Genomic DNA, 54706 nt, shown 5'->3' on the forward strand with positions numbered 1-54706 from the left:
ACAGGACAACATCATCTGCAAAAAGCAGTGATCTAATCCTGAGTCCACCAAACCGGACCCCCTCAACACCCTGGCTGCGCCTAGAAATTCTTTCCATAAAAGTTATGAACAGAATCGGTGACAAAGGGCAGTACAATTTTCACTGGAAACGGGTTCGACTTACTGCCAGCAATGCGGACCAAGCTCTGACACCAGTTGTACACGGACCGAACAGCCCTTATCAGGGGGTCCGGCACCAGATACTCCTGGAGCACCCCCCACAGGATTCAGTCAAGAGACACGGTCGAACGCCTTTTCCAAATCCACAAATCTGCTGATTTTCACTAATCTTAATTTCCTTCTGATTTTTTCTTAGAAGTAATGAAAAGAACTTCAGTACATTAAACCAAACACCATATGGGCTGCACATGTTCTTTTTAATATTGAAGTAAGATAGCTGAGTCATCACTATAAAAGTCAAAATGCCCATCTGATGGGGAGATAAACTGAACCTCCTGACTGTCATCCATCAGCTATTGTATTTGGCTCAGAACCTAGTGACTGTTATCAACTCAATCCTTTTCACCAGGGCTTCTTATCCATCTAATAGAAGGTCTCCACACTTCACAATAACAATGCTAATTTCCTCTTACGTCAATGAAGGATGTTAAGGGTGAATTATAGAGTAGGTAAGAGCACACCCACTCGAGTGAGGAATAAAAGGAACCCCTGGGTGCATCATTGTCAGCGCGCAGCCAGGTGAGTCTCAACACCCTCCACATCTGTGTCATCTTGTTCCACATTCTGAGACAACCAAACATCTTCCAATTTGGGTGCTGCACAGAGCATCAAGCAAAGGTGAGATTGGAGCAGAAGTTCCACTGCAAAAATTGAACATCTTAGTCTGTTTCTTGATGATTTTACTTTGTTGATTTCATATTATTTAGAATTATTACTTCTGTTAAATATCATACTTGAACAGTCTACTTAAAAGCAACCCATTCTGTTTTAGACAGGAATTGATTCAGAAGATAAGTAAAATTTAGTCTTGTTAAGTTTGCATGTTGTGAGGCTGTTCTGGCCACCCTACGCACTCTCTAAGAATGTGTAATGTTTAATGCTTTAAGGTGTTCAATATGAAAAGAGCTAAAAAATGACTGTCTCTGAATTATCATTCAAAATAAACTCTTGGGATAAGTGGAAATGTAATGAATTCATAAAGGCAACTATTAAAAGTCTTCTTGACCCAAATGAAAACAATAATTTTCATAAGTCAGTTCAACTGAGGATAATTGCAGCTTTATATGGAAACTCATGTAGCAAGCAATCAGAGGTAAGTTAAGTGGATAGGCCCTGTGAAAGATATTTAGAATGGCTTGATTATGTCGTTCTGAAGCAGATATGTATTTACCTTCATATGCTCACCCTATCTGGTGCATATTTATGCTTAAGAGTTGACACTAAACAATAGCGCTTATGGTTCTTTGCTATTAGGTCTGTCAGATTACTTGCATCACTCATCATCACAAGATGAGTCAGTTAAATGTCTTGGCCACTACCTTAATATCTACCTTATACATCTTGAAGGACATAAAAACAACAAAATATTTGCAAGCACAGTGGCTAGTGTTACTCCTTCATTGCTTCATAAGATTGGATTTATATCTCATTTTGGTCACTGTCTCTTTTATGCTTGTATTTCCTAAATTTGTCTTTAGGGATTCCCAACACTTACTTTTCACATTCTTAGTTAGAGAAAAGCCAAGCAAAATGACACCTTTTATTGGCTATAGCCAATAAAAGGTGTCATTTTGCTTGGCTTTTCTCTACATTCATAATGGCTAACACGGTACAACAACCTAGTACTACATTCTTAGTTAGAAAGTTATGTGTGTTAGATTAATTGGGATCCTCTTCAAGTATAGGGAGTGGCTGGACACCTACTCATTAATAATCTGTTTCTCATAGTGGTGGCAATCCCATCACCTTCCTGCAATAGGTGATCTCATGCCATCCAGACTCTTAAGTGAAATTTCTGATGGATTAGGTCTCTAAGCGTTCACTGAGATCAGAGTTTTTAACTTCTTCTCCAGTTCATAACTGTTAGTAATGTATCTGGTGTCTCACTGCTCTCTCATCCTCTTTCTCGATCACTTAAACCAGAGACTGCATTACATGCGACTCTGTGCTAAACATCTGATAATCCATTACCTTTGCTTTCAGTATGGCAAAGCAGTCTCTTCCTTGCCTCCCCTATTCCTTGAAAAACTATTTTTAAAAATATCCCTGGTTTTTCTAAAATTCAAGACCTTCAGCTTCATTGCCCACTCCTTATACAGTATGTTACACCCAGAAAGTTCGGCTGAGGATCTCAATTATAGTCTGTATTCACTATTAAATTTCCAGGCACATCCGTGGACATGTCATGGGAATGTTTATTAGTCTCAGCCTACTGAACTTCTGGAGCTACTGTCACTTATTCTGTTCTTTCAAGAGGAGAGAAGGGAATCTTACTCCATCCATAACTAAACTGACCACATATTCACACAGACACTGATACGTTGAAACCTTATTACATTTTTTAAGCAGAATTATAATTCTACTAATTCGGTAAAAAAGTGACTGATTTTGTAATGTCAATCTTTAGTAGAAAGTATTTATTGTTAATTCACTGTTTATTGGGGCTGAAAAGGAAAATAAAGCTTACTTGGCAGTTGTAATGGCTACATTTCAACCATTATGTCATGGTCCATCTCTGATTTTTCCTTGTGACTTGCTTTGTGAGAATGTATTGTAAGAACTGGAGACCAGAGGCGTGGAAAGGTTTGGGGCAGCCACCCGTTTAATGCGGTTTCCCGGCTGCAAAAGTATTTGAGGCATTTTCAAACAGTTGTTTACACAACAGAGTCCAAAACAGAACTGCCTGCCTAAGCAAAGGCAGTAAGCTTTATAGCACAGAGGGCGGAAATGATGTCGTCCTCTGGGCCGGAACTGGAAGTGACATCATCCTTGGGGCCGGAACCGGAAGTGACCTCATTCTTGGGGCCGGAACCGGAGGTGATGTGTCCTTCCTGGAAATGGCGGCTCCTGGTGGGATTTCCCGGGTAAGACCTGCAGAGAACTCAGAAAGAGCGTCAGCGTACCCCGCCCCCCCCGGGCAGATGTATAAACAGTATTGTCTAAGCCCTTCAGCTGCTTCCCATGCACACGTGTGTGACAGTATATATGCAAGAACCTATTTTAGTTAGAGTTAAAGTCAGTAATCGATGCAATTTAATAAAAAAGTAGAGAAGGAAATGTCGTAGGAGCTAAAAGAAGTTGACACCCTGCTCCTCATAAAATAAGGTGAGAAAACAAAAAAGTCAACTAAAACAAGACAGAAACTGGAACACATATTTTTGTAGTCATTTTTCATTTTCTGTAGTTTTTAATATGTGAGAAACAACAGAACAATGCCATAGATGTTTGATGTAGTCAGTGCTCAAGTCAAGTTTATTGTTATTTGTACGTAGTGTAGTACAATGAAGTTGTTACTTTCAAGTCTCCTAAGAAAAGATGACAAAAACAGTACAATAAATAAATAAAAAATATACATAACATGCACTATCTATCTATCTATCTATCTATCTATCTATCTATCTATCTATCTATCTATATATATATATGTATATATATATATATATATGTATATGCGCTACATCTATTGTGAAGAAAATGGACAAGGGACGATAAAGTGTTGGGGTCCCAGAGGATGCTGTATTCAATGTCCAAATAGAAAACTGAAAAAAGCAACACCACAAAACAAGCAATATAGGTCAGTCTTCGTCACATTTAGGACTAGCTTCCTTGAGGTCTGACCCTTTGAGTAACTGGATTCAAACTGAGTGCCATCTTCCTGTCCTGTTTATATGGCCATGTAGGCCACACAGGCAGAGTCAAGGCCATTTTTCCAGAAGTGATATCATATGCCTTCTGGTGGGTGTCCCTTTATTCTAAAGGCAGAAATGGAAGAGCTCCTATGTTGCACACAACATTCCTTAAGCGAAAACTCCCAAGGCTTACATCTTTGATTTTCGATGTCTAAATTCTTATGATTGACTGGTCAGCAACTTTATAACTTATGGCTAGAAACTGTCCCTGAATCTACTGGCTCAAATGCCAATGGTCCTGTACCGTTTGCTAGAATGAAGGGCTGAGAAAAGCAGCTGTGCAGGATGGCTGAGGTCTTTAATTATTCTGTTTTCCTTTCAAAGGTGGCCAGTGTTGTTCATCTTCTCAAGAGAAGGCAGCTGGGTGCCAGTAATATTCCATGTTGCTTTTGCCTCCCTCTGCAGAGCTTTGCAATTTTGTGCCATGCAGGTACTGTTACAGGTTGTGATGCAGCCACTGAAATTGGACTCCATGTGCACCTGTAGAAATTCATGAGAATGGATTGAGAGATGTTAGCTGACCTCAGATATCTAAGAAAGTAGAAGCACTGATGAGAGGCCCCATTTGGTATTTTCAGTTATAATCGGATTCACACCTGGAGTAAGGTCACCTGCCTGGTTTCAGCTGTTAGGAATAAAATCATACTATTGAGCAGTTATCTATTCAGTTTCAGAACATTCTTTTAGGATCAAGAGCAGCCAGCTTACTTTAGCCACATATGAACATAAAAAATTGACATACAAGAGGAGAACATTCAGGCCACCAAGCTCCTTTGTTCAACTATCAGCTAACCTTTCCCAAAATCTCATTCAGATACCTCTTAAAGATTACCAAAGCTTTTGCTTTAAATACTAGTTTGTTGTAGATTCCAAAACCTCTAAAGAAAAGTAAAGAAATGCTTTCTGATTTCAGTCCTAAATAAATTTCCCTTTTATTTTCACTTGTTCCTCGAGTATGTAACTCATTGTTAATTTGAATGAATTCTGTTAAATCTGCTTTATCAGCACAGTAGCATTGGGAGAAAGACAGGAGGCAATCCTGGCTGGGATAGCAATCAACTGTGGGGCATACATGGGCTCACACACTAACTCTAGGTGGGTTTACCTAAATCATTCAAAGAAAAACCCTTCTGAGGTATAGTTATAACCACACTAAATAATTAATTTAATATATTCTATTGTTTCATAATGTTTTTTCTAATGTTTGGTCTCAGGGATCCTGTTCCAGGAACAATAAGTACAAAGAATGTTAATCAACCCTGCTAATTGCAGGGCATTCTTACTCACACCGGGAGAATATAGCATTAGCCAAAACTGCATGTGTTTGGGGTATGATTGGAAACGGATAGGAATAAAGGCATAGGCACAAGATGAATGACAGTACACAGAACCCAGGGTGATGAAGATGTGTGACTGCAGAGCTAGCCATTGTACCTCTGAGCACTTGAATGTACCTTTCTCTTAACTGTTGGGTAGCTTTCCAACTGAAAACCACCAACCCTGTTTGAGACCCAGAATGTCTCCATAACTGTCACAAATCAGCCACATTTTCATTGTAGCCTCTTTTACTGCTGCATTTCTTTAGCTTTGTTTCTCTTTGCTCACAGGTTTATATCATGAACATTTTTGCTAACCTGGCCCCAGTGCTTGTTTGCTTGCAACTGGTGAAATGCTCAGATGAAAGACTGGATTCTGAATGGCAGGCCTGGAAAAGCACATTTAGGATGAATTATAACCCAGTGGTGAGTCTGAAAGTATAGGCATCTTTTGGGGTTTCATATTCATCAGAGTAAAAGGTCATTAAATTTACTAAGACTTCTAATTACCATGTGGCGCTGGGCTTGCAGTTGTGGGACAGTGAGTACATAATGTAATTTAATTAAAAATCTGTACCTCTTTCTTGGTAGTTGTGTTTAGGGTTTCAATGCCAATGAGAGTGTTACACATTTATTTTCTTAAAATAATTCAGAACTAACTACCCTTATCAAAAATATGACATTGTCTTGTTGTGAATATAACTACTGAATTAATGGTAAAAGAAGAACACAGCTACACCCACTGTCAAAAGGCACAAATATATTATATACTGACTATACTTCCTTAGAAGGCTGGCATCTTTCAATATCTGCAATAAGATGTTGTGTTGTGGCGAGCTCCCTCTTCTACGCAGTGGTGTGCTGGGGAGGCAGCATAAAGAAGAGGGACGCCCATGCCTGGACAAACTGGTGAGGAAGGCAGGCTCTATTGTAGGCATGGAGCTGGACAGTTTGACATTCATGGCAGAGCGATGGGCTCTGAGCAGGCTCCTATCAATCATGGAGAATCCACTGCATCCACTAAACAGTATCATATCTTCAGCAGACAGAGGACTGCAGCTTCAGCAACAGACTGCTGTCACTCTTTAATTTAATATTGTTTTTTATCCTGCTCCTCTCTATCTATCTACTGTATAGTACAAAAAACAAACTGTTGGCAGATTAATTAAGGAATGAATCTGTTTAACCTGATGAGAGTGTCAATCACAACACAGCGAGCTGGACTGATCAAACCTCATTATCACCAGCAACTTGCTCCAACGCCTCCTGAGAAATCTCAGACGTGTCCATTACCATTGAGAGGTGTAATACCATGACTGTATCCTGGGTCTTCTTCTTAGGATTTGTGCCTTGTGGGAGACACTAAAGGGATACTGAAACTACAAGCCACCTCAACTGAGTCCTCTCGATTTAAAGAAGTAGTATTTCTACTCCAACGCCCTTCTGTATTATTGAGCTCCTCATCTATCATGGATGATCAGCCCAGCAACACTAAGAAGGAACCTGATTTTGGTTGCCTATAGTCAGATGTTTCATTGTTTCACTCAGCACTTGTGACTATAGGTGAGGATGGGTATGTAGATTGTCAATTGAATTGACAGCTTTGCCTCACTATATCGATAACAAGAGTTGGAGCTATTTAAACTTCTCCACGTGGGTCAGCTGACCATCTCTTACATTAAGAGAACAAGCCTTTTGTGCTTTTTGGGAAGAGATCACAACCCCAGATATAGAGAGCATAATTTATATCCCACTTGCATCACACTCTGGTGTGAGCTATTCCAGTGTGCAGCAGAGATTACGGTATCCTGAATCTTGGTTCTATTTTTATTTTCAATCCTTGAAAATCATGAACAGGAAAGTAGATGAAATGCACCCTTGGTACAGAATGCTCACATGTAACAGAATTACTTTAATGCCATGTATGGAAATATAACTGTTGCTCAGCAAATACAGAGACCAAAGTGTAGTTGCCCTTGAACCTTGGAATCTTGAAGCACCAGCCACAAGATATCACAGGGTACATGGTTGTAAGCTACTTCCAAATCCACTATGTAGATGTAGACTGGACTGATATATTCCCATGACTCGTGAAATACCGAATCCGTGCAGGAGCAAAGAGTGGATCCCTAACCCATGACCAGAGCAGAGTCTGCATTATTACTTTTGTATCTGAATTTCAACTGTCTGGAGATTCTCCATTCCAGGACCCCAGAATAAGCTTTCCTTTGGAGTCAGAGGAGTGTGATCCCTCACTAGGTGGAACACTTCCTCTTCTCCCCCGTTATGAAATGGGTATCACACTCCCCAGGAGATCAAGTGCTTTCTGCAGTTCTGATCAGATCTCATTCGTTCTTGTGGCTGCTTGTCACCACAGGACTCTCAGCCACAGCAATGGACAAAACACCAACAAGAGCTCCTGGTAGTACCTCCTCTAAGGAGGGCGTATTCCTTGGGTTTAGGAGTTCTTCAAAGAGATCCTTCCAACTTTCAGAAATACACCCAGTAGGCATCAGTGTTTCTGCACCTTTGCTGAGGACAACCTGGGTGGCATAGTTTTCCCAAAGTTTTGAAAGGTTTTTCAGAACCTCTCAATCATGCAAAATTCATTGTCCATGGCCTCACAAAACTCCACCAAACATGGTTTTTACTCCGGACCCTACTGTAGCTTTTTTTTTGCCTGCTGGTAGTGCCTTAAGTGTTAATATTAACAACGGATATGTAACTTTATGAATACAAAGAATATACAGTATATATATATATAATATATATATATATGTATATGGCTGTACTGTGTTGGAATTTCAGAGTGAAAACATGAAGAGAGAAGTGTGGGAGACAAATTATAAGATTATTCAAGAGCACAATCTGGAAAATCCAGGAGGGTCCTTTACAATGTCAATGAATAAGTTCGGTGATCTGGTGAGTATACTGTACCTTATGATCTCCATGGACATCCATTTATCTTGTATTTTCTTAAAAGCACTTATTGCTAAAGTAACACTTCTGTTTCACTTTAGTGATTTTGAGCCCTTATTGCTTAATTTTGTCTTAAACAGCTATTTTAATTGCTCCTTATTATCAATAACATGCAAATGACAAGACAGAGCAGCATTTCTCCATTTAGCTTATTTACATTTACACCTGTGTGTATTTATCTGCACTATTGGGTTTAATTAAATACTTGGAAGAAAAATGAAGAGAAAAACGTGAAGGACTGAGAATTACTCGTCTATTTTAGCCTTCAAATCATTTGCATGATAGAAAGGGAAAGAAAATCTAGGTTATGTAGTTACATACAGTACATCTGTATTGGTTCGTCAGTTAACTTTGTACTTTTAAATCACTTAAATGTATAATTAATTTTACAAGCTGCCCTAGGTGAAGGCTTCTGTCAAAGAAATAGTAGAAATAATAGTAATGGCCATGAAGGCTTAAATCTGCTTAGAAATAATATTGAGACATTATTAAGAGGGATCCGTGGATACCACCAGAGCCTGGTCCCTCTATTAGTATAAATGATTAGGAGTCATCCAACCCTTCTATCTCATCTTTTGCTGGCATGTACTACCCATGTTGCATGTCTTCATGCACTCCATTCAGGACCACCGAGGTGTTCAGCTCTTAGCAGACTCACTGTAGCCCATTTGTTCACAAGTTGAATCAGCATCTGTTGGAACACTTTCATCAACTACCTGTTTATGGCCTTGGGACCACTTTTTTTGGGTGGTGTCTCATTCATGACACTTCTTGAAAGACTTCTTGTAGTCTTCCTGTAAATTCCCAAGTAGAGTTGCTGTTCCCGATAAGCTGATGTAAAGTGTGTCATGCTGACTTCAAAGCCACCTGAGTCTTGCTCTTTGAGTGGCACACATGTGCATCCACTGGTTGGTGACTACTTATTTTGAATAGCATCACCCGCACATATGATGTTGTCACCTATTGACCTGTTGTTTATTGATCTATTGAAGTGGCCACTTAGTTAAAACCCCAGTTTCACTGGATTTTCAATAGTGTGATGCTATTTTTTCTGTTTAAATCATACTTATAATTTCTTTTATGTATCAATACATTATGTAGTATGTCCGTATAACTGTACAAATGATGTGACTGTCTTTCTGTGTTTTTTTTTTTGGACAGACAAATGAAGAATACAGACAGCTACAGGGAGCATTTGTCAGCAAAAAGCAGCGTACTTCTGCTAAGACTGTGTCTGCTTCAGAGCTGAAGAGAAAGGCCAGCAGGTTAAATGTGTCAAACTCTCCCAGCATTGACTACCGAACCCGAGGTTTTGTGACCCGTGTAAAGGACCAAGTAAGAACTGTCAGACTACTTTACTCTTCATAGTTAATTAAATGTAATGCAAATGCCTAAGAATCAGCAAAATCAACAAAGATAGGACAGAGCTCAGAAAAGTGCTGAAAGTAGACCTAATTAGAAAAGTTTGGGCTTCATAGTGGAAAAGATAGTGTCCGCAAGCAAAGTGGAGCGATTAAGAAGGTCAATGAGGTGCAGGGTTAAATGTCACAATGTGCTGAGTATAAATACAGGGAAGTTACACTTTACATGTACAACACATTAGCAATGCCTCATGTGGAGTTCTATGTGCAGTTTTGTTTTCCAAATTACTAAAAAGGAATAACAAGTTCACATACGAGTTATTACACTGATTTTAAGACTTTGAGGTATAAGAAGGAAAGAAAGAAAGAAAGAAAGAAAGAAAGAAAGCTGAATCTTTCCTGTTTCTGCAAGACTTAGAAATGAAGCAATTGATGATTTTAAAATTATGAAGAGAATTCGTAAGGTGGATGCAGCTGTTTTTTGGACACAGAAGCTGGTTAACTTTTGCACTAATGGTCCTAAGTTTTTGTTCATGTGGAGAGTCACTGATATATTTGAATAAGCTACTAGACAGTGTAGTAGATAACAGCACTTTGTGAACTTCAAATCTTGACTCAACAATATAACAGTATCTTGCAGATGTTTACTGCACAGAAATTGATAAGCTACACTGAAGTGATTGGCCTATGCACATACAAAATATTCCTAAAATAATAGCAGGCAGGTTATGCACTTATTCCAGAAATTCCACAAACACAAATTGTCTGTCAATTAATGCCTGTGTGTTACATTGATACTTATTTTACACTTTAACTTCATTTTTGTGCCAAGCATCTGTGCATCCATTCCTTTTTTTTCTTCTTAATTCAGTCCTGGGTCACAGATGCTAGAGACTATGCTGGTAGTAGTGGGTGCAAAGCGTAGACCAATCCTAAAGGTCATGCACACCAACAAGTGACCCATACAAGGCCAAGTTAGTGTCCAAGAAACCTTGCATGCACTTCTTTACAATTTAGAATGGAAATTAGGAAAACAGCCATATGCAGAAATGAAGAAGAAGAAGACTCCACAAAAGTAGGTACCAGGCCCTAGTTTGAAGACAAAAGATGAGTTGTGGCAACGCTTTCTTTGACACTGTTTTGTATCATATAAACCCAAGTATTCGTGTATATTAGATGTTCTTCAAGTTATATCATCAGCAGGCATGGTGGTCCACTTCTGAGGTCACTCTTATATAGGCCTTTAGGAGCAAACATGTCAGTATAATTCAGTCATTACTGAGACTTTGGTGTGCCCTGCTTTGCTATATGGTTCCCAGGAGTACATCAGAACATGAGCAAGGTAGCAGACACCTAAAAGGATGTGTTACTTATAAGTTCGCTAGCTGACACTAGTTTCGCTCACTGAGTGCAAGGGAAAAAAATAAAATGTAGTATATAAATTATTAAACAGTAAAACATTAACATGTAAGAAGTAAAGATACATTGAGCAGTACTGGAGTGCTTTCGGGTAAAGTACATTTTAAAGGCGCTATAACACAACAGGTAAGTAGCACTAACAGCAGCTTAAATGTATTTAGATCATCTCTCGGTAGCAGATCCCTTGTGAAAGGTGCTACACGACCGCTGTGGTATAGAAATTACATTTTCTATGCAATCCTGCAAATTTCTGCCTGACAACCTTGCACTACGTGCCTGTGATTTAGGAGAAAAATTATTCTGAGAAATGTGGACGCTGCCCTTCCATGCTTAAGGGGCAGAAGGTCCAAACAATTCCTAAGTCCAAAACAACATGAAGAGGTCGGTACGTCTTCTTAGATGTAAACCCTCTATCTTCTTAAAAGAATTCATCAAAAAAGCAACCTTGAATGTTGCAGGGTTTTAGTGACCTAACTCACCTTAAGGGACAGTAAGTAGTCGTGCTGCGCAATTTACAAAGAGAGTTTTTACTTTGATGGCACCGATCACACTCATTCACAAAGATTTCCGCTCTCCCAGGAGCCAACGGGGCACTCGAAGTGTCACAAACAGTGCGAGAAGAGAGGACGCTGCCGCCCGAAACTGCAAAGCTCTCAACCCGGCGGAGCAGCCCGACATTCTGCGCCTCCGAGCGTCCACTTTGTTCTCACGACACCTCGCCGCTGAAGGCGGTGTCGTCTTCACATTGTTTACAGCTCCGCGCAGTTAAAAAGTAGAAAGATGCAAAGCTGTTTTCTTCATCTCTTCTACTATCAAGTACTGCCAATTAAAAAAAAAGTTATAATGTGGCAGTTTCCGTGACAATCACTTGGACGAATAAATAAAACTTCTCTGTCAGAACGTGTCTGGCGGCAGACGGCTCAGCGCTGGAGTCCAGAGTGGAGGGCAGAGAGAGGGAGATGCAGGGCGCACTTCTATGGGATAGGTCGGCGTGTTTGTGTTTACTTCTTTTCAATATAAGTAAAATAACTCTCACACAAATAATAACAATTCGTAAAGACAATATAAAAATGGCATCCACAAATGAAGTGATTAGTTCCTGTATTATAATATGTTCTGTGGTCATACATAATTTCCGTTTCAAACGCGAAAAGAATTTTATATATATATTGTAGATCTCATAAGTTGTGATTGGTGTCTCACTCAAGATTAGCTACTACGTTGCACCTCAGTATATGACCTTGGTTCTCACAACCTTGACTTGGAGTATAAGAGTTCATAAACAATTGAATGGATGAATTATTTACTTGTAAAATCTTGCCACTTTACTATAACAAACACTAGCTCTATAATACTGTCCCCATTTTCCATATTGCAGCGTATACTAGAATGGACAGAGAGTAGAAATGTGAAGAACAATTTAAACATCCTAGTTAATACAGAATAGGGGGAACAGTTATTAATCCTGCAGGGACCTTGCTGAGTTTTACATGTGTCTGTGGGGGTTTCTCCAGAATCTGAAGGATGTGCAATTCAAGTTATTTTGCAGCTCTGAATTAGCCCCTATGAGTGAGGATGGCCGCATTTCTGTGCCAGTGTGCCCTGCAGTGTACTGGAGTCCAGTTCAGGGATTGTTTCAGCCGTTTAGCTAACAATAGACCATGACAGTCTTGGCCTCCACAACCCTAAAATTAATTTGATAATACACAGATGGCTTTGTGTGGGAGGTTCTTTATTTGTCCTTCCACATTCCAAGGATATGCCTTTTAGGTTGATAAAGTTAAGTATAGACTATAAATTTGCCTGGTATGAAACAGAATTAGATTCACATTTATTGGTCAAGAATGCACACATACAAGGAACTTGACTGTTTTGTTGTTTTTGACTCTTCACATTATAATTACATGACAAACATACTATACACAAAATTATTAAGTTCATACCTGAATGAAATACAAAACAAGGAATTTAAACATATGTCTGCACACTGCGAGGCAGTTCAAGAAATACTCAATGAATACAGAGTTAAGCACTAGTTATATGTAACATGTAAGTTATTTTTGGGGAAGCCCAGCCAGGGAAGAGACAGCTGAATTAACCATTCATGAGCCAGTGGAAAGAAACTCTTCTTATATCTGCTTGTTCTGGCATAGTTTTTTAATAATACCTGGCATATAAGAGAGGTTCAAAGAGGTCATGCCCTGGATGTAAGGGGTCGATGATGATTTTCCCTGCCTGAGTGATGACTCTGGAATAGTACATCAGTCCTTTAAGATGAGAAGACTAATGCCCAAGATCCTTTTCGGCAGACCTGGCTATTTGTTGTAGCCTGTTCCTGTCATATTTAGTTGCTGATCCAAGCCACAATGTGATGAATGAGTTGAGAATAGACTTGATGATTGCTGTGGAGTACTGAAATCAGCATCTCCTGTGGTAGATTGAATTCTCTCAGGTATTGCAGGAATGACATCCGCTGCTGTGCCTTTATTGTAATGAAATCTATTCTAGTCTTCGATTTCAAATTATGTGAGATTTTGGATCCCATAACCATGAAGGTTTCCACAACTGACACATTATTATCAAGTATGGTGAGAGGTTGAACCCTCCTAAAGACTATCGTCATCTGTATAGTTTTGAGCTTGTTTAGCTCCAGCTCACCACACCAAAGAGCCAACTGCTCAACCTCCAGAATGTGTGCAAGCGCATCACCATCACTGATCAGTGAGTCACAAAGTGTTTGCATTTATGATGGGCTGACATTGCATCAAAGAACAGTTCCTACCTTCAGCCCAGTGCCTCTGGGATAGGCTCCAGTCTACCACCCAGTGGTGGAGCAAGCAGGCTGAGTAATTTCACAAGACCAATACAGGCCAACAAAATGTTCACTTTATGCAGGACATAAACAACAGAAAATACATATTGAAAATCTGGGGGCTGTCCTGAGTAAGTGTTATTCAACAGACAAATTAAAGAAGATTCAAGCAGAGAGGCACTTGACTTGTTGAATGTTTTCTGAATGCGGACCTGCTAATACACTGAGGCATATGAAACAGGCTGATATTAAGGAGCTGAATCTTTTGTAATAGTAAGCGATGTAAATGTCAATTAATTTTTTTACAAAACATGTCACATTGAAAATGAAAATGACAGGCATATGGGATATTATTAGCTGTTAGAAAAGTAGGATAGGAAAACATACAACCAAATTACCTCTGCTTTATACAGCATCTTTCTCTTACAAGTGACATCCCAAGTCATTTGACAAAATCAGAGATATACAGAAGGGGCTAACAGAGACATTCTTTTTTGACAGTTGGCATGATGATAATTTAAGTGAATTTCTAAGGGTTTCTCGTTGTAAATGAGGTGCTGCATTAGAAGTTAAGTCTTGGGGAGTCTGCAGAACAAAAAGAAATAAACTTCTAGTACAGGGGTCTCCAACTCCCGTCCTGGAGCACCACTGTGGCAGCGGGTTTTTCCTCTCAACTGTTTTCTAAATTAGCGACAGGTGTTGATACCAATTAACTCTTTTGCCTTAATTTTAATTGACTTTAAGGGTCAGACCCCTGAATTGTTTCCTTTTTCCTTAATTAGCATCCAAACAATAGCACGATACATAATGAGCCAACATGTGACTGGCTAACCTGTGTCCATCATACAATATCTCAAAATAAAGAAAGGTGAAGGTCTAACTAACATTGATCTGTTCAGGTCCACAAAACATTTTGATGGTGTTCTTAAAAAAAAAAAGAAAATCAACAGTTTTGGAAATTTCTGCTGTAGCATAATGAGAGCACCAACGGGTTTACTTAACAACAAAAAGAGGCTTCTAATTAAGAAACTTGTTGATTGAAATTGGTTGGAGTTTGCAGCCTTGACTTAGCTGGTCATCTGCTGGCTCACTTCACATCTCATTTCTGGAATAGAAGGGACAATTCAGAGGACTGAATCTTAAAAAAAACAAGGCAATTAAAATGAATAGAAAAGAAGTGAATTAGGAATGAAAACTGGTCATAACTTAAGAAAAAGAATTAAAATGAGAACCTGCAGCCACAGCAGCCCCCTAGGACCAGAGTTGGAGACCACTGCTCTAATAGATCAGTACATCATCCCATGATGACTCTGGCATGGTGCCTACTACAGGTCCAATCTACTAATCAAACTTGAATTAAATTAAGCAGGTTTGAGAATGGAAGATTAGGTTACTGGTAGACCTAATCCACCTAATTGTCTTAGCACTTAGTGGGCATTTGAACTGCACACTACAAGAAGGTTAATGTGGTAGCTACATGATTTCGAGTTAAACATTCACTGGTCAGACTATGAGATTAATGGTCCAGACAGGAGTTCTACATATGACATGACATGCCTGTGAAAAGAAAATTGTGTATCAATTAACTCTAGAATTCATATCTCTTGCTGTAGGGTCAATGCGGATCCTGTTGGGCATTCAGCACGACTGGAGCAATTGAAGGACAGATATTCAAGAAGACTGGGAATCTGGTATCTCTCAGTGAACAAAACCTGGTGGACTGTTCAAAGCCCTATGGCACCTATGGCTGTCAGGGAGCGTGGATGTCACACGCCTATGATTATGTGCTGAAAAATGGAGGGATAGAGTCTGAAAACACCTACCCTTATACTGCACGGGTAAGAAAAAATAAACGTTAATTTTAGGCTTTTGGTATAATTTTGAAAGGGACACAAAAGAAATGTGAGCCCTAAATTCAAACCATGTGTGCTATATAAGGATGGTTTTGAATTATTTCTAAGACCATTGTTTATTTTATAACAAATAAGAAGACACATTATGAGCTGACTAATATTACACTGAGTAATCAGAGGACTCTCAGATGTAATACTAAGTTTTTACCAGTAGATGGGCTGAATGATCCAGGAATCAGTATGACAGGACAAGGAAAGGAAAGAGTGTGAAAAATCCTCTGATATGGCAGTCTGTTGTTGGAGCTATATTAATTAAGGAAAGAATTGTGCTATTAGCTTTATTTTAGCTATCATTATTTCAGACATTAGTTTGTACAACAGGTCGCAGTTCCAGGGTCTAGATTTCATGGTTTAGCCTGATTAATATGGTTCTATGGGCCTAGCTTGATTTCACACCTGTGTCGAGTTTGCATGTTCTCCTTAAAGTTGGATTCTTTTTCACTTTGACTCAAGGCCATCAGGATTATTGTACTGTCCGTGGATATACAGTATCTGTGTGCACCCAGTAAAAAACTTCCACCCGTACAGATTTAATTCCTGCCTTCTATTAACTACTGTAAAGACAGGCTCTATAATGTTAAAGCCATCTATCCATTGATTTTTTGAACCTGTTCTCTCACAGTTTGACATGGTTGTAGATGTTTCCTGGCACCTATTGACTCAAATCAGGAAGCAATCATTGAAGGGATGCCTGTAACTCACAGGCTACAGTCATGCATATTATCACATTTAGTCGCAAATGCCAAAGTAGAATCAACACTAAACCCTAAATGGCATAGGCAGGATGTAAGAGGAAAGAGAAAATTCAAGAACATCTAAACTCCACCCAAACAGAGACCAGGTTAGCAGTCAAAGCCCGTCCTTGAGATTGTGAGGCTGCAGCACTAACCACTGTGTAGTAGTGCCATTCTCCTTATAAATATTGGGAAGAAAATGAACTAATATAGTTAACATACCTGGTGGTATGACAGGCAAGCTATCCAGTTTCCTCCAGCTTTACCATACCATGCCTGACCCACACAAATAGAGGTTTGAAACTTGGTCAAAGGTCTTGCTTCACATTCCACTGTGTTAGTGGTAGAATAGCCACTATTTGGCATTTTTACATCAAAACAAATCATAAAGTTTTTTCACTTTGCTTTGTTCATCTTCATCTCCCGACAAAACTTGCCAACCCATGATTGCTTAAATTGCCAAGATGCCATTTGTAAATAAATTTAAGATAGCCATCCTCCTAGATCTTAGCACAGTAAAACCACTTTAAGTTTTCTTTGTGGCAATTTTATTTGTGTTAAATATGTAGTATTTTACTTTTTGGAATCTGTTTTATATTTTCATTAAAGTCTTTGATCTCTACTTTAGCATCACCAAGGTAGAAAGCCTCTCCACATTTAACAGGCCACATTATACTGTGGGTTATTCTGGAAGGAACACACCTCCCAAAACTGATTTTTTATATGTTACTTAACCCATGATGGGCAAAAAAAATGTAATTTCTTATTTTCATGGAGAATAAAAATAAACTTCTGATAGAATAAGCACCTATGTAGATCAATGTTGCAGAATAGCAAACTGACAAATCTACAAGTTAAGTTATCCAGTTGCTCACAACATGCGAAACATATGGAATTGTGGCTGAAATATAAAAAAATACTAGCAAATCACAATAGTAGACAAATAGGAAACACATTCAAAATAGATTGCGCTTTTCAATTGAAGATACCCCACTCCTCCTCACTGATTGGTTGAGAGTCCTGTCTTCTATAATTCAAAAGCTTATAGAAAATAGGAGAAACCAAAAAGAGTAAAAACCAGTCCAACAGATATATTATGGGCTTCCAAGATACATCCTTCAGGTAAGTTACACAGTGTTACTATACAATGTGGGCAACAGCTGATGTAATAGAAAGCACCTGGATGAACAACTGGCTTGTGATGTTCCTCTACAGTAATATATGGCATACAATTCTCAAAGCTGCTTAATATAATTAGGGGACAGCCGTATCAGCTTTCCCTGGTAGGTCTCCAGTCCATCACAGGACCTACCCTTGCGTATTACCCATACTCATACTCTGTTCACATAGGGACAACATGAATTCAGTAATCAACTTAACGTGCATGTCTTCAAGAATGGAGAGAAACTCACAGAGGAGACTACTGTATCTGAGAGGCAGCCATGCTAATCACTGCACCATCATACCAGTTTGCAAAAGAGTATCTTGTGTGAAGTTTAATGCAAATACTGCATAAAATAGAGGGCAGAACCAATAAAAGGAACATAGCACATAGTCAATCTGCCTTTATGTCGAGTCATCTATAGCCTACATTATTATAAGGATCTTAATAAAGCAACATTCTTCTTCTTCTTTCGGCTGCTCCCGTTAGGGGTTGCCACAGCGGATCATCTTGTACACATATTGATTTGGCAAAATTTTACAACGGATGCCGTTCCTGATGTAACCCTCCCCAATTATCCAGGCTTGGGAAAATGAAAAAAATTACAATAAACAGTAGAAGTTTTAACCTATGTCTGTTTAATTCTCAGTGACATTAAAAACTTTCATCCATCAGATTTCTACCAGTTAAATAGTGAATTACACATCCAAGGAAACTGCTAAAAATAAAGGGCTAGTGCACTGAAGTCACAGGGCATTCTTCACATATTGAGTCATGGGAATCTTGAACCAGCTGGTTATAAAGCAAGATTTGAGACAAACTTTAAGAAGTAGCTCAATACTTCGATACTGAGAAAACTTAGCCATTAGTTAAACAAACAAGCCTCATGGCCTACTCTTGTAAGTGAAATTTCTTACATTCAGTGTGTGAAGAAAATTCAGGATCTAATTTCAGCATCTATGCACGAGTCAGATATATATTTTTTTATTTTGTGATTGATGTTTTTGAATATTGTTGCTGTTGAGATCTAGGACTGGAGTTCCAGTCTTCTTCTAGACATACAGTATGGTTGGTTAGGTGCTATAGATAGTGCCCTTATGTTGTGCTGGAAGAATACAGTCTTCAAAGTCCATCAGAATTAAAAAAACACATCCATATGAAATAACATCCATCCATCCATTATCCAACCCACTATATCCTAACTGCAGGGTCACGGGGGTCTGCTGGAGCCAATCCCAGCCAAAACAGGGCACAAGGCAGGAAACAAACTCCAGGCAGGGCGCCAGCCCACCGCAAATGAAATAACATACACTAAATTATTTACAGTGATGTTAGATTTTAGTTAAAAAAAAAGCTATTGTGGTGATAAAGATCCGAGAGAGACAACATTAAAGATTTGTGGTTTCAGAGAGACACCCTCTTTATTTTGGAAGGGAAAGAAGGAGTTTTATACTGCAAGAATTTAATAGACCCTTGATAGTGAATCTTTGCTTCTTGTGGTCGACGGCTTTTTATCTTGAAAGAATGAAAAGGACAGAGCTGACCGATCACCTGACATCATTAACTGTTGTCCACCTGTTTTTCTTCCAAACCGCAAAGTCAATCTATCATGTTCACTTCTATACTATGGTTACCATTCATCCATTAACATACTGTAGCTCTTCCATCCTACTTAAGGGGAAAAAGCTAAGAATCGTCTTGTACAAAAAGAAGCTGATGTATTAACCATACACATTATCAAAAAAATCATATTGATCCCAAAGTTGGAAAAGAAAGCCAAGTCTGACATAAAGTGTTTTACTCATCTTCAAAAATAAAGGAGAAACACAATTATTTTTTTTAATGATTCCCTTCTCAGCATTTTGTGTTGCTGTCTTGCAGGATGACCAACCCTGTCTATACAATAGCAGAAGGTCTGTGGCCCGAATCACAGGTTATAAATTCCTTCCAGAAGGTGATGAGCAGGCATTAGCTAATGCCGTAGCCACTGTTGGCCCAATCACAGTAACACTGGATGCAAGCAATCCCAGCTTCCAGTTCTACAGCTCAGGTAATCGGATATTCTGTTCAAATATAAAATGACAGTCCTTTGTGACAAAAATTCTAAATCAGAGGTAATTTGCATTTATGTATCATGGTGTAAACTTCAACTGGGGATTATACAATCCACTGACATTTACAACTGGTGCATTGAGCGTCATTTTTGTCTTACAGGAATCTATAATGATCCAAATTGTGACGAAGAACAGCTGAATCACGCAGTCCTGCTGGTTGGCTACGGGACTGAAGGAAACCAAGACTATTGGATCATTAAAAACAGGTGATACAGATATCATTGGTATGCCACAGAGCACATATGTCTCGGCACAACACAAACAGAACCATCAGCCTTGTTAGTATAGCTGATGTTTTATAGCTGTATTTCTGGAAATTTAATGTTGAACTCGTAATTTTATTTTTGACTTGACAGCATCAAGTCATAGTCCCCACAGTCAGCTACTTTCCATTTGTTTGAGTCTGTATCCATAGCCTTCATTCTCTTGTGCCAGTCTGTGTACTTATCTGGCAGATATAGAGCTATATAGGGTCATTATTATCACATGTTCAGAGTACAGCAAAAAATTTTTTGCATGTGCTAATGAAACAGTTCAATAAATAATTCATCAAAATTAAGTTAAAATTGAAGGCAGAAAACTGTCCAATACAAAAAAAAATTCAGTCCCAGCACAGCCTTTCTAAAACCGATGTCTCCTCTCCTTACCCTGCACGGGATCTTGAAGCAGAGGAGACACCCAACTGACAAGCACAGCCAACTTTTCCTCACAAGTTCCCAGAAGGGTGCTGCACCTCCCCTTGCCTCGCTCCTTTGTCTCCCACTGCCAGTTCTTAGTCTTATGTGGGAGCCACCTATGAGCATTTGATCATTCCAGCTACCACAAAAAATACTCCACTGATGTGACCCTCTTCAGCCCGTAAGCGTCTGCCCTATGCACCTCCTAGGGGCTGCCTTCCAATCCACCGTACCCTGGCAGGATCCCAATCCTGTCACCTCTTTTACTTCCAGTTCCTTTCAAACCTCTGTCTTACTCTTTCTGTTCTTTCTTCCTATTTCTGTTTTTGTTCCCCTGTCTGCTGTGCAGGCTGTCCAGGCTCCTGTTTAACTGGCTTGATTGGGTGCAGTTGTGATACGCCGCTACCTCTGAAGTATGAATGAGACACCTGACAGATCTGCTTGCATTTGCACTTGTATGCGTGATTAGACAAGCAATCCAATCATCCCCGGAGTAAAGCATGGTCATGCACACCAGCACCCGAATGGAACCTACACTTGATGGGAACCAATTATTTATTTAAACACCTGCACAATGCCATGGACCACTTATCACAGTTAGCCATTACACCACAGGACATTGCAACTTTGCATGCTGCTCTCTTAGCCTCAACAGAGTGTGATTTTCATTGAGCAGTGTGACCGGCAGCCAGGAAGCAGGCAAGAAAACGTTGAAACTTTGAGGTAACATCCCAGTAACCATGTTTACTTTTTAACTCAAAAAGGAAAAATGGTAACAGAAACAGTCCCAAAATTAACTCAGGTTTTAAAGAACTGAAACGATTATGTAGAAGGTAGTTACTCGTCCAAGCTCCTCTCTCTTTCAAGGTTCTCTCAAGATGGTGCCACATTCCTGGTGTTCCAGTTTTTATGTCCAAGGGTCCAGAAGAGGTGGGACTTTCTTCTGACCTTACTGTCGGACTTGATTGCTCTCACTTTTGTGGGCTATGAAAAAAGGAGAGGAGACTGTTATTGACAGCGCCCCCTGTTGCCCTGGAGTAGAAATTCTTACCTCAGCTGAGCAGATCAGGGGGCCCTCTGGCATACAGGCATGACCACACAAAATTGTGATGCTCCAAATCTGGGTTTTTCTCTGTTGGCATGGGGTGAGTGAGTTAAGGAGTTCAAGTACCTCAGAGTTTTGTTCATGTTTGGTAAGATGTGATTGAAAGATTAACCAATATATCAGTGCAGCAGGAGCAGTTTTTCAGATGTTACCACACCATAGTAGTGAAGCAAGAGCTTCACCCTTAGACTAAGTTTTCAATTTACCAGTTAGTATTTAGCCCCTTCTTTATCTATGGTTATGGTTTTGTGTAGTGACTGAAAAAACAGAAGAACTAAAATAAGGATCCTACTGAGGGTTTCCTTGGCTGAAAATCCACAATAGGGTGAGGGCAGGGCCATCTCAAGGAGTGAATGTGTTTGTGTTGTGAGATTCTTAAAAGTTGTGGTGGCGGAGGCAGGAACTAGCAATGAGGTGGTAAAATGGCTACTTAACTGATCAGCACGATTACTGATAAGGCTGTTGGTGCTTTCTGGCATCTCACTATTATTCTTGCTGACAGGGTTGCTGCTCATGTCCTTTTTTCTTATCTCCTGATTTTTCCAAGAAACCTTTCAACATTTAGGTTCCAAATTTGTATTCTTCTGCTTCCTTTTTCTTTTCCTGAGCTCACTCTAACACTTTGTCTTTATCTCAGAAAATGCTTGACATTTCTGTACTTTAGTTATAGTGCATTCTGCAATAACGTTTAGCTTGCAAGTAATAATGTAGTTAGTATGGGATGGATGAGCCTTCATTTTTAAATGATGACTCTGCTTTCCCACTAATTTAACATTTCATTGTGAGTAAAAATAAGATATGTGCAATACTTTATTTAAATATTTAAACAGATATGTATTTATATTTTATGTGTGTGTGAAATGGAAATTGCAGATTGTGGATGGGGCTGCCTTCTCTACCCCTCTTTAGGAGGATTTCACTGGATTCAAAGGAGCCAGTTGAAGAGTTTTGGTCAGGTAGTTAGAATTCCCCTTGGTGTCTACCATAGGATATGGCTATCTGAGAGAATATAGACAAGATATGTCCAACTGGGAGAAAACCCAGGGTTAGACTCAGGGCATGTTGGAGGGATTACATCCCTTAAATATCCAGGAAGCCGAGACTATACTAAATATATAGGAAATTAATTAGCTTACATGTTAAAATTCTGCTTTCTTCCTTTATTCATTCATTTTCTAACCTGCTAACTAGAGATGTGTGAAATGATTTGAGTGAAAATAAATTTAGAGTGAAACCTGGTGTTTAACTTCACAAACCATTTGTGAAATAAATTACATTATGTGCCTTTCACACAAGAATAAAGGTGTTTAGCTCGTGTCTTGTCATACATTAATTCAACATGTGTTTGCCAGCCAGTTAATATTTAAATAAAAATCTCAAGTAAAAAAGAAAAAAAAAACACCAGTAGTGTGCATATCCTCAACTAGGAATAGGCTATTACGGATGGTTGGCTGCATTTTTTTGTGTAGAAAACACAGTAATATGCACAATGGTGTTTAAGTGGATCTTTGTGTGGAGAATGTCACATTATTTCAAAAACTTATTGCAGTCTTCCACAATGATGTAAACGACAGGCATAAGTAGTGTTGATTTTGCTGATCTGGTATGCAACTGCAGAAAAGAACACTGGCAGACACAGAATGTTTGACCAAGATTTTATTTAGTGGTATTCCACCAAAAAAACTTCAAAATTTCATAAAATTGGAAAATTGCCTACAAAATGAATTTTAGTGTCAGTTTTGTGAGACTGTATGTGAATTGAAATTTGCGTTTCACTCATCACTACTGCTTACCTACTTCCAAATCATAGGGAATGCCCCAATGGTTGCATTGCATTGCATGCAAGATGGAAACCATCACTGAATGAGGAAGCAGTCCATTACAGGGAACAATCCTTAATACTCACAATTAACCTAAATTTAAACAGACGCATAGAAAAATGTGCAAGCTCCACAGAATTCAGGAACAGAATTGTTCAGCCGTGAGGCAGCAGCGCTAACTACTGTGCTACTATGCTGCCCTTCTCATTTCTTTACAAATGATTGGAAAATGCCATATGTGAATAATAATAAATTAGAAGTTCCTGATAAAGTATATTATGATTTGTTCTGATGCCTACACTTTAGTAACTGTCATTTTTACAGAACAATAGTTAAAGAAAAAATAACCTATTTTAACAAGATGGAGACCTCTTAAAATGAAAAGAAATAATTAAAGATTAAAAAAAGATCTGTTTGCTCAAATATCCACCTTTAGCAGTCCATCCTTCAGTTGACTATCCTAGTACATCTTAAATGTCTTTTTAAAGCCTATTTTAGAAATAGCTTTACAGAAAGCTGAAATTCAAGAGAAGAATGGGTTAGACTGAATCGAAAGCCCCTGTTTTATCCCACTGCTTATTTTTTAAACACATCCTCTCTTATTTAGATCTGTATAACATTAAAATCACTGTATGATGTACTCAGTTTACCTATTTTGATTGAGCTGATGGTCACAGTATGCTCCGGGATATGCAGCATCTGTGTCTTTTGGAAAACCCCTAGTGCATCTAACAGCGCTGTTCATTTAAGACCAAACAAGAATGAAAAACTCGAGTCCACATCTGCAGTCAGCCCATTGAAGCCGATGTTCCATAACACTGGACTTCCATTACTACCATGTGCGACAGTGACTTATTACTTGATTGCTTCTTTTTCTTCCAGTTGGGGCAGCTCATGGGGTGAAAATGGTTATATGAAGCTGGCCAGGAATAAGGACAATGCCTGCGGTATTGCTAGTTATGCTCTGTACCCCGAAGTCTGACAGCTGCTGGGCTCTGAAAGACAAACCATGCTGGGGATGTGGAAGAGAACTGGCTTCATGTCAAAAAAGATGTACTTGTATTAATAAAAAAATGCATTGAACAGTATTCAGTGATGTCAGAGATATTTTTGCTTTTAGCGACTAACCGCTAATAGAATGCATTCATTTTTAAAGTAGAGTAAAATGCGGTGAGCCATGCCCAGAACTGAAATAGTTGCATACGGTATAAGCACAAATGGCCTGTTTCTCATTACTTTCTGGCACCCGCCTTATACTGTATAAAGAATTACTGAACTGCTGCTTGCTGATATCTGCAGACCTGGAAGGCATGTGCTCACAAACAGGCTGCAAACCTGGAGACAAGCACTGCATGTTTGGAAAGGCTATCCATACGGCTGCTGTGGAATGGTGATGAGGCTTGAAATATAACTATGTAGTGAATTCAGAAATGATTCAGACCCCTTCACCATCTTCCCACTTTATTGCATTGTAGATTTAAATTTTAAATGGATATATTTATCATTATTGCCCATCAGTCTTCACTCAATAACCCATAATGACAAAGTGAAAGCATGTTTTCAGAAAGACTTGCAAATTTATTAAAAATCAAAAACTGAAATCTCCCATTCATATAAGTTTTCAGACCCTTTCCATGTGACACTCCAAATTGTGGGTCATATACATCCTGTTTGCTTTAATTTCCTTTGAGATATGTCTAGAACTTGACTGGAGGCCAACTATGTCAAACTGAATTTACTGAAATTAGAAAGGCACACACCTGTGTATATAAGGTCTCACAGTTCACATTGCATGTCAGCATAAAACCAGCCATGAAGGCCAAGGAAGTCCCTGTAGACCTCCATGATTAAATTGTGGTAAGATCTAGGCCAGGGAAAGGACCTAAAATCATTTGTGAAGCTTTGAGTGCTCTCAGGAGCACAGTGGCCTCAATAAATGTGAATTGGAAAACGTTTGGGGCCACCAGGACTCTTTCTACACTTGTCCATCCTGCCAAACTGAGTATCTGGGCAATAAGAGCCTTGGTCAGGAACCTGACCAGAAATCCAATGGTCACTCTAACAGAGCTTCAGAAGTCTTTGGCTGAGATCAGCGATCCAGTTAGAAGGATAACCATCTCAGCAGCATACAGTCAGTCAGGTGTTTATGGTAGAGTGGCTAACTTCCACTTAGAATGTGCCAAATAACATTTAAAGAACTCCGTGAGAATAAGGAAAATTATTCTCTGGTTTGATGAAACAAAAAATGGAATTCTTTGGGTAAAAATCAAAACCCTTTGTCTAACAAAGACCAGACACTGCTCATCAAATGCCTAATACCATCCCCACGGTGAAGCATGGTGGTGGAAACATTATGGTATGGGGCTGCTTCTCAGCGGCAGGAAGAGTGAGACTGTTCAGAATTGAAGGAAGAATGAATGTAGCCAAATGCAGAGAGTTATTGAAGGAAATTTGCTCCAGAGTTCATGAGACCTTAGACTGATGCAGTGGTTCACCTTTAAGTACAACACCTGATGCATACAGCCAAAACAATTCTGGAGTGGTTTTTCAAAAAATCTCTGTCTGTCCTTGAGTAGCCAAGCCAAAGCCCAGACCTAAATCCCATAACATCTGTGGAGAGGCTTGAAGATGGCAGTTTACAGACGCTCCTCATCCAACGAAACAGAGTGTTTGATGATCTGCTAGGAAGAATAGGATAAACTGCCCAAATCCAGGGATCATCTTTTTCCATATTACTCTCACTGCACACTCGGAGTATTTATATCACTGTATCTGAGTGTGAATCACAGCAGCAGCTGATCGGATAGAGAATTATCGGTATACAGCTTTAAGGACACGCTGTCTCAGCCACTGCAAAACGTTTTAAAGCCTTTCCTGTACAGACCTCATGTTCAGAAACAGTTTAATCCCAAGAACTTTAAATGCACTCAATCAATTGCTCCTTGTAGAACGGTTTGTACTTATAAGTACAATCACCCCACTGTAAACTTGCACTACAGTTATAATATCTCACAACCTGGGCCACTTTATAAAGCGCGATTTACATATGATGACGATATCATTTTTAAGGTGAAATGCAGCAAAATATGTTTGTTAAATTATACACATAAAACTTTAACTTCATTTAAATAATCTATATTCTTCACTGGGAGTGTCGTGAAGGATAGAATAATTAAACATGTACTACGAAGATATTTCAATGTTCTTTAAACGCTTTGAAGAATCGGCGCTAAACTTACAGATGGCTTAACGCCTATTACAGAGCTGATTGTATGGCGATCGGTTACTTGGGGAAAGAAAAGCAAGGACTGCAGTGCTACGCCAATATATATTGAATATAAAACAGAAAGAGAAAATAACAACACAGCTAAAAACGCAGCGACAAATTTCGACAAAAGATAATGCTTGTCATGAGCACGAGGCTCATGAAACACATGTTTAATAATGTGCTTTAGCTCCTATCATCATGAAAATGACATCACGATACATCTCAGTATTTTAGTTATTCAGAGAGCTGTAATATCACAAATGTAATGGACTCTGTGTCCAGTTGGAGGAAGAGAGCCAGTTTAAGAAGCAAGTAGTGATTCACACACATAGATCACATATGAGTAGAAGATCAAATACAAAACAAAGCATTTAACGTGCTACTTTAATTACGATGTGATTTGAGAAACTGGTTAATTAAACGATTTTAAGATGAAGTTTATAATGTTCTACTAAATGACAAAATAAACTACGTGATTAAAGTGGAAATGTCGAGATTGAAGTGCTTTTTCCCACCGTGCCTTTTTCTCTGTACCCTAATAAACTTTCATATGACATTCAGACAGTGGGCTTACAACTCGTCTTTTCACGGCAACTTTGATATGTGACTTCTTTTTTATTTCCGGCACTGTGCGATTTTGTGAATGTGAGCTTTCAAGTTTCTCCAACACGCTATGTCACTCGATCAACTTCATTTTGTTGATTATACCACGGTTTATTTGAACAAATAGTATGTTTTTCCTTTGCCTCCACTTGGTATTCGCTGAAATTCTTATATTTTCCCCGTGCTTTTCCCATTGTCTTTTCACAGAAGGCTGCGCTTAAGGGCGATTTATATTGATTTGCATATTCAAATAGGCGTAATTCTGGGAGGATTTGGGGCGTTACATAATGCGCGTGCACGAAGCTAGTTTTCACGCTGATCGGGATTTATGTAGCGGAAGAACGTGGAAGTTGGAGTACGCACAGATTCCTGCATCTGGATTTTTCTGTGCGTAAGCACATTTCGGCTTTTGTGCTTATGCCATGTTATAGTGCGAGTTCTAGGCGTTATACATGAGGCCCCAGGTGAGCAAAACTTGTAAAGATTTACCCAAGGATAGATGAAGCTGTAATTGCTGACGAAAGGGCTTCTACAAATTACCGAATTAAGGGTCTGAATACTTTTATGAATGATAGATTACAGTTTTTGATGATGTGTTATTGCGATATTTGCCTGTACTTACCCTTTACCTATTTTCTTCAGGGATAAATGTACTCATCAGGTTCATCACTGGGTTAGTCTACTGTTGCACTTCAAAATTAACACACACATAATACATACTGTAAATATATATACATACACACAGACCCTAACCACAAGATTACCTTGTGAAAGACGTATACACATACACGTTAGTCCCTAGCACTTTAACCCACACAAGTACCATATGAATAACTCATGCACAGTCCGCTTTCCCTAGTAATCCAAGAGACTTACTAATCATACGCATGAACAAATTGCGATGTATTGGACAAATCTCAGACCTAAATATTACCTTTGGTCTCCAAGAATATATTCAGACATACAAAAGCTCAACATCCCTGGCTATAAGCCATTTATCAACCAGTGAATGTGTTGCTTTAGCACATTGTTCATTATTGGGCAGAGCTCTTTGTTCGCAGCTCAATAAACCTCGCAATTTGGATCATATGGCAATTCCTACTGCTTCAGGTGCTCTTAAAAAATTACCTTATTACCTCAATCACTCCAGATATGAAGACAAAGTATAGAAAGGTAAAAACAATGTATTATTTATTAAAGAACAGCAATACCAGTAGATAAAAGAATTTAAGATAATGTGGATAGCAAAGTCTGGATATACAGTATATAGTCTTTAGAAAATGCTTATGAAAAGTTAAAACATGTCAAAGATAAATGTCTCAGGGTGGCATTGATTTAACAATCAATATTCATGGAATGCTTTAGCTGATGATCGGATGATCCTGCTCTGTCTTTCTGAAAACATGTTTTCATTTTGTCATTATCGGTGTACATTGATAGCCAAAAGTGGCAAGTTTATCCATTTAAAATTAAAACTACAATTCAATTAAGTGTGCAGAAAGTGAAAGGGTCTGAATACTTTTTTGCATCCACTATGTGTCAGTAAGGTGTTTAAATTGTGGACAGATATCTGCTTAGTTAGGATTGCCCTTTCTTATTTATAAAAGTCCATAAAAATCAATTTTTATCACAATAATGGTTGCTTGTAATTTTTTTCCATCCATCCATCCATCAGCCATGTGGCGCATTTCCCCAAGGGTGATCCAGCTCGTAAGATCCTCACTGTTGGGGACCCGAGTGGCTGGACCAGGCCAAGGGACTTTAAATGCATTCAATCAATTGCTCCTTGTAGAACGGTTTGTACTTATAAGTACAATCACCTCACTGTAAACTTGCACTACAGTTATAATATCTCACAACCTGGGCCACTTTATAAAGCCAGATTTACATATGATGACGATATCATTTTTAAGGTTCAAATGCAGCAAAATATGTTTGTTAAATTATACACATAAAACTTTAACTTCATTTAAATAATCTATATTCTTCAGTGGGAGTGTCGTGAAGGATAGAATAATTAAACATGTACTACTAAGATATTTCAATGTTCTTTAAACGCTTTGAAGAATCGGGCTAAGCTTACAGATGGCTTAACGCCTATTACAGAGCTGATTGTATGGCGATCGGTTACTTGGGGAAAGAAAAGCAAGGACTGCAGTGCGCTACGCCAATATATATTGAATATAAAACAGAAAGAGAAAATAACAACACAGCTAAAAACGCAGCGTATAAATTTCTCAAAAGATAATGCTTGTCATGAGCACGCAGGCTCATGAAACACATGTTTAATAATGTGCTTTAGCTCCTATCATCATGAAAATGAGATCACGTATACATCTCAGTATTTTAGTTATTCAGAGAGCTGTAATATCACAAATGTAATGGACTCTGTGTCCAGTTGGAGGAAGAGAGCCAGTTTAAGAAGCAAGTAGTGATTCACACACATAGATCACATATGAGTAGAAGATCAAATACAAAACAAAGCATTTAACGTGCTACTTTAATTACGATGTGATTTGAGAAACTGGTTAATTAAACGATTTTAAGATGAAGTTTATAATGTTCTACTAAATGACAAAATAAACTACGTGATTAAAGTGGAAATGTCGAGATTGAAGTGCTTTTTCCCCACCGTGTGCCTTTTTTCTCTGTACCCTAATAAACTTTCATATGACACTCAGACAGTGGGCTTACAACTCGCTCTTTTCACGCAACTTTGATATGTGACTTCTTTTTATTTCCGCACTGTGCATTTTGTGAATGTGAGCTTTCAAGTTCAGGTGAGCAAAACTTGTAAAGATTTACCCAAGGATAGATGAAGCTGTAATTGCTGACGAAAGGGCTTCTACAAATTACCGAATTAAGGGTCTGAATACTTTTATGAATGATAGATTACAGTTTTTGATGATGTGTTATTGCGATATTTGCCTGTACTTACCCTTTACCTATTTTCTTCAGGGATAAATGTACTCATCAGGTTCATCACTGGGTTAGTCTACTGTTGCACTTCAAAATTAACACACACATAATACATACTGTAAATATATATACATACACACAGACCCTAACCACAAGATTACCTTGTGAAAGACGTATACACATACACGTTAGTCCCTAGCACTTTAACCCACACAAGTACCATATGAATAACTCATGCACAGTCCGCTTTCCCTAGTAATCCAAGAGACTTACTAATCATACGCATGAACAACTTGCGATGTCTATGGACATATCTCAGACCTAAATATTACCTTTGGTCTCCAAGAATATATTCAGACATAAAAAGCTCAACATCCCTGGCTATAGGCCATTTATCAACCAGTGAATGTGTTGCTTTAGCACATTGTTCATTATTGGGCAGAGCTCTTTGTTCGCAGCTCAATAAACCTTGCAGTTTGAATCATATGGCCTTTCCGTACTGCTCCAGGTGCTCTTAAAAAATTACCTTATTACCTCAATCACTCCAGATATGAAGACAAAGTATAGAAAGGTAAAAACAATGTATTATTTATTAAAGAACAGCAATACCAGTAGATAAAAGAATTTAAGATAATGTGGATAGCAAAGTCTGGATATACAGTATATAGTCTTTAGAAAATGCTTATGAAAAGTTAAAACATGTCAAAGATAAATGTCTCAGGGTGGCATTGATTTAACAATCAATATTCATGGAATGCTTTAGCTGATGATCGGATGATCCTGCTCTGTCTTTCTGAAAACATGTTTTCATTTTGTCATTATCGGTGTACATTGATAGCCAAAAGTGGCAAGTTTATCCATTTAAAATTAAAACTACAATTCAATTAAGTGTGCAGAAAGTGAAAGGGTCTGAATACTTTTTTGCATCCACTATGTGTCAGTAAGGTGTTTAAATTGTGGACAGATATCTGCTTAGTTAGGATTGCCCTTTCTTATTTATAAAAGTCCATAAAAATCAATTTTTATCACAATAATGGTTGCTTGTAATTTTTTTCCATCCATCCATCCATCAGCCATGTGGCGCATTTCCCCAAGGGTGATCCAGCTCGTAAGATCCTCACTGTTGGGGACCCGAGTGGCTGGACCAGGCCAAGGGGTCACCCACGTAACACTTGGCTGTGGCAGATAGAGGGTCATTTCCGGAGGGTGGGACTGGACCGTGAGTCTGCCTGGGGGGTTTCAAACCAGGATCCCGAGTTGTTTTGCCGTGTAGTGGGTACGGCAACACACCATACCAGTGCATGCTCCCCAACTTGACTTAACTTGCATCCATCCATTAATTAATCTGCTTAATTCAGTTGAGGGTTGTGGACTATAACAGAAACAAAGAAGGGATCAACTGTTGATAAGACCGCAATCTATTGCAAGGTCTGCTCAGTCATATCAGGCCATTTGACATTTGCCAGTTAGCCCAACAAACATGCCTTTGGACTCCTGAAGGAAATGCAGACTACACAGAGGCAGGTTTGGGGTGGGATGGGGACCATGTGTCATGGGACAGAAGTCTTAAACCTTGTGTAAAGGCTCCCCAGTGTCACACAGTTAGCTAATGGGGAAATTGTCCAGAAATTATGTAATGTATGGCCCACTGCTTTGGCCACAAGACTACACTGGCTGTCAACTAATAGCTAACTGTAGCTCTTACTAAAGAGACGTCACACACCGAGTAAATCCAAAGGGAGGAGACAGGAATATTTCCAACTCTAGTGAGAGGCATTTCCAACTCTAGTGAGAGGCATTTGAAAATTTACACAGTATGTGAACCGCTAGGCTAATGACTTCAACAAAAGCTAACTGGAGACAGGAGTTAGCAAGCTTGATGTCTAATCAATGAAATGAGACTGGAGGTGCAGTTTAGAGCTACATTGACCTATGAAAAAGTCTCAGACATTTTGAGTTTGCTATACACAAGGCCCTCCTGCTGATGTGAAGCATGCCTCAAGAAGAAGAAGAAATCTCAGAACATCTATGATCAAGAATTACCGATTTCCATAAGGATATAAAGTGTTACAAAGTAATTTCAAATAATTTAGATATTCATAAGTCCACCCAAACTTTATATAAATTCAGACAATCTAGTTCTGTGGCTACTTTCACTAAAAGTCGGTGACTAGCAAAGACTATTGAAAAGGCACACCTCAGAATGTGAAATGTGTTGAGAAAGAACCATAGAGTAGCAACAAAAGCTTGATGCAATCATTGGAACAGGATAACATCTTTGTTCATGAGTCTAATATGCGCAAAACTTCAAACAAGCATGGTGTCCATGGCAGAACATCAAGGAAGAAGCCACTGCACTCCAAAAAAAATAACTGCACACTTAAAAGTTGCCAAAGACCATCCTGACACTATACAATGCCATTGTGAAAATGTTTTGTGGAATGATGAAACAGAGATTGAATTGTTACAGGAAGAAAACAGGGCAGTACGTATGGCATAAAAAGGGCACTGTATACACCCAATGAAGTGTGGTGGTGGGAGCATCATCATTTGGAGTGCTTTGCTGCTTTGGGTCCTGGACAGCTTGCCATCATCACTGAGCAGATGAATTCTTGGGTTTATTACATTATTCTACAGTAAAATGTCAGGGTGGTTGTCCACCAGTTTAAGGTCAGCAGAAGAAAGGTGATGCAACAGGACATAAACATCGAATCAAACCTGCCCAGTCATTAACCCAACAGAGTTGATGTGGAATGACCTCCACAGCCACCCACACCACACATGTTAAGAATATGGCTGAGCTTAAGCAGTTCTGTAATGAAGAAAGATGCAAAATTACTCTTGAACATTGTAAGAAGTTGCTTCTGCCAAAGGAAGTTCAACCAACTATCAAGACTAAGGGTTCACTTACTTTTTCCACAAAACATTGTGAATGTTTGAAGGGTCAGTTAAATAAAGACACAAAAGATTATAAATGTGAGTTATTAGATAGATAGATAGATAGATTGAACTTGTCACCATGTGGAAATGTGGCTTTTTACTGAATCTCTTTAAATAAATAAATACATAAATATATAGATAGTTTAAGCGTATTGTGTTTTCCTATAGATTGCGTTTGAGTGAAGTCCAACAAATAAATATCGGGGAGACAACCCGGTTGTCCCTGTTTAATTGAGTCCAAAACAAAATCAATGAAAAGGGCTGCTATGTGTGCCAGTACAATGAAAAACAAAAGCAATATAAGAAAACCGTCAGACTAAGTAAATGGATGCATTCTATCAAGTCACAAGGTGCTCAGTCCTATAGTACACTCTGTGCCAAACAGAACACATCTTTCTGGCAGCTGCAGATTTTATACTCGTAGGTGGGGAACCAGAAGGGGTGAAGTCAGATGCTCTCACTGGGCATTTTCTTTGTACTACAGTGGGCACACAAGAGGTGAAAGATAGTGTGAATGCCACATCTTGACCCAGGATGGTATTACCTAACACAGGTGTGATCCACTCGTATGCGTAACAAGCTGTGACTTACAGTCAGGACCGGATTTAGACTTGATAAGGCCCTAAGCTATTTGAGACGTGCGGCATTGGGACAAATAATGCTGTAGTATATTTAAGTATATATGACAATTTGTTTTGGGGGCCCCCAAGAAGGCGGGGGCCCTAAGCTATAGCTTGTGTAGCTTATACATAAATCCTGCACTGCAGTTACAGTAGATGAAAACCAGATCATATAGTGTAATCCTGCTGGTGAACCGAAACAGCCACAAACCTCTCTTTGGGTTCGATTTAAAGCAGGCATGACTGGCTTCAAAATAAAAAAACACGTCATCTCCGGGGTTTTGTGGAACGTTCCAGACGCCACGAAAGAGCAATGGACACTCGCGTTTCAAGTCTCACAGAACTTATCCCTTAAATACTTCTAGGAAGGCTCCGCTTCTGTAATCGACTTCACAGTTAAAACTAAGCCTTTAAATGAGCGGAGACGTGCTGCCCAACACCTGAAATTGGTTTGTTTAGCTCTGGGTTCAGGCTCATTAGAGTTAATGCAGTCATTAATGCTTTAAACAGGACGGCATGTGACGGGAGGGCCAACCTATCCTTGGGTTCGATTTAAAGCAGGCATCACTGGCTTAAAAAAAAGCCAAATGTGAATTCCCCGATGTTTTGTGGGCCGTTATAGACTCCGTAAAAGAGCAATGGACACTCGTATTTCAAGTCTCACACACTTATCCCTTAAACACTTCTAGGAAGTCTCAGCTTCTGTAATTGACTTCACAGTTAAAACTAGGCCTTTAATTGAGAGGAAACATGTTGCTCAACTCCCGGAATAAGTTCGTTTAGCTCTGGGTTCAGGCTCTTTAGAGTAAACACAGACATTAATGCTTAAAACGGGACGTCATGTAACATTAGTGCCAAACAAAATAGCCCTATATAGTCTCCTCCTGCAAGAGAATCGAAACAGCCACATAACTATCTTTGGGTTCGATATAAAGCAGGTATGAATGGCATCAAAATAAAACCAAACGCGTCATCCCCAGTGTTTTGTGGGCTAAACTAGACTCTGCGAAAGATCAACGGATACTCATGTTTCAAGTCTCACAGCACTAAACCCTTAAACACTTCTAGAAAGGCTCAACCTCTGTAATCGACTTCACAGTAAAACTATGCCTTTAATTGCGAGGAGACGTGCTGCTCAACTCCCTGAATGGGTTTGTTTAATTCTGGGTTCTGGCTCTTTAGATTGAACGCATACATTAATGCTTAAAACAGGACTGCACGTGACAGGAGTGCAAAACAAAATAGCCCTATATAGTCTCATCCTGCTAGAGAAATGAAACAGCCACAAACCTATCTTTGGGTTCAGTTTAAAGCAGGTATGCCTGGCTTCAAAATAAAACCAAACGCATCATCCCCAGGGTTTCGTGAGCCGTTCTAGACTCAGGAAAAGAACAGCAGACACTCGTGTATCAAATCTCACAACACTTATCCCTTATACACTTCTAGAAAGGCTACGCCTCTCCAATCGACTTCACAGTTAAAAAGTTAAAACCTAGCCTTTAACTGAGAGGAGACGTGTCGCACAACAGTAGGAATGTGTTCATTTAGCTCTGAGTTCTACCATTTCGGAGTTAATGTGGACATTAATGGCTTAAACAGGACGGCATGTGACGGGAGTGTGATACAAAATAGCCCTCTATAGTCTCATCCTGCGGGTGAAACGAAACAGCCACACACATATTCGTTTTAAACAGGCATAACTGGCTTTAAAATAAAACCAAACGCGTCATCGCCTATGTTTTGTGTTCCGTTCTAGACTCCGTGAAAGAGCAATGGACACACGCGTTTCAAGTCTCACAGCACTTATCCCTTTAACACTTCTAGGAAGAATCGGCTTCTTTAATCGACTTCACAGTTAATCCTCAACTTTTATTTGAGCTTAAACGTGTAGGTCAACAGCAAGAGTGGGTTTGTTGTGCTCTAGGTTCTGGCTTTTTAGAGAAAACGCGGACATTAAAGCTTAAAACAGGATGATGACATGTGACAGAAGTGCAAAGCAATATATCCCTATATAGTCTCATCCTGCTAGTGAACGAAAACAGCCAGAAACCTGTCTTTTGGTTCGATTTAAAGCAGGCATGACTGGCTTCAAAATAAAACCAAACGCGTCATCCCCGGTGTTTTGTGGGACGTTCTAGATTCTGCGAAAGAGCAATGGACACTCGCGTTTCAAGTCTCAGAGCACTTATCCCTTAAACATTTCTAGGTAGGCTTCACTTATGTAATCGACTTCACAGATAGAATTGGTCGGGGCAGAAAATGCACAAGAGTTTCTCACTTCAAAAGAAGGCTCTAGGAGTCAGAGGTTAGGCAAACAGAGTAATTAGCTTTACTGCAATAAACAATAATGCAGACTCAAGTCAATTAAACCAAACCGAGTTGAGCCGAGAACAATTTAAAAGTTGTAGTTAATATAATCATTACTTCTCATCGTAATCTCGCTAAAGACAGCTCATTTGCTGCTTATTTTGACTCCTTTCTCCAGCTGGCTCCTTTCAAGTTCCTATGGAAACCATCAATATTTCTCGTGTTTTTCTGTTCATCTTCACCTTTTGCTCCTCTTATTTTCTAGCCAGCCTTCAGCTTGCAGATGTCCCCAGATCTCAGGCTGCCTCTATCTATCATTCTCCCCATTCTCTGTCTTGCTGATTGATAATATATTGGTGGTTTCAGCTAAGCTTTAATTAAGAAAGAAATGTGGCATGTGCCTTTATTTCACTATTTGCTTGGCATACCTGATTTGTGTTAACACTTACAGTAAGTTTAATGCTTATAAATTTTCATATCTGCTTTGGCTAGCACAAGATCAAAATTACTTTTTTTCCCCCATAAATCTACCCTTTGAGGCCTAATTGAGCCTTACCACCTAACCTGAAATTCCAAAAGAAAGTTAGGGGACATCGGCTTAAATCTTCTCCTGAGCCTAATACAGGCCCCTTACACGTCTTCTTAACCATCCAATAGTCGCACCCCTCCTCTGGTGGCACAGGAGCCAAACATCCCCCATCATTTAACAGAGAGGAGTAAAAAACTTCCTGGCCCTATCCTAACAGTCAAAAATATGCATAATTAATCATGAGTGCATTTAAAATTGAATAACATGGGAATATAACATAATACATGAAGGTTACAAGAGAATAATGCATACATGAGGCTTATAAAGAATAACAAAGTAATAGCCCATAATAAGTGCTTTCCCTTCATTTGGGGAAAGTATTTTTCCACAGAAATTACATTTTTGTTCAACTCAGGTACTTTGCACACCATAGAGGGTCACCTCCCTGGAGAGCGGTTACCAGCATTTCACCCAGGGAGCCTCTTCTTTTGGGCTTCATTTTGTAAAATATCATCCAAAACAAAAGTGATGTCCGGCATTGGTGTGGGATGTGGTTCACAAATCTGCACCTTCATTTCTTTTACAGCAATCATGGTGATGAAAGATCTGGCCACGGGCAGGGCACAGCAGAACAATTTTAAAACAGCCAATACGAGAATTCCTTCCTTAATAAGTACATACTTCCTTAACCATAACCCATAGGTAAATATATCCCAGAAATTGTATTCCTTCTAGCGTTTTAATAAACCTCCTGCCTAAGTGCCTTAAGCTCAGTCATTGCCTGTGTAAAGGATCCCTCAAGGGTGGTGTTTGGAATGAATGTGTAGCACTCATCCCTGAACATCTGACATACTCCCCCTCTTTCTACTAATAGCCAATCTAAAGCTTGTCTGTTCTTCAAGGCCATCCGGCTAGTGGCATCTACCTGCTCACCTAAAGCAGTCAAAGCATTATCAGTATAATTAATGAATCTTTGCTGATTATAATACAAATAATTTATCCATTCCACGTTCTTATTCTGTGTAATCCAGCCAAATAGTGATTCAAACCCTGCTTTGATCTCATTCCATGCCTTATATTACTCAGAGATCCCTTTTGGTTGTCCTATCGCTTTTATATACACTTTGAGGTCATGTGCATATGTTCTCTTAGCCTTTCCCTCTTTAATCAAATTTCCAATTGTAACCTCTGGGACTGCTATCACCATAGGACATTTTCCTGACCAGTTTGCTGGCAGGGTGTCAAGGACTCTGAATCTTGTGCCACACAACCACCATACTTTATATTCCAAGGGTCTTTCCTATAAGTTTACTGCTCTTGTTACTACTGAAGAGCGCTCTTGATTCTATTCCATTCTTAACACAGTTGCCTTCAAACCTCCCAACTGGCACTGTCCCTTTTCTTGAATAGCGTTCACATTCTGAGGAGGTCCCCTTAGTATATCTAGGTGGCATCTGTCTTGTGGTGGGCCAAATCCCTGAATGCTTACAGTTCAATTACTTAAGTCCCTCATTAGTAAATTGTGACAAGCCCTGCAATAATATGTACCATTATGGACAAAATCCATCACTCTCCTTAATGTACTGTTTGCATGATTCTGAGGAATACAGAGATGGTACTACAATTATTGCTGGCTTTGCTTTAGCATAAAAGCAACATTCCTTCTTTGCTAGTTGTTTGGCTGTATACACTGCCCATCGGTACCAGTCATTATTCTGAGCTTCCTCCCATAACTCCAAATTCTCACTGTCATTTGTACAGTCCCATTCAATCTCTATACTTCTTTTAGTCTTTTGAGGATAATCACTATCTGCCTCAAATACCTGTGCTCCATTGTCCAAATAAAAATCAGTGTCATTGTGGGGTCCAGGCAATATCTGAATATTCGATTGTGGGGAGGAGGTCAGATGGACCTTCCCCTGGGCTTGTTTGGATTTCATTATGCCTACTAGCATCATTTTCCCCCGGCCCAGCAATACTAGAAGTGTCAATAGCAAGCAGATCTTCACATGTCTAGCTGGTGTCATCTGGACCAGAGAACTCCTCAGCCAATCCTCCATCATCGTTGTCTGTCTCTTCTGCAGAATCAACAACAACAACAACATTTATTTATATAGCCCATTTTCATACAAAAAATGTAGCTCAAAGTGCTTTACATAATGATAAATAGAAAAATAAAAGACATAGTAAGAAATTAAAATAAGTCAACATTAATTAACATAGAATAAGAGTAAGGTCCAATGGCCAGGGTAGACAGACGGCTGGAGAAAAAAATAAAATCTGCAGGGATTCCAGACCATGAGACCGCCCAGTCCCCTCTGGGCATTCTACCTAACATAAATGAAACAGTCCTCTTTATATTTAGGGTTCTCATGGAAGGACTTGATGATGATGGTCATGCAGACTTCTGGATTTTAGTCCATCAATGTTGGAGCATCATGATGCTTTGAGTAGGTGGTGGTGGCGCAGGCCACCAGCACAAAGAAACCGGAAAAAGAAACAGAAGAGAGTAGGGGTCAGTCCGGATTTTAGAGCCACCGTGAATAGTTATTGTAATGAATTGAACATACAGAGTATCAGGATTAAATTAAAGTGAAGTTATGAGAAGGCCATGTTAAAGTAATGTGTTTTCAGCAGTGTTTTAAAGTGCTCTACTGTATTAGCCTGGCGAATTCCTATTGGCAGGCTATTCCAGATTTTAGGTGCATAACAGCAGAAGGCCGCCTCACCACTTCTTTTAAGTTTTGCTCTTGGAATTCTAAGGAGACACTCATTTGAGGATCTAAGGTTACGATTTGGAATATAAGGTGTCAGACATTCCGATATATAAGATGGAGCGAGATTATTTAAGGCTTTATAAACCATAAGCAGAATTTTAAAGTCAATTCTGAATGACACAGGTAACCAGTGTAGTGACATCAAAACTGAGAAATGTGTTCGGATTTTCTTTTCCTAGTTAGGATTCTAGCAGCTGCATTCTGCACTGTTGCAAACGATTTATGTCTTTTTGGGTAGTCCTGAGAGGAGTGCGTTACAGTAATCTAGTCGACTGAAAACAAAAGCGTGAACTAATTTCTCAGCATCTTTCAATGATATAAGAGGTCTAACTTTTGCTATGTTTCTTAAGTGAAAAAATGCTGTCCTAGTGGTCTGATGAATATGCGATTTAAAATTCAGGTTACAGTCAACAGTTACCCCTAAGTTTTTACTTCTCCTTGACTTTTAATCCTAATGCATCAAGTTTATTTCTGATAACCTCATTGTATCCATTATTGCCAATCACTAAAATTTCAGTTTTCTTTATTTAGCTTGAGAAAATTACTATTCATCCATTCAGAAATACAAGTAAGACATTGTGTTAGTGAATCAAGAAAGTCGGGTCATCAGGTGCTATTGATAAGTACAGCTGTGTGTCATCAGCATAGCTGTGGTAGCTCACGTTGTGCCCTGAGATAATCTGACCTAACGGAAGCATATAGATTGAGAATAACAGCGGACCCAGGATAGAGCCTTGTGGAACACCATATGGATATCATGTGTCTTTGAGTTGTGATTACCACAACTAACAAAGAATTTTCTCCCTGCCAGGTAGGATTCAAACCAATTTAAGACACTGCCAGAGAGGCCCACCCATTGACTAAGGCGATTTCTAAGAATGTTGTGATCAATGGTGTCAAATGCAGCACTCAGATCTAAGAGGATGAGAACAGATAAATGGCCTCTGTCTGCATTTACCCGCAAGTCATTTACTACTTTAACGAGTGCAGTTTCTGTGCTGTGATTTGTTCTAAAACCTGACTGAAATTTATCAAGAATAGCATGTTTATTGAGGTGGTCATTTAACTGCATAATGACTGCCTTCTCTAGAACTTTACTTAAGAAGGGCAGGTTAGAGATGGGTCTAAAATTTTCAAAGCAGAGGGGTCAAGATTATTTTCTTGAGAAGGGGTTTAACTACAGCAGTCTTAAGACAGTCTGGGAAGACCCCATATCTAATGACAATTTACTATGTCAAGAATATTATCAATTAGCACCCTGATACTTCTTTGAAAAACCTTGTTGGTATTGGGTCAAGGACGAGGTGGAGGGTTTCAGTTGAGAGATTATTCTATGTAAATCAGGTAAATCTATCCTGGTGAAAGAGTTTAATTTGTTTATAACAGAGTACTGGGGCTTAGGAGGATCCGCAGTGTTGGGGAGATATACTATGTTATTTCTAATATCATTCATTTTTTGATTGAAAAATACAGCAATGCCTCACAGGTTTCACTGGAAGTATTTGGAGGCATTCCTTTGGTTACCTGGGTTTAGCAGACGATCAATCATAGAAAATAAGACTCTGGGATTACTAGCATTGTTATTTATAATCTTAGAGAAATAGCAGCGCATCTCAAGACGGACTTTGTTATTGTATTCTGTTATTTTAACCTTCAATATTTTATAATGGATAGTTAGTTTAGTTTTCCTCCATTTACGCTCAGCTCTACGACATGTTCTCTTTAAATCAGACACTCTTTGGGTCTTCCATGGTATAACAATGCTAGAAGATTTTTAACTGTCTTTTCAGGTGCAACTATGTCAACAGCAGCTCTCACTTTAGTATTAAATCTTTCCACCTTACTATTTACATTATTGTCGCTATTATAGTTGGCACTATAAACGGACTGGTTGTTTAGAATGTTTGTAAGTTTTAAAGCTGCTGATGAGTCAAAAAGCGTTTTTAACAATATGCTTCTCATGAATGTTTTCTATCATTATTTCTATATTAAATAGAAGAAGAAAATGGTCTGATAGACCAATATCAATGACCTGTTTTACATCAACTTTAGTCCTTTGGTACATACTAAGTCTAACGTATGACCTGCTTTATGTGTAGGCTGATTTACGAGCTGTCTCAAATCAAAAGATCGGACTGACTGCCAGGACTGGCACTTCTTTGGTTGGATGTACCCCGAGAACTGACATCTCAGTTGCCTGGCTGGTCTCCTGGGCTTCATCTTCCACTTTGGGTGTCACTTGGGGTCGCCTCTGGTGAGACATCTAAGGTGTCTCCAGATGTGGATTCTCCTCCTCCATCAGAAGCAGAGTCGTCAACTCTTTGTGGTCCATGAGGTGTCCTTGGGAATCTGGTGCAGTGATTCAGGTGATACCAAGTTGTGCTTCCCTTTACTTGGACTAGATGTGTTAGATGAGTCACTCTGTCAGTCTGTGAATGATACAACATTAAAGCAATTGGCAAAGCATTTACCCAATTAAGACCATTGTCTGTGCAGAGAACCATCTAACCTTCGGATTCCGCAGCCACCTGCTCCCTCCTCATGTCGAGGTCGCCAGAATTTGTCGGGGGCAGAAAATGCACCAGAGGTTCTCACCTTGAAAGAAGGCTCTAGGAGTTTAGGATAGGCAAACAGAGTAATTAGCTGCCCAGCCGGCAATTTATTGTGGGTCTGTGGTGTTATGGATCCACAGCTCGTTGAGCAAAGGCCATTCATTTTAAATAATCACCGCACCCGAGGCGGCTTCGTGAGGGGGGGCGATGTTGTAGCGAGCCGCGGGGCAGTCGTCGATGTGGGCGTTTCTCACCGTGTGCACAGGTGAGGAACTGCCCACATTCGTGATTGCTCCTGTGGCTAATGCTACAGCTGTGATGGCCCCTCACGTTATAAAAAAAGAAGCGCAAGTCGGGTGGGTGGGAAGGAAAAAAATGGAGAGGATGAGAAGAGGAAAGAAAGGAAAAGAGGACGGAGGTTACAGGGAGCGAGTGTGGAAGCATGCGGTGCAGGAGAGACAGACACGCGGTGCGTGCGTGTGGTGAGCGCGTGATCGAGCGCTCGTGGGCAGCTGCGAGGAAGCTGGGTGTTAGGCCGACACCCAGGCGCTTGAGTTGAGGTTGCTCCCGCTGAGTGACCAGGTAGCGGGAGTGCCTAGAGGAAAGTGACGGGCCACAGAAGGCTGCGGAAAGGCAGCGGAAGTCGGGAGGCTTGGTGGTGGAGTCCCCAATGTGTGCGTCCTGGTCATTGGTGGACATCAAGTCTCGGGGACTGGGATGAGTGCCATACCGGAGCCAGGGATCGGGAGGTCTCCAGTCTCGCGAAAGTGTAGAGGAGGGCAGCTGCAGAGAGTGTCTTGCCTGCTGCTTGGCCCAAACGGGATAAGCAGGTGAGACGCTAATAAACGATGCACCGGATTTGTTGTTGTTTTAAAGACTGCTTCCATGAGAAGATTTTAACCTCTGGTTTTAAAGGATTGTTTTTTCTATTGTTGTTTTAACCTCCACGTGTTCTTTTTATGGATTATTTATTTAATGAACTTTGAAACTGCACTATTTATGGAACACTGTTTTTGTTTTTGTTGACTGTTTTTAATAAAAGCACTGTTTTCACTTTTAACCATCCCCTTGCTCAGATGCTCAATTATTGCCTTCACTGACTAGCTCTCTCGGTTTCATTATCGACGGTGTTGGGTTCAAGGGTTCCCAAACAGCCATGGGAGTGTGGAGCCAGAACCCTCCTCGTCACAGGGTCCCATATGGGTTTATGATGGAGAAAATAAAGGGTCCCATCAGGGTTGCCTGTCTAGGACCCGGCTTATTTTGTCCTCAGTCTCCTTGCAAGCCCCTTGTGTAGCAGCCCATACGGGTAACTTACAGGTGAAACATGGGGAAAATGTGGGACCTTTACAGACAAACTGTTTTACACCAGTGTAGAGCCCTTTATAGCAGGCAACATCAATTTTATGTGGATTTAAATCGGGTCTATGGTGGGTCCAACATGGGAAAACTAGGAGGATGTCATTCGGACCCTGTGAATAACCATATCTGGAAACTATGTTAAAGCTGTGTGGGTCCCGTTATGAGACCTGGCACATTCTCCAGACAAATCCATTAGTGGAATAATTTGTGGGTATAGATAGGGCACAAAATTATAGATGAAATGAATCCCCTTATCTATTGATTTTATAAAATATATCTTTTCATTACTAAGTTGATTAGTTTAAATATTTCTTGAAAGCACAGGGAAAACATATATTTTTGTTATATAATGTGTCACAGAACACATTGTCTCAGACATGAATTTATTTTCCAATGAACAATTTATTCATTACTTTGAAATAATGAAATGTAAACTAATTTTTGCAAAATTAGTTTCAAAAACATTCAGCTACAGTGCATCCGGAAAGTATTCACAGCGCATCACTTTTTCCACATTTTGTTATGTTACAGCCTTATTCCAAAATGGATTAAATTCATTTTTTTCCTCGGAATTCTACACACAACACCCCATAATGACAACATGAAAACAGTTTACTTGAGATTTTGCAAATTTATTAAAAATAAAAAAATTGAGAAAGCACATGTACATAAGAATTCACAAGATTTGCCATAAAGTTCAAAATTGAGCTCAGGTGCATCCTTGTTTCCCCTGATCATCCTTGAGATGTTTCTGTAGCTTAATTGGAGTCCACCTGTGGTAAATTCAGTTGATCGGACATGATTTGGAAAGGCACACACCTGTCTATATAAAGTCCCACAGTTGACAGTTCATGTCAGAGCACAAACCAAGCATGAAGTCAAAGGAATTGTCTGTAGACCTCCGAGACAGGATTGTCTCGAGGCACAAATCTGGGGAAGGTTACAGAAAAATTTCTGCTGCTTTGAAGGTCCCAATGGGCACAGTGGCCTCCATCATCCGTAAGTGGAAGAAGTTCAAAACCACCAGGACTCTTCCTAGAGCTGGCCGGCCATCTAAACTGAGCGATCGGGGGAGAAGGGCCTTAGTCAGGGAGGTGACCAAGAACCCGATGGTCACTCTGTCAGAGCTCCAAAGGTCCTCTGTGGAGAGAGGAGAACCTTCCAGAAGGACAACCATCTCTGCAGCAATCCACCAATCAGGCGTGTATGGTAGAGTGGCCAGACGGAAGCAACTCCTTAGTAAAAGGCACATGGCAGCCCGCCTGGAGTTTGCCAAAAGGCACCTGAAGGACTCTCAGACCATGAGAAACAAAATTCTCTGGTCTGATGAGACAAAGATTGAACTCTTTGGTGTGAATGCTAGGTGTCACGTTTAGAGGAAACCAGGCACCGCTCATCACCAGGCCAATACCATCCCTACAGTGAAGCATGGTGGTGGCAGCATCATGCTGTGGGGATGGTTTTCAGCGGCATGGACTGGGAGACTAGTCAGGATAAAGGGAAAGATGACTGCAGCAATGTACAGAGACATCCTGGATGAAAACCTGCTCCAGAGTACTCTTTACCTCAGACTGGGGCGACGGTTCATCTTTTAGCAAGATAACGACCCTAAGCACACAGCCAAGATATCAAAGGAGTGGCTTCAGGACAACTCTGTGAATGTCCTTGTGTGGCCCAGCCAGAGCCCAGACTTGAATCCGATTGAACATCTCTGGAGAGATCTTAAAATGGTTGTGCACTGACGCTTCCCATCCAACCTGATGGAGCTTGAGAGGTGCTGCAAAGAGAAATGGGCGAAACTGGCCCAGGATAGGTGTGCCAAGCTTGTGGCATCATAGTCAAAAAGACTTGAGGCCGTAATTGCTGCCAAAGGTGCATCGACAAAGTATTGAGCAAAGGCTGTACATACTTATGTACTTGTGATTTCTCAGTTTTTTTAAATTTGCAAAAACCTCAAGTAAACTTTTTTTCATGTTGTCATTATGGGGTGTTGTGTGTAGAATTCTGAAAAGCACTTTATTAAAAATGATATACTTTAAAGGCAAAAATGGGCATCTTTTTCATCCATATTAGTCACATCATACTGGAATATTTAACGTTTGTTTATCTGAACTGCAGTGGGCTGGCACCCTGCCCAGAGTTTGTTTCCTGCCTTGCGCCCTGTGTTGGCTGGAATTGGCTCTAGCAGACCCCCGTGACCCTTTAGTTATGAGATAGTGGGTTGGATAATGGATGGATGCTTATCTGAAAAGCATGAAAAACTCCAAGGCAACAGCCTTTGAAAATAAAAAACAAACAAACATTATTTCACTACAATATATCAAAGAAACAGCACAGCTCCAAGGCAATAAAATACAGCCTGTAAGCACACAAAAATGAAATTGACATTGGCGTGAAACATTCTCAGCTTTTTAAGCTTCTCTGCTGCAAATAACGCTGAGCTCTTAGGACACGATTGCCTCCGTGGTCCCAGACACCACTGAACCACTTAGAAACAGCTTTTTCTGCATCCTTTCAATTTACATTTGTAGTTAATGCATTGATCTTTAGTGCACCTTGTCAGTGAAAATGAGGGAGAAAAACTTATTTTACTACTTTCCATAAACTGAAAATATCAACATCAGTGACAGTATATTTCCTTTAATTAGGCATTGCGTGCCTGCATACAGTTAAGCTTCAATCAACCTACCCCCAGCCCAGCCACTGGCTTTAAAATATAGTTACATTATTTAAAACACAATTATTAAAAATGTGTTTTCATGGAAATTTTGTTGGTTTTGAAGCAAATTGGAAAGTTGGGACCTCTGTACAGTGTATATTGGGCTGTTGATGCCAATGAAAGTGGCATGAAAAATCTGGTAGAGGATTCACCGCCTGACCATGCACTATCTTCACAGTGGACCAGCACCCCAGAAAACTAAAATATTGGAACATTTTGAATCCGCTGTTGACTGGACTGCTTTAAACGTACAAAAAATGCTGTTATGGCCTGAAAAACTTCGAAGCCTACCATATCTTTTCATACCTGTCAATCATGAAGAATCCACTGCATCCACTGAACAGTGTCATTTCCAGGCAGAGGAGTAGCTTCAGTGACAGACTTTTGTTATTGTCTTGCTCCACTGACAGATTGAGGAGATCGTTCCTTCCCCACACTATGCGACTCTTCAATTCCACCCGCATGCATTTTTATTACTATTTAATTTAATATTGTTTTTTGTATCAGTATACTGCTGCTGGATTATGTGAATTTCCCCTTGGGAGTAATAAAGTATCTATCTATCTATCTAAAAGACTTCAAATAGATGAAGGCCTCGAAACTGCCTTTTTCCATGTCTTCCAACAAAGTTGTACTGACAAGCCAGATCATTAATCACAAGAAAGGCCATCATTCTCCTGGTTCCTTCATCAACAGTCCGACCCCCCCATCTCACTCAGGACACTCACCTACATGAAACAGAATAAATTTATTAATGGTAATCAATGATCTGTTATGCATTTATTAGACAGTGACGGCTACTGTGACGGCTGCTACCTAGTCGTCACAGATGATTTATATGTCAGATATGCACTCAACTATGTCTGTATAGCAATATAGCTATGTGGAGTATGTTCTGTAAATTGTGAGAATATGACACTGTCTTGTTTTCATAACTAAACAGGAACAACTCACCACATTCTTAAGAGGTTCTTGGTCCTTTAATTGTTGTTCAATGGCCTGGACTTCCTCTACAGTTTTAAGAGGAAATATTACCCCTTGTGGTAGAGATGGAACCAAGTATGGTCCTGTTCTGTTGTCTAAGAAGAGTCTGAAGCATTCTTCCATGTATGTTCCATGTTTCTTTTACAGGTATGTCTTCAAGCACAGCAAAACTCTAACCAACAGACTTTCACTTGGTGAATTCAGCGACTCATACTGTTTAGTTGTTGGGAATGGTGTAGCTTGAGGTGCATTTGCAGAGGATTTTGGTCTTTTATCAGATTTTGCCGTGTTTATTATGGGTCTTTGGAGGTGGAGGTGGCTGTCTATAATGTTCATATTCTTCATTTTCAGACTCTGAACTCCAGAGTGTTCTTGGCCTGGGAAATATGAAAATAAGAAAAAAATATATCATGTAATCTCAAACCATAAATAAATAACAAAAATAACACAACCTACATAGACTTTTATATTCAAACATTCTTCTAGCATGTTCATTGTGGTTTACTAGTTTCTGCTTATCTTACAGCTTAACATTTAAATTCAACATACTGTACTGTATGTCACTTGACTTGGGTGGCATTTCACAGAAAGGTAAAAGGACCAATAATACAAAGTTTCATCAGACAACAGACACATAAAACATCTAATGTGCTGGCTAATATAATCATGACTGCCATATGACTTTTATCACACTAACTAAAAGCATAGAATAAACTTTTCTCTTTGTAGTTATTTTCTTATGACTTTTATCACACTAACTAAAAGCATAGAATAAACTTTTCTCTTTGTAGTTATTTTCTTCTTTTTTAGCACTGATGATTGTTTAATAAATATTGACATGCACAGCCTGATTTGCCAAATGTCACATGACTTTGCAGAAAACTGAATCAGCTTTTTTGCATTATATGGATTCAACAGCCAGAAATGTTATAACCTTGGAAGAGCATTTTTCATTATGTTGATTATAAATACCAAGATATCTATAAGAAAGTAAGTGAAATAGCAGTTAAAGACAACATTTTTTTGTAGTTTTCAAATCTAAATAAAACTGATTATTTTTAAAATGTGGCAATGCTAGATATCCATCCTATTGCTTGTACAGGTTTGCCCTTGCTGTAACCATGGCTTTTTACTAGGAAATGAAATATTTTTTTGGACAACCTGCACCTTTTAAACACACAAAGGAAAAGTAAAGGTTGACATGAATTCCCAACAGAAATTATTTGATCATTGAGGAATTGTTTACATCTCTGGAAGTTTTCTTTTTCTTTGTATAAATAGAAAGTGAGCTTAGCTTGTAACTGTAAAATGAAGGTCACATAACTTATGCAACTAAACACATTAGATGTTATAGAGTCTACACTAAAAACTTATGTTTGCGCTGATTGTGTCTGAGCTCTTGAACACTGTGCTCCAGGGTGAGGGTCTAGTAACCAATAACAAGTCCAGGTTAAGTAGTCAAGAGGAGGGAAAAGATGTGTTGGTAAGATGGCATAACAGATAAGAAATAAATCAGCTGCAGGTATTAATACTATTAATAATTGATACATAGTATCATACACATTATTCTTTTATCAGGAAAGATATCATCACAACACTAACTGGTGATGCTTAAGTGATTATAGATCTTACCTTCTTTTCCGAGGTCCTTTCTCGGCTTCTGAATCTGTTTGTAAATCTGATGACATCTCTGCTCTTTTTAGCTGTTTTTTCTGGCCTGTGCATAATTCCGTATAAAACAAACAAAATTTTTCATTTAGTGAATGGTGATGGTGATCAGAAGAGCAAAATATGAGAGCTACAATAAATTTTTATTTACTGTAATTTAGCTGCCTCTCCCAAAACACAAATGTTATACTTCTTCCATCTTGTTTCAGGGCTAGTGCATTCTCTGATAGCTTTATCGACATTCCCAGATGGCCAGAAGCAAGTATCTTTTTGTGTTCCATGGAGCCACTTAGTAGAAATGATGGCAACTGTGAATTCCACCACTTTATACATGAGCTTTGCAGTGCTCAGCAGCAGTAACTTCACAAAAAGAAGCAAAGAGAGTGAGAAAGAGTCAGTGAGAGAGAGAGACAGAGAGAGAGAGGGAGAGAGAGAGGGAGAGAGAGAGAGAGCGAGAGAGAGAGAGGGAGAGAGAGAAAGAGTCAGAGAAAGAGAGAGAGAGAGGGAGAGAGACAGCACTGTTGTCAGTAATGCAACAGAAGAGTTTTGACATGGTAACAGAATCATCTTCCTAGACATATCAGCTACTGACAGCACATGCAGCTGGCCAGAAAGTCCTGAAATGCTGTTAATCCCCAAATATGAAGGTGCAAGAGTATGTTTAAAAAAAGGCTTATGTTTGTTAAAATACTGACACACAACATGTATTTCTCCGGATGGAAACTGCAAAATGTTCTTAACAAGTGCAACTCTGCCGCTGTGATAATAGCAGTTGTCTCCATTAAAACATGAGATGAAAGTGTCCTTATCTTTGTAATATTTATATTGTGAATGGGTCACATATGTTGGTGGTGAAGGTTGTGACAGATGTCTCCTTTCAAGTTTATTATATCCACCTCTGTCTCAATGAGTAGCGATACATTGTCTTTCTTTTAAACCCCTCACAATTTGCTCAACAGGATTTTGTCGCCTTTTCACAATTCTCTTAAGTTTGCCAAAGAAATTCTCAAAAGGAAAGCAAGAGACATTGTCTAGGTGTCCACATTATTTTGCATCTTGGGCTAAATTAATCAAGCAATGCACATTATGCACCAATAATTCTTTGCCATAAATATGTAAAAAATTCTCAACAAAATACTTTAGCAACTAAAATTTACTATTTGTGGGTTTAAACATTGGTATAAACAAGAAAAAGAAGCTGATCGAGTGACATAGCATGTCGGAGAAACTCGAAAGCTCAAGTTCACAAAGTCGCACAGTGCCCGAAATAAAAAAGAAGTTGTCAGATATCAAAGGCACCGTGAAAAGGCTTTATAAAGTGGCTGAGATTGTGCAATATTATAACTGTATCACAAGTTTACAGTGAGGTAATTGTACTTATAAGTACAAACAGTTCTACAAGGAGCACTTGATGGACTGATTGAGTGAGTTCATAGTTCTTGGGGTGAAACTGTTTCTGAACTGCGAGGTCCGTACATGAAAGGTTCTGAAGCGTTTGCCGTATGGGTTGGGCGTATCAAAGCACACACGTATATATTCATATAACAGTCAGTTGCACCCAGCATTGTATCCTCACCATGTTTTTTTATACTGTATACTACTTCTTGGCTTTACCAATTCCCCTAAAACATATGTTTAGCCAAAGTAGGATACTGTCAGACCCTACAATAAATCCTACAATGAACCTTTGTGGCCTTGCCCGACTAGGATTCATCAGTATTTCCTGTTAGCCAAAGTAAGACTCTGACAGAACCCCTGAAAACACCCTCAAAGAACTCTCTTGGGCTTACCCAAATAAAGCCCCTGAATACTTATAGTTAACCCAAGTGGACCACAGTCTTATTCATTTGTATATCACAAAATAAGTCCATTTAAACATAAATGTTAGCCTAAATGGCACCATGGTGGAACCTACAAGAAAGCCCACAAAGAACCTTATTCGGCTAGCCCAATTAGAAACTGTTGGGACTTTTTGTTAGCCCAAGTAAGTCCACTATCTAAATCCTTGAAAATGCTAACAAAGAACCCTCATGGGGTAGCCCAAATAAAGCCCCTGAATACTTGTAGTGAGCCAAAGTGGACCCCAGTTTCATTCATTTGTATATCCCAACATAAGCCCATTTGGGCTTGCCCAATTCAACCCATTTACACTTATGGGTCAGCCTAAATGACACCATGGTGGGACCTACAATACAGCCCACCAAGAACCCTCTTGGGCTTGCCCATTTAGACACACTCAGGGCTTCTGGTTAGCCCAAGTGAGCCCCTATCTGGACTCTTGACAATTCCCACAAAAAACCTTTATAGGGAGCCCAAATAAAGCCTTTGAATATTCATGGTTAGCCCAAGATGAACCCAACCATGACCCTTGACTTTTCCCATTTAGCACCCATACCCACTTAGATCCCAGCAAACCCAGATATTTCCCAGTTTGGACCCATGTTGACATGTTTGCTGGGTTTACTGCAATAAACAATAATGCAGACTCAACCCAATTAAGTCAGAGTTGAGCTCCGAACAAGCAAAACGTTACAGGTAATATAATCATTTCCTATCATCCTGACCTCGCTCAACACAGCTCATTCGCTGCTTATTTTGACTCCTTTCTCCAACTGGTCCCTTTCATGTTCTTAAGGAAACCACCAATATTTCTCGTGTTTTGCTATTCATCTTCACCTTTTGCTCTGCTTATTCCAGAATTCAGCTTGCAGGTGTTCCCCCCCTGTCTGATCTCAGGCTGCCCCTATCTATCATTCTCCCCCTTCTCTGTCCTTCAGATTGATAAGATATTGATGGTTTCAGCTAAGCTTTCATTAAAAATGAAATGCGGCATGTACCTTTAATAATTTGCTTGGGATACCTGATTTGTGTTAACACACTAAGTTTAATGCTTGTAAGTTTTCATATCTACTTATGCTAATACAAGAATAAAATGACTTTATTTTCCATAAACTAAGCCTTTAACTGAGAGAAGACACGTTGGTCAAAATTGAGACCAATTAAAACCTTTAATTGAGAGTTCATCCTTTTTAGAGTAAACGCGGATATTAATGCTTAAAACAGGACGGCATGTGACGGGAGTGCAAAACAAAATAGCCCTATATAGTCTCATCCTGCTGGTGAACCGAAACAGCCAGAAATCTATCTTTGGGTTCAATTTAAAGCAGGCATGACTGGCTTCACAATAAAACCAAACGCGTCATCCCCGGTGTTCCGTAGGGAGTTCTAGACTCCGCGAAAGAGCAATGGACACTCGCAGCATCAGGAGTCACTTCACTGCGGGGAGCTCAGGGCTTTAGCTCGTGTCTCCACTTTCTACTCCATCACACTAGACATCCAGAACCTGCAGGCAGTGATCATCCAGCACACAGTGGTCATCCACATCTGCACTGATATCCACAATAACATTTCTATCTAAATCTAAACATATTTGTACAAATAGTTTAAGAAAAAGGAAAGTCAATTTGCAAATGAAAAACCTCCATCACTGGATATGTGTAAATGCAGCCCTCTTGTGGTCTCATAGGCAATTTAAATATAAACTTTTCTTACATTTTTTAATCCTTTTCCAGTCTTTTTTTAAGGCTGTGTTGAACCCTTGACACAACTAATTTTAGGCCAATCGTAGACTCTGCTGTTTGCATTTCCTTGTGCTGATTTTCTCTGAAAGAGCTTTACTGGGTTTTCTCTTGATGAGATTTGACTGGCTGGTGAGGAGGGCACCAGGGTGGTATGGGACATGAGAAGGAACTGTCATGAGGCGTGGAGAGGTCGGTGGTGACACACCTGGCAATGAGAGGTTATCGTCATACACCAGTCTGAACAGACAGTGACCACTAGGGGGCAGTTGATCCGGTTTATTCTGTACAGCACCACAGAGGAGTCCATGTCCTGTTAGTTATGTTCAGGAAGTTATACCCAAAGTTTAACAAGAAGATATATGTATTATTATGGGATTTAATTATACAGTAATGTATTGCATTTTATTAACTTGGGGTCCCATTTAGTATGTACTATCAATTGGTTATTGAGGACTGAGAACATGTTAATTTCATTTCTACATATATCACAATTCTGAAAACAAAACCTCCAAATATTATCCCAATATGAGCAATCTGTACAATTCAAAAACAGTTTAGTTTATTTATGAGAGGGTGCTGGGCCGTCAATTATGGCCATGAACTGTGCGTATTCACCGAAGCACTAGATCGCGGACACGAGGGGCGAAATGAGTTTCAGGGTGTCTGGGCTCAGCCTTGGAGATGGGGTGAGGAGCGCAGACGAGATGTTTCTGATAGGATGCCTTTTGGACGCCAGCCTGGGGAGATGTTTCAGCCATGTCCAACCTTGAAGGAACCTCGGGGAAGACCAAGGTTGGGTGGGAATGAGTTGGTGTCCCCCTGGGGGATTTGGATAATTCTAGGTGTCTTTGTTTAGTCTGCTGCCCCAATGACCCAGACTAGATTCGCTGCAGAAAATCAAAGAGTGGGTGGATAATTTTACCACGGAAAAAGTTAAGGATTTTTTCAGTGATCAGATGCATGCTAAGTAGTGTAGTAACCACTGGCATACGACATGGATTGCTGTGCTCTGATGGCTAACAAACACACACACGTCAAACACACACTGGGGCTAACGCAGAGTCGGCAGTTCACCTAACCTGTATGTCTTTGGACATTGGGAGGAAACCAGAGAACCCGAAGCAAACACATGCAGACACGGGAAGAACAGACAAATTCCTTAGTGTGAAGCAGCAGAAAAACCACTGCGCCAGTGTGCTGTCTTGTCAGCCTGGACGTCACATTTTAAAATGCTGATATCAGAATTAGGTAACTTAATACCAATTTTTAATACGCCGATATCTTGTCATTATCAAATTTCAAAAACATACAATATCAGAAAATTGAATTTTGATATCAAGAAAGGCTATTGCCCCGTGACCCTGTGTTCGGATTCAGCGGGTTAGAAAATGGATGGATGAAAGGCTATTCAATTCTGAAAAAGCTTCCCATATTCGAATCCCATTCTCCACCTCCACTAAATCCTATTGGATAGTCTTAGCAGCCTATCGGGATCTAGTACTGGGCGGTGTAATCCCGCCCCCTCTTCGCCCATTGGGTGCAGTCAGACTATGTGGAAAATTAGTGGAAAACGGGCTCACATGTGCAGGGGTCGTCGCTTTCGGCCTTACACGCTGACCGGTGTTAGGAAACGCTAGGAGTTCTTTGATGTTTTCGCTATGAACTTTACTGGTTTAACAAAGTTATTAATGTTTAGTTGAGGTGAGGGGGGCGGGACCAGCTTGCTTTCCTAATTGTTTAAACCTAAGCCAGAAGCAAGAAAAATTCGGGTCACGTCAGCAACGCGAAACAGGTAATTGTTGCTGTTATTATTATTATTTGTATTATTACCGTAAGTTAGTTAGATGGAATTCTGCATCATCGCCTGCGCTGTTGTGGTTGTTGAAGCTATCAGAAGGCGCTCATCCGAATGAGCCGTCAGCACGGAAGATCAGGTGACAGCCCACGCAGAGCTGCAACTGAGCATAAATATGTAAAATTGGGACAAGTGGACAAATGTCGAGTCTTCTGACTGGCACGCATTGTTTCAGTTACTTGGACATGTGTGATGTGCATGACAGGCATGCCGTTTAGATTTGAAGTGAGGTATCTGCATACCCATTATGTTAGTAAGTTAGCTTCTTTTTGGTAACTAAGCCGAGGTAGCAGTTTTACATTTTGAGCTATAATAAGTGATGGCGCTGTCCAGAAGACAGGGGTGTGTCAGTGGACAGGTCGAGCTGTTAGATCTCGGGTTGTGTGTTTGAAGTGATCTTTCCAGATTCCAGTAACCCTGCTCTGCAGTACAAGACACTTAAGGTGAGTTTCCACCCACAATTTCCAATTTGGCATTCAAGGGTAGAGGCCGAGGTCACTTACTGACTGAAAAACTGTAGTTCATTTAATTTTACAAGGTAGTAATCCAATCGACATGCGACATCTCCTGTTTTGAGGCCCCACGCCAAAGGGGAGGCCAGTCACCACGAACTGGGACTTCTCAATTGAGCACACCGCTCTTCTTTAGAATTGTGAAGCACACCACCAAGTTACGGGAGAACATGCGGACTGCACTCGGATC

At 39.7% G+C, this 54706-nt stretch overlaps 1 protein-coding gene across 1 annotated transcript; it reads left to right on the plus strand.

The window, feature by feature from the left end:
• The first annotated feature begins 719 nt into the window (after positions 1-719).
• On the plus strand, positions 720-24402 carry LOC120530333 (procathepsin L-like). The gene is made up of 8 exons (XM_039754742.1): positions 720-837; positions 5516-5650; positions 8033-8146; positions 9365-9538; positions 15409-15633; positions 19486-19654; positions 19819-19924; positions 24203-24402. The coding sequence occupies exons 2-8, from the start codon at positions 5525-5527 to the stop codon at positions 24300-24302; spliced, it is 1014 nt and encodes a 337-aa protein (XP_039610676.1). The 5' UTR covers positions 720-837; positions 5516-5524; the 3' UTR covers positions 24303-24402.
• The last annotated feature ends 30304 nt before the right edge of the window (positions 24403-54706 follow it).

This window comes from Polypterus senegalus, chromosome 5 (assembly GCF_016835505.1).
Source record: "Polypterus senegalus isolate Bchr_013 chromosome 5, ASM1683550v1, whole genome shotgun sequence".
In the NCBI taxonomy this organism is placed as follows: domain Eukaryota; kingdom Metazoa; phylum Chordata; class Cladistia; order Polypteriformes; family Polypteridae; genus Polypterus; species Polypterus senegalus.

Excerpts from the sequence above, each read along its gene's own strand:
- LOC120530333 (XM_039754742.1), top strand. The coding sequence starts at position 5,525 with ATGAACATTTTTGCTAACCTGGCCCCAGTGCTTGTTTGCTTGCAACTG. Across the intron at positions 5,651-8,032 it reads GGATGAATTATAACCCAGTG|AGTGAAAACATGAAGAGAGA; the intron begins GTGAGTCTGAAA and ends TTGGAATTTCAG. Across the intron at positions 15,634-19,485 it reads CCTACCCTTATACTGCACGG|GATGACCAACCCTGTCTATA; the intron begins GTAAGAAAAAAT and ends GCTGTCTTGCAG.